At 38.5% G+C, this 72,089-nt stretch overlaps 4 protein-coding genes across 7 annotated transcripts in view; all 4 read right to left on the minus strand.

Moving 5' to 3' along the window:
• Nucleotides 1-3,197: 3,197 nt before the first annotated feature.
• On the minus strand, nucleotides 3,198-21,609 carry LOC128623535 (sialic acid-binding Ig-like lectin 13). Of its 2 annotated transcripts, none has more exons than XM_053650633.1 (8): nucleotides 21,401-21,609; nucleotides 14,949-15,016; nucleotides 14,388-14,753; nucleotides 13,953-14,279; nucleotides 13,407-13,703; nucleotides 5,222-5,312; nucleotides 4,930-4,993; nucleotides 3,198-4,368 (listed from the first exon to the last, which is right to left on the minus strand). In XM_053650633.1, the coding sequence occupies exons 2-8, from the start codon at nucleotides 14,992-14,994 to the stop codon at nucleotides 3,898-3,900; spliced, it is 1,662 nt and encodes a 553-aa protein (XP_053506608.1). In that variant the 5' UTR covers nucleotides 14,995-15,016; nucleotides 21,401-21,609; the 3' UTR covers nucleotides 3,198-3,897. The 2 variants fall into 2 exon arrangements, with proteins under 2 accessions (XP_053506608.1, XP_053506609.1); XM_053650634.1 differs by having other exon boundaries at nucleotides 20,777-21,609.
• A 960-nt stretch (nucleotides 21,610-22,569) lies between these two features.
• Nucleotides 22,570-24,443, minus strand: LOC128623536 (uncharacterized). The gene is made up of 3 exons (XM_053650636.1): nucleotides 24,239-24,443; nucleotides 24,026-24,077; nucleotides 22,570-23,917 (listed from the first exon to the last, which is right to left on the minus strand). The coding sequence occupies exons 1-3, from the start codon at nucleotides 24,382-24,384 to the stop codon at nucleotides 23,525-23,527; spliced, it is 591 nt and encodes a 196-aa protein (XP_053506611.1). The 5' UTR covers nucleotides 24,385-24,443; the 3' UTR covers nucleotides 22,570-23,524.
• Nucleotides 24,444-32,890: 8,447 nt separating this feature from the next.
• LOC128623558 (alpha-N-acetylneuraminide alpha-2,8-sialyltransferase-like) lies at nucleotides 32,891-48,913 on the minus strand. Of its 3 annotated transcripts, XM_053650665.1 has the most exons (7): nucleotides 48,807-48,886; nucleotides 48,297-48,423; nucleotides 47,034-47,251; nucleotides 44,766-44,910; nucleotides 35,575-35,684; nucleotides 34,508-34,600; nucleotides 32,891-33,537 (listed from the first exon to the last, which is right to left on the minus strand). In XM_053650665.1, the coding sequence occupies exons 3-7, from the start codon at nucleotides 47,213-47,215 to the stop codon at nucleotides 33,072-33,074; spliced, it is 996 nt and encodes a 331-aa protein (XP_053506640.1). In that variant the 5' UTR covers nucleotides 47,216-47,251; nucleotides 48,297-48,423; nucleotides 48,807-48,886; the 3' UTR covers nucleotides 32,891-33,071. The 3 variants fall into 3 exon arrangements, with proteins under 3 accessions (XP_053506640.1, XP_053506641.1, XP_053506642.1); XM_053650666.1 differs by lacking the exon at nucleotides 48,297-48,423 and having other exon boundaries at nucleotides 48,807-48,913; XM_053650667.1 differs by lacking the exons at nucleotides 48,297-48,423; nucleotides 48,807-48,886 and adding an exon at nucleotides 48,090-48,225.
• An 18,707-nt stretch (nucleotides 48,914-67,620) lies between these two features.
• Nucleotides 67,621-72,089, minus strand: part of LOC128623485 (sialic acid-binding Ig-like lectin 5) — a 9,476-nt gene continuing 5,007 nt past the window's right edge. Inside the window, exons 6-9 of the mRNA XM_053650568.1 lie at nucleotides 71,439-71,744; nucleotides 69,365-69,455; nucleotides 69,155-69,206; nucleotides 67,621-69,046 (exon numbers count right to left, since the gene is read on the minus strand). Coding sequence (XP_053506543.1) covers nucleotides 68,654-69,046; nucleotides 69,155-69,206; nucleotides 69,365-69,455; nucleotides 71,439-71,744 — 842 coding nt within the window. The 3' untranslated portion in view covers nucleotides 67,621-68,653. The remainder of the gene's footprint in view (nucleotides 69,047-69,154; nucleotides 69,207-69,364; nucleotides 69,456-71,438; nucleotides 71,745-72,089) is intronic.

The following is a 72,089-nucleotide window of genomic DNA, read 5'->3' on the forward strand; positions in this document are numbered from 1 at the left end:
CTTGGGCATGGAGTTCACCAGAGCTTCACAGGTTCCACTGGAGTCCTCTTCCACTCCTCCCCATGACATCATGGAGCTGGTGGATGTTAGAGACCTTGTGCTCCTCCACCTTCCTTTTGAGGATGCCCCACAGATGCTCAATAGGGTTGAGGTCTGGAGACATGCTTGGCCAGTCCATCACCTTCACCCTCAAAACTTAGAATTCATGCTGTGTGTAAAGAAGATGTCTCTTGTGTGGAATGATGACAAAACTGCAGTTTGTAAGCCCTGCACTGCAAAAATTTTACACCGGAAGTAAGCAGCAGCGAAATCGAGTTTACTCCTCCACAACCTGATCACTCTGAATAATCGGTTATCAGTATTGGCTGAGAAATTTAGTATCGATGCACCTCTAATATATATATATATATATATATATATATATATATATATATATATATATATATATATATATATATATATATCAGAGAGATAGAGAGATATGCCATGTATCCTAACAAAATGTCCAGGTCCTCTGGAGGAAAACAGCCTCAAAACATTAAAGATCCACCTCCATATTTAACCATGGGCATGAGGTACTTTTCCATATGGCTACCTCTCTGTGTGCTCCAAAACCACCTCTGGTGTTTATTACCAAAAAGCTCTATTTTGGTTTCATCTGACCATAGAACCCGATCCCATTTGAAGTTCCAGTAGTGTCGGCACACTGAAGACGCTCGAGTTTGTTTTTGGATGAGAGTAGAGGCTTTTTTTCTTGAACCCCTTCCAAACACCTAGTGGTGATGTAGGTGACTTCAGATTGTACTTTTGGAGACTTTCTGACCCCAAGACACAACTAACTTCTGCAGTTCTCCAGCTGTGATCCTTGGAGATGCTTTGCACACTCGAACCGTCCTCTTCACAGTGCGTTGAGACGATATAGACACACGTCCAATTCCAGGTGGATTTATAACATTTCCAGTGGACTGGAACTTCTTAATCATTGCCCTGATGGTGAAATGGGCGTTTTCAATGCTTGTGTTATTTTCTTATAGCCACGCCCCATTGTGTGAAGATCAACAACCTTTTGCCGCACATCACAGCTATATTCCTCACTCTTACCTATTGTTATGAATGACTAAGGGAATTTGGCCTGTGTGTTACCTCATATTTATACCTCTGTGAAACAGGAAGTCATGGTTGAACAATTTCCTGTTCCTAGTCACCCAGCTGTACTAAAAAAATATAAAATATCAATGGGAACATACTTCAAATATATTTTTCTCATATGATTGACAATAATTGTGGCACACATATATTTAACATATTAATATTTTAAGTTATAATATATAAGTTGTTTTTTTTAATAAATCTGTGTTTCATTAGTACTTGATTTACAATTATCATTATATCTATCAAAAAAGAAAGGTCATTGGGAAAAAATATTATAATTAAAAGTTTTTAAAACTTGAAATTTAAATGGTACATTAATGAAATGTTTAACTGTATAAATTAAGAAACATAATTTAAAAACAAACATTTAATAATTTAATACTTAAAGAAATAATAAAATAATGCATAATTCTTATGAAAGACATTTAAAATATAAGTGTCATGTAAGGAGGTTGAGGACAGATGCAAATGCAGATAAGAGCTTTATTGAAGAGAGGAACGCAGACAAATCCAAATTGTGAATCAAAAGCGTGGTCCAAAAACAAGCAAAAGGTCAGGCGATCAGCAAACGGGCATAACCAAGGCAAGGCAATGCAAACCACAAAACAAGAAACTAGACACAAGATCAAAACCCATGGCACGGCACACAATAAACAAAACCGTAGTACTGTGAATACTTTGCAAAGACATTGTTTGAAAACAGTCTCCTTAAACTGTGGAGTGAATGTGAGATTGGATGCATGATTAGAATGAAGGTGTGTGTTTTGGGAACAATGGTGGCCATGTTTGTAGGCCGCAGTGCAGGATGGGAAATGTAGTCACTGGTTTGCTGTGATATAACAATAAGGATACTTTATTAATTTTGACAGGATTTATATCTTATTTAATAAACACATAAATTATTGTGTAAGTAACATGAACATACATGCAATATTGTACTGTTACTCTCTAATGTGAAATATTTACAGAACATAAAACACAAATTTAAAATTAAAAGCAAAAGCACTCAGAATTCATCTTCACATTTATTTTCTTGAGTAAATAACTGAGGTTCGAGCCTGTTCGTTTCAGAAATGTTGTAAATGTTGGTGCTCTGCTCAATGTTGATCGTGTCCGTTCCTGTTTTTCTCTTTTTAAAGCTTTTGCTCTGTGTGGGTCATATTATTTGAGTAAAACAGATATTTTCTACAGTATCTCCAGCTTCACTAAAGCCTAAAGCAACATGTGACAGGAATATTCAGCTCTTTATATTTATATTTAGTCTGAGCCTCTGACTTGTTTTGAAACTGCAAGTGTGTGGTTTTTAATCAGGGGGGGGGGGCTTTAGCTCTATCTGAATTTTTCTTGGTGCGTTTCTAAATATTTTCTAAAGCAATACATTATACATGATGAGGTTTTGTTTGCGGCTTGACCATGTGACCAGCTGCTATACAGCATATATATTATATTTGTGTGTTTTGTGTCTTAGCTACAAAACAATAGCACCAACTACTTTTAGGTTTAAATACTTTGTATTCGAGTTTAAAACTTTAAACTTGTGCACATCGGATCGTATTCAGAGTTGCCGACTTAAGTCCAAAAGTTATCTAGGTATTTATGTGGAAATTTCCTGGTATTCAGAGTCAGGTTATGCAGCTGCGATTTTCTGACCTTTGGAATTTTTTCTGGATTTTTTATTTTTACTGTTAAATGTCATATGATGAAACATAAAAGCAAGAGACAATTAAAAAAGTAAAAAAGACTACTATGATGATATCTGAATGAGAAGATGGGGAGTGTTGAAATAAATCTAATAGGAGTCTCGTATATCACTAATATATTACTGCATGAATAGTGCTAGTTGTAATGATCACATTAATCACTGGTTTAACAAAATGGCTTCCACACTCATAATTCAGCAGCATGGAGAACAGAATAGCACTTGATGCAAATATTTGTGTATTTTATATTTGTGTCTCTTTTAATATCGTGCTCCAACAGTTACTGTAAGTTAATGAAGCTTCAAGATACTAAACTGAGGTCATGACATTGTAATGTGTGTGCAGGATGTAGGTGATTTTATCTCACTTTTAATTTAGGATTTGTTGAAAAATAATAAATAAAGTCACTGTTTGTGTTAATTCGATGCGCTCTGCTGTAAAGAAAACGTGCTCACGGTGTGAAGGATAACTGACCGAGCGCTCATCTGCTACGCTTACAGAGAAACTTTAACTTCATTCATCATTTCATCTATAAACTGTTTACTCCTCGATATAAACCATGTCTCTGATAAAGATATGTCTCCTCTGATGTCCCCCACTGACTTTAAACAAAGTACATAATTAATTAATTAATACTGTCATATTTATACACTTAATATTAGTCTCAAATCACATTCCATAGTGTGGGTGAGTGTATTTACAGCAAATTATAAATTTCAGCGTGAAACATTACGCAACAAACATGCACTTAAGTTCAAGATCAGAATCACATGTAACTGAGACACGCCCCTGTTTTAGATAAACTCCGCCCCTGAATACCGATGTGTGTAATTTCAGTGCACTTAACTCTGAAGACTATATTGAGGGAGTATATATATATATATATATATATGAATCTTAGTCGTGATTATTACGTTAATGTGCCATCTTTACAAAATTGATGCAGGCCGAAATGTAACAGTAATATTTTCACAAGGTGAAACACCTGTACGTAGCTTGAATAACTGAGCAGATTTTTAAACACTGGACGATTTTATAGATTATTTCACACTTTCTGTTCATGTTTATTAGGTTGAATTTGTGCATAAAGACCTTCAGCTTCTTCTGAGTGTTTGTGCTGCTCTTTATCTCTTTCTTTAGCCTCTTTAGTTTCTTTAATATATTTAATTTCATCATCATCATCATCATCATCAGCCAGCTGAGTTTGCTCCATCGTTGGCTGACGTGTGATGTTTCCGTAAGTTACCTCCTCTTCTTGCTTCTTTTCACTGTTTGTTTTTGTCCCGTTTTCTTCCTGGTCTTCCTCGATGGTTGGTTCTGTAACTCCTCCCTCGGTTTGATGTTCGGAGCTGTGATGAATGATGGCGTAATCAGCAGTGAGCTTGGAAAGTCCTCTGATTTCACCTCCATCTCCTCTTGGAAACACGACAGTGGAGTAATGAAGTGACTCTGATAAAACCGTTTTGTTCGCATACACAGACTCTTCATCCTCGACCTCGACCTCGACCTCAGCCTTCTGGAGATCGACAGGAAATAAAATGTATTAATTTGTCAACTTTATTCCACATAAAATCATCACATATTTACCGTACAATGTAATGTTTTGGGACTTTTATCATCTTGTAGTAGTCACAATAACTCATGATTCATGCTCTATTTTTGTACATTAACCAGTTTTGTGTTCACATTCTTTCTCCCGCTGTTATGACCCTGTGTATTGCAGAAAGTTTCTAATAAAAAAGTAGGACACTGATCTGGGAAGAGAGTTGAGAGATTTGGGAGTTGGATTCTTTGACTGCCTTAAATGGTTTTGTTAAAATTGGTTTGTTGCTTTAAAATCAGGTTTTGGTGTCAGTTTGGTATTATTTATTTATTTGTTTGCTTGTTTATTTGTTTATTTATTTATTATGTTTAAGTGTTATATTGCTTTACTTGGCTAAAAATTTGTACCTTTTCCAAATCTAGAGATTTGATTTTATGAAAATTGACCCAATATGAATGAAGGCTGATGAGTGGTCATGGGTACATTAAAAACCATATAAGAATGCACTATTAAAAGAATATTCATTATACTAACCCCATCATTTAACACGTTTTCTGACGCATCTTCTCGTCTAGTAGGTGGTTTGTTTTGTGTTTTCCTAAAAAAAAAAATAATAATAAAAAAACAAAACCAAAAAAAAAAAAAAATTATTAATACTTAAATAAATAATAACAATAACACTTTTTGTCATTTTGTAAAAATGTAAAATCAATAATAACCAATAAACATTACATAAATATATTTAAAAATTCATGTTTCTTTGTTGTGCTCTAATATAGGTAATTGTCTATAATTTTAAAAAAATGGACTAATTAAGTAATTACACCTTGCACACAGGAATACACCACACAGCATCATCATTACTGAAGCTCCAACAGCAGCACCAGTCAGCACAGAGGAAATATCCACACCTGAACCTAAAGTAATAAAAACACAGAGAGTTTGTAGTGTAAATATGGTAATTAATACACTATTAAGTAATAAATATTACTGAATTGTAACAACAGTTTGAATTTGAATCTACTTAAACTACAACAGAATGAATTTAAAGTGTGTATGTTGTAGATATTTGTGGATATAAACAGACATGGCCACCATGAACTACACTTCCCTACACTGCCTCATTCGCAATCACCTTACACACACCTGATCCCAATTACACACACACACACACACACACACACACACACACACACACACACACACACACACACATTTATATAGAGACTTTCTAATGCCAGATCTTTGTGAGGCGTGCAGCAAAGGCAGAAGCTGAAGGGCTTGGGGCGGGTGTGTAGACCTGCGCTGCTGGAAGAGGAAGTGTGTGTTCAGTAAACATTCTGATAGATAATGAATCACTAGCTAGGCAGATTGTTTGAACGTCAGAAGTATTTGGATAAACTAATCATGGAAGAAGAGTCGGATGGGTCAGTAATGAAATATATCAAAAGAAAAACATTCCAAAACGGAAAAATTCAGGATCTACAAAGGACTTGGAAGATAGCGAGGATATGATGCCGGGGAAATCAGAATAGTATAGGAGATGGAAATACATCACCTGAAGAATTGAACAGGCCTTTGTATAAAGTGATGATGACTTTTGAGAAATTATCAGGAAAACACATGAATCCGATAGGACTGACAAAAGCCATAAACAAAACAGTAGGTGCTGTGAGTATGGCTCAGTGTTTGGGACTGTGAAGAGTACTGATAATTGTTAAAGATGTTGCACAAGGAAATAGATTGTTAAGACTTAAAGCGTTAAATGGGGAGAAGATATCAGCTCGAGAGACTGGTGTCTCCAGCGTAGTAAAAGGTGTTATCACTGGAATTCCATCTGATATATCAATGGAAGAAGTTACAGAAAATATAAGAGAAGGAAAAGTAATAAACGCAAGAAGATTATTCAAAAACAAAGAGGGGCAGTGACTTGAAAGCATGTCTATTCCACTGACCTTTGAAGGCAGTCTCCCGGAAAAAGTTCAAATGGTATATACAGTGAGGGAAAAAAGTATTTGATCCCCTGCTGAATTTGTACGTTTGCCCACTGACAAAGAAATGATCAGTCTATAATTTTAATGGTAGATTTATTTGAACAGTGAGAGACAGAATAACAACAAAAAAAATCCAGAAAAACGCATGTCAAAAATGTTATAAATTGATTTGCATTTTAATGAGGGAAATAAGTATTTGACCCCTCTGCAAAACATGACTTAGTACTTGGTGGCAAAACCCTTGTTGGCAATCACAGAGGTCAGACGTTTCTTGTAGTTGGCCACCAGGTTTGCACACATCTCAGGAGGGATTTTCTCCCACTCCTCTTTGCAGATCTTCTCCAAGTCATTAAGGTTTCGAGGCTGACGTTTGGCAACTCGAACCTTCAGCTCCCTCCACAGATTTTCTATGGGATTAAGGTCTGGAGACTGGCTAGGCCACTCCAGGACCTTAATGTGCTTCTTCTTGAGCCACTCCTTTGTTGCCTTGGCCGTGTGTTTTGGGTCATTGTCATGCTGGAATACCCATCCACGACCCATTTTCAATGCCCTGGCTGAGGGAAGGAGGTTCTCACCCAAGATTTGACGGTACATGGCCCCGTCCATCGTCCTTTGATGCGGTGAAGTTGTCCTGTCCCCTTAGCAGAAAAACACCCCCAAAGCATAATGTTTCCACCTCCATGTTTGACAGTGGGGATGGTGTTCTTGGGGTCATAGGCAGCATTCCTCCTCCTCCAAACACGGCGAGTTGAGTTGATGCCAAAGAGCTCCATTTTGGTCTCATCTGACCACAACACTTTCACCCAGTTGTCCTCTGAATCATTCAGATGTTCATTGGCAGACTTCAGACGGGCATGTATATGTGCTTTCTTGAGCAGGGGGACCTTGCGGGCGCTGCAGGATTTCAGTCCTTCACGGCGTAGTGTGTTACCAATTGTTTTCTTGGTGACTATGGTGCCAGCTGCCTTGAGATCATTGACAAGATCCTCCCGTGTAGTTCTGGGCTGATTCCTCACTGTTCTCATGATCATTGCAACTCCACGAGGTGAGATCTTGCATGGAGCCCCAGGCCGAGGGAGATTGACAGTTCTTTTGTGCTTCTTCCATTTGCGAATAATCGCACCAACTGTTGTCACCTTCTCACCAAGCTGCTTGGCAATGGTCTTGTAGCCCATTCAAGACTTGTGTAGGTCTACAGTCTTGTCCCTGACATCCTTGGAGAGCTCTTTGGTCTTGGCCATGGTGGAGAGTTTGGAATCTGATTGATTGATTGCTTCTGTGGACAGGTGTCTTTTATACAGGTAACAAGCTGAGATTAGGAGCACTCCCTTTAAGAGTGTGCTCCTAATCTCAGCTCGTTACCTGTATAAAAGACACCTGGGAGCCAGAAATCTTTCTGATTGAGAGGGGGTCAAATACTTATTTCCCTCATTAAAATGCAAATCAATTTATAACATTTTTGACATGCGTTTTTCTGGATTTTCTTGTTGTTATTCTGTCTCTCACTGTTCAAATAAACCTACCATTAAAATTATAGACTGAACATTTCTTTGTCAGTGGGCAAACGTACAAAATCAGCAGGGGATCAAATACTTCTTTCCCTCACTGTATATCCAATATGAGAATATGTCCCAAAGCCATTAAGATGTTTCAGATGTCAGCATATAGGGCATCTAGCTGCAGTCTGACAGGGGAAATGAGATGTCCAAAGTGTGGAGATGAACATGAATATGATAAATGTCCAGGAAATACTGTGCTTAAATGTTGTAACTGTGGAGGCCTTCATAGTGCAGCATATGGAGGATTTGAAGTGCAGATAAAAGCAAGAGAAGTTCAAAAAGACAAAGTCAAAAATAAAGTAACTCATGCGCAAGCATTAAAGGATTGTGGAAGTAGCGATGACAAGCAGAAAGAGATGATAGTCAAGGACAAACCGGATACTTTGGACAAGAGAGAAGAAAAGACAGAAAGAAACCAATGCAGTCATCAATGCTCTATCAAAGAAAACTCATTAATAATGACAAAGGTTTTCATTATCGAGATTAAAAGTGTTACTTCTATGATGACAAGCAGATCAGCTAAAATAAAAATAATCATGGAAGCAGCATCAGAATTCTTGGGGATTTCTGCAATATCACTTCAAATGATATATGATGTTCTTTATCAAACATCAGCTCATGATGCTTCTCAATTGTCTGATTTGCCTGATGGTATTAAGTGTTCTGCAATGGAATGCAAGAACTTAAGAAATTTACAATAATATTAAAACAAAACCAAGTATAATATGTGTACAAGAATCATGGCTCAAACCAAATCTGCAAATTAAATGATCTGGATATAATTATGTCCGGAAGCGTAAGCATAGAAAGGGAGCACAAGGTGGAGGAGTAGTGACGTTTATTCAAGAGGGAATAGCATATAGAACACTTACAGATGTCAAAGAAATAGTATGTGTTGGTTTAGAGGTGTTCTACCGAGAGGGATCAATTGTGATTTTTAACGTTTACAATCCATGTGATAAAATTTCACAAGGGTTACTTGAAAAGGTTGGAGGAAATACAGGGAAAAGGGTGTGGAGATTTCAATGAACGTAATTGGCTATGGGGTAGTACAAAGATAGCTTGTAATGGGGAAACAGTGGAACAATTTATAGATGATAGATCACTAGTATGTTTAATTACAGGAGAAAGAACTAGATACAATATAACAGCAAATACTACATCAAATATAGATCTAACAATGATTTCAAATGAGATGGCAGAGATGTGCGAATGGTATGTGATCGATGATAATACTATTGGTAGTGATCACTTTCCAATAATTTGCACCATAAGAGTCAACAATTATAAAACAGATTATTATCTGCAAAGAAAATGTTTATATGAAAAAGCAGGCTGGAAATCTTTTTTAAATTATTGTGAGCTTAATATAAATTTTTAAATGAAGAAACAGACAAAACTTTTTGTGGATCTCTTTCTAACATGATATTAGAAGCAGCAATATTATATATCCCTCAAAGGAAAGCAGGTATAGGATATATAGGTATAGGTATAGGCCCTGGTATAGGATGTGCGTTATATGCAGATGATGGCACCACATGGAAGAGGGGTCGAAACATCTCGCAGGTCAGCTCTTGCATGCAGGCAGCCATTAAAAAGGTGGAACAGTGGACTATAGACTGAAGATTTAAAATGCCAACAAGGAAATCATGTTCTATACTCGCAAAAGAGAAATCGCAGAACATGAATTAATATTATATGATAAAGTTTTAGAACGAGTGAAAACATTTAAATAGCTAATGTCTGGTTTGATAGCGAATATACATGGAAAAAAACATATAGATTAAATTGATAATAAATGTAGAAAGTTCTTAAATGTGATGAGGGCAAGAGTGGGGAGCAGAAAGAATAGGATTGTTGATGATCTATCAAGCTATGGTTAGATCTGTGTTGGATTATGGCTGCAAATCAACAGCAAAATCAACACTAATTAATGCTCTACTGGTTGAGGCAAATGAAATGCCACTAAATTTGCATAGATTAAAATTATCATGGATATACTGGACATATATGAAGAGTTATGTTGGAAATCACATTACTACTGGTGTATTAAATAACTGCTGGGAATATGTAAACAAAAAAGAAAGGGGATTTGAATGGAGCATAAGCCCCTTAACAGAAAAATATCAGATTGCAGAGACTGAGCGGGACAGTCATGGACTTTTCCTGAGGTTGAAATTGATCTGGAGATATTAGAAAAGATAAAGGATTGGGAGGAAATGGGCATGTGTTTTAAATATGTTCAGGGAAAATTTTATGAAAGTCTACAAATATATACAGATGGATCAAAAGATCCAAGCACATGAATTACAGGAATAGGAGTGTATATTCAAGTGTTAAGTGTAGAAATTTATGTATTATATTTATGTGTATATTCTGTAGAGAATACTGACATTATAATATGTTTAACATGGGTAGAGGAAATAAGACCTGACAGAGTGGTTATATGTTCTGATTCAGCGTCAGTATTGAATGTACCCGAAGATCATCCAGAGAAGATCTGATAAATGAAATATTCATGCTCATGTATCGTATTCAAAGGAAAGGAGGAACAGTCGGATTCTGTTGGGTACATAAAGGGATTCATGGAAATTAAGCTGCTGATGAGTTAGGTAAGAAGGCTTTAAAAAGAAATGAAAAAAAGAAAAATATTAAGAAAGAGTGGGATAAGGACAAGAAGGGAAGACATTTACATAAAATTAAAAAAAAACAGGTAGAAATTAATAAAAATCTATGTGGCAGAAACAGGAAGGAAGTGGTTATAATAACTAGATTAAGGCTTGGTCATACAGGATTGAACTCTTCATTGGCTTGAATAGGAATCCAAGGAAATGATTTATGCGAATATTGTATGTAGAATACCTTCTACCTTGTAGAAGGTATATACAGGAGAGAAGGGAATTAATACAATATTTAAACAATACTGGACATACAGTAAAGATGGGGAGTTGGAGTATCTATAAGGAATAGAGGTTAATAGAGACAGGTTAGGATATAGGGTTTTAATACAATACATGTATAGTACAGATTTGAGTGATAGAGTTTAAATATATCAAAGAACAGATTTGTGTTGTAATGCATCAGTCTGGATCCAGAGGGGCTCTGAATCTGATGGATCTAGACTTGGGGTGAACACGTAATATTTTTTAAGGGATTAAGAGAAAGACATGGAATATGATGCATTAAACTGAACAGTAGGTGGCGGCATGTGCTCATGACACCAGTCCGCCATTAAAATAAAAGAAGAAGAAGCTCTTCGCAAAGTAACCACAGAATTCCTTTGTGTCATTAACGTTATCAAGCCTTTGTATTTTACCGCCTGATTTATACTGGTCCTGACTTTGACTGTGTTTACTGATTAGGTGTTTTGGCTAACTCTATTCCTGATATCCTGTTTGTTGAGTGCCTGACCTGTGCCCGTTTCATGTTTTTGCCTCTGCCTTACGTTTTTGGATTTGTTGCATGGACTTTTATTAAAAGCTGCCTTACCTGCATTCTGAGTCTCTCTAACAATGTTTTAATTGAACCAAACTGCATATTTAGATTGATATCTTATTGCTGCTCTGGAGGAAGGCATGTTTCAGATGTTGGGAAAACCAAATTTATATTTAATTATAGAATATTAAATAATGTGGGTATTGGTAAATCTGTCATTGGGCTTTGTTCTACTTTATATTTGCAGTATTTAAAAAATAAAACTGATAAAGCTAGATATTTTTCAAAGTTAAACAGAGAACAGTATTTATTATGACCTGCAGCTGACCTTCAGTATTAGCTTTACTTCCTGTTTTTTTGTGAAAAACAGTTTATAGGACACAGCAATTTATTTTCTATTTTGAAAAGAAACATGTTGCTTTCAAGTCATCAGACAGGTATACATGTCACCCTTGTTTGTAGCATTTGTTCTGTACAATTTATTTTGAAACACTGCATGTGGAAATTTGTTTGTTGCAAGATGTATCTTTCAGAGCTTCCTAATTTGCACAATATAACGCTAAAGTAAATCATTAAAGTAAATCATTAAAATTAAATGATCATTAAATGTGTGTCTTTTCTACCACACTGCCAAGTTTAAAACCACAAGCTGCATTTCCTACATTTCATAAGTTCCTGAATTGTGTAATATAAACATTGGGTTTCATTTGAATGGTGACACATCCTTAGTTGTGTAATGAACATTCAGGGGGTTTTAATGCACCAAGTTTATAAAATAGATTCAAATGTGTACTCGCCTAACACACATTTTCATTAATGCTAAACACTTAATAGTGATGCAGTACTAGTTTCAGCAGCTTTGCTGTTTTCAAATTCATAATAATCTTTTAACAAAAACAGATTTCCATTTTGGCACAAAACTGACTAAATGTATCTGTACCAACATGATAGATCAGGGTTCTTCAAATCTGGTCCTCGAGGTCCACTGTCCTGCAGAGTTTAGCTCCAACCCTAATCAAACACACCTGAACAAGCTAAGCAAGGTCTTCAGGAATACTAGAAAATTACAGACAGGTGAGTTTGGAGTTTGGAGCTAAACTCTGCAGATTTGAAGAACACTGTGATAGATCATGCTTCACTGTTGCCAATACAGACCTCACTGAAAGCCTAAACTATTGTATCTGTAAAACACTGTTCATTTTTATTATTTGTTATGTTTATATTACATCTGTTAATTTCTCATAACGCATGAATCAAGTAGGCTTTTCCCCAGATTTCTACTAGACCTAGCTCTGTAACCAGTGGAATCTCAAACTCACAATTTTTACAGCAGAATGCTACTATAGAGGACTTATTTCTGTGAAAATTTCAGTTTGTATCTTGTCCCCCACCAGAGATATTCAGCCCGAAAAGTGAAGGGAATCTAAATAAAAATTTAAATCTAAAATGTTCTGCATACACATGATACTTCCCCAAGTAACTCAGACTGAGACTCGAGCCCTTCCCATTATAAATTAGCACTAAAAGCAGAACTGTGAGCAATCTTGAGCATTACATTTGGACTTACGTTCTAAGTCTAAAGAACAGGAATGTGCAAAAGGTTTATATATATATAAACAGCTGTATAACCAAAATGTGTTGTGTACCATGATATAAAGATGGCTGTTGTAGTTTAACCAACTTTTTTTTTTTTTTTTTTTTTACATAGTGGTTTTACAATGCCAGTACATAGAGATAATCACTAGGAGAAAAAAAAAATTAAATGGTGAAGCAACCAACTTTACAATTATTGGACCAGTTGAAATGGACTGACCTTTTACATTCTGATGTAAATAGCATTCAATTCCCTCAATCTCTAATTGACATTACCACTTGTAAACACAAACCTTCCACTTAGTAAGGAGAGGGCTTTCAAAAGCTCTACCCCCATCGATATTGTTCATATAGACTGCCATAAAAATAATAAATGTGGTCAGTTTTAAAATAAATGTTACAAAAAAATTAACCTTGTGAAGTTTCTAACCTTTAGCAGCAGAGCAGTGATCCACTTTCATACATGAGAAGATCTGAGAGGCGACTCCCAGCTTATTGGAGCCAACACACTGCAGACTGCCATTAAGTGATGTCCGGATGGAGACAAAGCTTCTTAAGGTTGTGTTGCTAGCTGACTCCGAGGTGGATATGAACTCAGAGGGTCGGACAATTTGACCTGAGAGACGCCACTCTAGTTTAGGAGATGGATTTCCATGAACCTCACAGGAACTGTTGAAGAAATCCTGAATGAAGTTACATCTGGAGGAGGGAGAGATCTGAGGAGCATCTGAGAGAGAGACAGAGACAGGAATAATCTGCATTTAGTTTAAGACTCCAAATCGTTTATCTGCAAATAACTTCACTGTTAGTCCTATAATAAAGAGTCCTTAAACACTGTACTGCTTTATATGAATGAGACAAAACACAGTCACTTTTACACATATCTGATGAAGCAAAGACAGGATTCTATTAAACTATTGGTATTTCATGAATTATAATTCAGTAGGATGAATAGTAGTGATTAATCAGCACTTACACAGAACATGTAGTATAAAAGAGCTCTGTGCTGATTTGTTCCTGTTCTGGAGCTGGTAGGTGGCAGTGCAGGTGAAATTGAGTCCATGATGAAGGTGAGTAGCGTTGAAGTTCAGCTGAGAGGAGCTGACGCTGGTGTTGTGGTTCTGCTCCTGTCTTCTCTCCTCAGGCAGGAAGTTCCATGTAAAAGTGGGTGGCTTTAAGAGACATGGAGGAGCTGGAGCAGAGCAAATGAGACTCACTGAAGTTCCCTCCACCACCTCATTTTGGTCCTCCACCTCCCCCTGATCCTCCTTATACAGTGTTATTGAGGGAGTGATTGGAGAAGCTGAGATAAACACACAGTATCACATTAGAGATGAGTTTTAAATGTGTTCCAGTGCATCATTAGTGTAATTACAGTTACACTGTACACACACACTGCTGCAGATCTCACCTCCCACTCTTACAGACACTGATGGAGATTTATAATTCCATTTCAGTTTTCCTGAAGTTTCTAATCTAAAGTAATAATCTCCACTGTAATTCTTTCTGATGTTGTAGAAGACGGTGGTGCAGTTCTTCATGCGGAGGTCTCCTATAATTTCCCCTTCAATCTTGTTCTCTTCAGTTACTTTAGAGTTAAAGACTCTGTTATTGTTAGGATCAGTGCCGTCTTTTAACCAGATTCCTGTAGGATCTGTCTGGAGATCTCCATCATATTGTTCTTCAATCTCAAAACTGCAGGGTATGAGAACACAGAGTCCTCTCACAGCTTCTACACTCTCTGGTAGACTGATGGAGAATTCTCTACACAAAACACCTGCAAACACACACACACACACACACACACACACACACACACACACACACACGCTGCATTTATATAAAGTGTGTAGAAATATTGACTCCAAACTGCAGTTGTGTTACAGAATCACACCAAACTGGTTCAGTTACTGCCTGAGTTTAACACACTTACGTTATCAGGTCACACATTAAATATAAATTCTACACAAACCTTTAAACAGAAAACAAACGATGACGAGTTTCTCTGCTGATTTCATCTCTCTGTTCAGGAAAGATCACCTGGAGAACATGCACAAATGGATTTGATGATGTGGTGGAATAATACACAATAATGCTGCTTCAATCAGAATATTACAAGGTGCATTTTATACCCAAGTGGATGTAAAGAAAAGAAAAACACAAATGCATTGTTGCACAGTGTCACGAAACAGTCTGTGTGGTGTAACGGAATATGTCTTGTGTGCATTACATCAGTACATCTGAGGGGTATTCCACAATACAAGCTACTTTAACAAGCTCAGAAAAATGTCATCAATTTTGGTTCCACAAAGCAAGCTAACTGTAACAAACAGGACTCGGGAGATGTTGAGGGTCCATGTGCAGGAGGGTTTATTAACTGAGCCAAAATACAATCCAAACTCTCAGTCATTATGGTAGTAACGCATGATAATTCCAAAGCAGAGGGCAAACCCAAAGACTAAACAATAAACAAGGTAAGGGTGACACACAGTAAACACATACATGACTCAAAACATGCACAAACACTGGGATTGTCAAGACTATACATCATCAACCCTGTTCTTGAAGATCCACCTTCCTGAAGACTTTAGCTCCAACCATAATCGTGCCCACCTGACCATCTAAGAAGTTCTTGATCAACTAAAACAGGTGCGTTAGAATTTGGCTGGAGATTAAACCTGCAGGAATGTAGATCTCAGGGAAGAGGGTTGGTGACCAGGATTTGTGTGTTTGTATGTTCTTGTCTGGTGTGACAGAACACCCAACTGGAGGTCCCTGAAGCCAAAATACACCTGCACTGAGACCTGCTATTGGGTCTGGGAGCAGGCTGATTCAGATGCTCTTGAAAGTTTTCAACAAGAGACAAATCTAGAATCTCCAAAGCAGCAACCCATACGTGTTCTTGAGGACACTGAAGTAGAAGGATATAATCAATATATACAATAACTGAACGGTTGAGGAACTCACAGAGCACTGTGAGTGCAAAATCTGGGACGAGGGAAGGAGCAATGATGAGACCATAGGACATTACCAAGTATTCATAGTGCCCAGAAGTGCCGGCTGTCTTCCACTCATCTCCTTCTCTGATGCGTATAAGGTTATACATGTTATATAACTCTCCTCTCAGCTGTTCAAGTAATGTCCTATTTGTATCAAAATATGTCTCATTTATATTGCTTCCTTTAAGACTGTGGCATGACCTACTTCCATTTAATTGAGCATCAGATTATTACGCAAAATGGGCTTTTAATAAATTCTGCCTGTCTTTCTGTTTCTCTCTGTCTGATTATCTCTGTCTCTGTCTAATCTCCCTTTCATTAGAACTAAAGTAGCACTAAATAAAGATGATGACAGGAAGAACTTTTTTTTTTTTTTTTTTTTTTTTTTTACAAAAACACAGATGGAGAAATTAGTAGAGAGAGATAAAGAGAAACAAAGTGAGACTGAAAGACAAAGAGACACAAGGAGTGAGACAGAGAGAAGGAGAGAGAGAGAGAGACATACACACAGAGACAGTGACTAAGAGAAAGAGAAATTTTTGATTAAAAAAACACACTTTATTTTATCAACAACAAATTATATAAATCAAATCCACTCATTGGCACAATCAACACCATAGCATATCAAAAATTAATTCTCCCTCAACCACTGTACAAATAATCTTGTTAAAACACCACAGCATTTTAAAAGACTCTATATCATTCATTAGCTTATAATACTTATATTCAACAACAACTCAAAAAAAAAAAAAAAAAAAAAACCTTGAAAAGAAGTGTTACGTCCTGACTGGATCTGTTCTCCATTCTATTTCTCCTTGTACAGTAAACTGAAAGTTTTCTTGCCCAACAATGAAATTAATCGATTGCCATTTTGTTCTCAGTTTTGGACTTTATCTTCACCCTAAAATGAAAGCATCAGAAGTGAACTTTTCCTCAAATTTTGAAAACACCTGATTCATTAAGTCAAGTATTGGTCTGAGTCTAGCACATTCTATAAAGCAGTCTCTCTTAATCCACAAAACAGGTATTTGTAATAATCATTTGGATTTATAGCAGCAACAAAAGCATTAACTGCTATGGCCCCATGTAGTATTCTCCACTGCAAGTCACCGGATTGTTTACTCAATGGTGGTTTGTAAATTACCCTGAAAGATGGTTCACTTCATTCCTTAACCCAAGTTTCTCCCGCCACACTTTATCCCTCTTCCCATTTAGAGCTACTTTACTGAATACTTTGACAAAACATTTATATATCACTTCACCTCCAGCAAAGTCAAAGTCCAACTCTCTGTACCTCTCCAGGTCCAGTAAGCGGCCAGACATACCTTTCAAGTCTGGTGAAATAACAAGTTTTGGAAAGGGGTCTCTCCAATCACGCAACAATGATCCATAGCCATAGTCCTATAGCATTGTTAACTCCTATCCATCAATCTTTTTTTCCACAGTCCTAGCAAAGCCTCCGCTTGGCGTGTTGATCTCTGGCCTAATGCAGCGGCTACTGCATTCACATTGCTCAGGTCAGGCCCTGCCGCTTCAGTAATATGTCTCAGCTTTACCATTCCAGAGTCACACAGCCTTGTTGTGAGGCCTGGTGCACACTCACTCGGTAAATCCAAGCACGCCCCCTTCAACAAAGACTCCTCAATCAGCCAAAACAAAGATTCTGTCCTTAGTTTTCTGTCCTTAATTTTCATGAGGCAATCGTATGCCTTCTATATTAAGGCATAATTTGTTTAGCATTGGTTCAATTGCCAAAGAGTCTAGCATTCCAGAGAGTGCACATCCTTGTCTAATGCCACTCAAACTACCATTGATTTTTAACATACTTTCAATGTCCCGATATAACACTTTAATCATTCCCATAAAGCCAGGACCAAAAAGAAAAGCATTGAGAGTTTTCCAAAGGTACTAGTGTTCCACTCTATCAAATGATTTTTCCTGGTCAATAGAGATGAGACCCAGATTAATACCCAAAGGTCCAGATACCTCTAAAACATCCGAACAAGGAACACATTGTCTGAAATAGACCTACCAGGCACACAGTAAGTCTGGTCAGGGTGAATGACCTGCCCCATCACCTCTCTCAGTCTCTTTGCCAGGGTTTTGGAGAGGATTTTGAGATCAGAGCACAGCAGACTTACAGTTCACCAGTTTTTGATTTCTTGCAGGTCACCCTTTTTTGGCAGTAGGGTGATCACAGCTCTCCTGCAACTCAGTGGCAAAGAGTCTTCCACTTGGCTCTCATTTAGAACAGCCATGAGATTCTCACCCAGCAACTCCCAGAAAGATTCAGCTGGGAGCCCATTAATGCCAGGGGCCTTTCCACCCTCCATGTCCCACAAAGCATTATAAAGCTCTCTTTCACACAGAGACTTCTCCAACTCTGCCACCAACTTCTTCAGAATCCGTGGTAGGCCTACATAAAAGCCAGCAGACATCACTTCATCCTCCCTATATTCACTTCTATACAGCTCATTATAAAACCGTACAGCCCGCTGTCGTATTTCAGATAGCTGTGTCCGTTCTTGCCCATTTTCAGACCGCAGAGAGTGAACATAGCAACTCTGACCGTTTTTCCTTTCCAGACCGAAGAAGAATTTACAACGGGCATCCATTTGTGTAAGGTTTTATAAATGCGACCTGACCAGAGCTCCCTGTGCCTTTATGCCCAGCAAGTCAGTCAGAAGAGTTTAATTGGACTTAAGAGCCTCAATACCGCTCTTCCATCTCATAACCTCTACTGATGTTTGTAGCTCTATAATTTCAGCTTCAAGCTTTTTTTTGGTGATATTTCTAGCGATTAATAATTTAATTTCAGCTTTCCCATAGTCCCACCACTGGTGCAGATCACTTAACAGAGATGTGTTAAAGTGCCAGTAGGCACTCTTAGACCTTACATTCGCTATATATATACATGACCGGTAACAAGGGCATGATCAGAAAAACCAACAGGACTAATTACACACCTTTTCACAATGTTGAAATGATGTTTAAAACAGTGAGGTCAATCCAATCTGGCCAAAGAAACAAAATTCTCTCAGACATGTGCCTGTGTGTATTGTCTAACATTTTCATTCAACAATCTCCAGATATTGCACAGTTTATGAGCCTTAATCAAAGTGCATACAGCGTAACCTGAAGCAACGTGAGGTTCTGCATGATTGCGACATAGTGCATGGTTCTCTGTGCAGTTAAAATCACCCCCTAGAACCAAGTAGTCTTCTGAGTTACACTTCTGTAGAGTTTTATTAAGATTATTAAAAATACAAACTCTCTCAGCGCCATTAGTGGGGGCGTATATATTAATAAACACAATACTGAACTTTTCAAACCATGCCCGAATAACTATTCATCTGCTTAGAGTCTCTTGTTTCACCTCAAAGGAGTCAGGAATAAAGTTCTTAGCAAATAGAACCGCCACCCCTCCTCTAGTGGAACGAACAGAACCTCTCCCTCCCATTCTTTCCTCCAGTCCTTCTCATTGAGACAGTCACTGTGTGTCTCCTGAATGAAGACAACACCAATGTTCTTTTGCTTAATTAATTGAAACATCTGTCCTCTTTTATACATGTCTCGTGCCCCATTTATGTTGAGAATATCCACCCTCACCACGCTCACTGAAAAGTGTGTAAGAAAGAAAGAACACAAAACAGACAGCAACATGGAAGGGCAGTGTGTACCATGTCATTTGGAAACCATCTTCTGCTTGAAGATCTGACCTCAGTTTAGCAATAACTTTCTTTAACTTACAGTATATATTTCCTGTGCTGTGAACTGTTCCTCCCCCTCGCTTCTCGTTAGTGTCCCAACAGTATTAACAAACATTCTGCTGTCGGGAAAAAGTCTGTGACTTGAACATTTTTCATATTTTTCGTCCTTTGTAAAAAGGACCTTACTTTTTCAAATGAATATGTACTGCATCCATTCCGTCTGCTGCTATTGTCAGCTGTATCACTGTCAGAGTCATCAACTGCACTACTTTCAGTGTCATTGTTCTTATCAGCGTGTTTCTATCAGCTGACTGGGTTTTTCTTTTTCTGCATTTCCTTTAGGCCTTTTAATCTTAACAGAGGGCGTTTTTAACAGCACCTTATCACTCACACGCTCCGTATCCATTCCTTCAATCAGCTGCAAGCTGCTTTAAAGTTTAATTCTGTCTTTTCTGATTCCCCCAGCCCTGCGTTGTTAACATCTGTGCTCACACTTTCCATCACCTCCAGCCTCATCTCTCATGCTTTTTGCGCCCGTGTTCCCAGACAGTATCTTCACCTTCTCCACAGCCTGCAGGCTCAGCATTTTTATCCTCAGTCCGCTCAGGACATGAACGTCTAATGTGCCCTTCTTCTCCACATCTAAAACATTTCATAGTCTCTGAACTTGCGAACACATCACAATCAAAGCCGTCAATTCTAAACCTAAATGCAACATTTAAGTCTTCTGTTTCATTCTTTAAAATCATGTACACTTGTCGTGTAAAGCAGACTACATGCTTAAGTAGAGGGGACTTCTACATTTCCGTGATCAGAAGGTCATCTTTATTGAATGGAGGGTGAATGTATCACTAGGGTGAATGTGTCCTGTATGACTACTCCATTTTGCACCACACTGTTTACTTTTCATGACGGACCCTGTAGACGCCATTGCCGACCAGCAAGCGCTGGAGGACAGCGTTCCTCGGTCTTAACCCAAATCTTATTATTCGGCTCAACCTGTGGTATAAGCCTCTCGGAGTGTCTGTACCAAACTCTAATTAACTAACATGATAGAAAAGAGAAGAAAAGGAGAAAAAGGAGGAACTCACTCGCCCTGTAGGGCTCTCACTCACACACCAGCCCCACCCACACACTCCCGCATACGCACAGAGAGACAGACAGACAGAAAGACACAGACACACAGACAGAGAGACAGTGACTAAGAGACAGAGAGAGAGAGGGACAGAAGAGAAAGAGAGAGAGACACACACATACAGAGACAGAGAGAGAGAGAGAGAGAGGTAGAGAGAGAGAGACCGTCAGACAGACAGACACACAGAGAGACATTGATTAAGACAGAGAGAAAGAGAGAGAGAGAAAGTGACAGAGAGAAAGAGAGAGAGAGAGGGAGAGAAAGAGAGAGACAGGATTTAATCACTTCTCAAATACAAGTACATTTTTTTTAATTACACAGAGTGTTCTGATTGGCTGAGAGCAGTGCAGGCAGTGCAGTGGAATCTCATTAACACTGTGTGAGAGGAGCATTAACATGTTTTTTATTTTTACAAAAATGAAATGTGCAAAGTCACAACAGTGTGTATGTTTTCAGTATCAGTATTTTTTCCACAGATAAACACTCAATCATCAGTTTAAATAAATTAAAGAAACAAACAAACAAAGCTAAGTTCACCAGTAAATAAATAAATAAATAAATAAATAAGTGTGATTCTTACCTCTGTGTTTTTAAGTGTCCAGTTCTCCAACTGACGTGTAATCCACTACACCCATGATGAATCACCTTATATTACATACCCCCACACTCACACACACACACACACACACACACACACACACACACACACAACTTCCTCTCACGCTCACCATGCCAAAACCGCAGCACTAACAGGAAGTTCCTTTATTCTACTTTTATTTTTATTTTTTATTTACTACTTTATTAACTATTATGTGATAAAATATTATTAAATTATTAAACGTATTACTGAAGTGAAATGAAATAAACTCAAAATCTTACATTTGTTTTTATTATTGAAAAAATATATGAAAATGTACTGTAATATACAAATTCACAGCATTTGGCAGATGCTTTTATCCAGAGCGGCTTATATTTATCTCATTTATACAGCAGTTGAGGGTTAAGAGCTTTGCTCAAGGACCCAGCAGTGGTAGCTTGGCAGTGCTGGGGCTTGACCTCCTGACCTTCTGATCAGTAACCCAGAGCCTTTAACCCCTGAGTCACCACTGCACACACACACACTTTACTATCTCTAGTGGCAATTCTCCATTTTAGTTTCTGTGTAATTTTAATCATTATTGGAGTTTTAATTTTTAATAATTCATTTTTTAGTTTTTTTAAAATGCTGTTTTATTTTTTGTTGTTTTACTGCTAAGATACTGATAAGGTAATTATTTATTCGAATGAAAACACAGATCGATGCAGTGCCGCCCCCTACAGGACTGTGGTTTGAAATACAACTTTACATGTAAAGCGGGTTTGCATCGACAGTTTGAGAGCTGTTAAATAATATGACAGAATCACATGAATATTTCCTCAAATGTCATCCTCATGAGATAACAGTCTGAACTCATGAGCAAATAATGGAGAATAAAACTGAAAAGTAAAAGGTGAATGATGCACCGAGATTTCAGATACTTTATAAATTTAAAATTACATACACCATCTTTACTGCATTCTGTAATATGTACTGTGTTCTGTGAAAATATCGAGAGGAGGAACTACAGCATCTGAAGTAAAACACAACCTGATAAAACACCTTTACGGTGTTAAAACACTGTGTTTAATAGAGAGCACGCAGCGAGCTTTATGTTAAATGTGACATCGGTAGCATATATTCCTTCTGTTAACTGATAAACTGATACAAGATCCAAAGAAAATGTCACTTTATTTACCATCATTTATAGTTCGATGTCATTTTAAAATACAGGTATTAAGATTTTTTTAATCAAATTCTACATTACAAAGCAGAATTGTACAAAACTAGAACAAAAGCATGACATTTCTTTTCATTACATCTGAAGATAGATATCAATAACCAAAGCAAGTACAAAACACATTATATAGAAATATAAAGATAAAGATAAGAAGATATATTAAAATGTAGCACTCATACTAATGAACATAAAATTATTTATTAAACATAAATTATTATAGAAATTTACGCTGAGCTTACCATTTATTTGTGAATAGACTGGTATACCTAACAAACTGGCAACGTGTATATAAACATATAATAAAAAAATACTTGTAAATCTTTTCAACATTTATTTTCATGAAAATAAAACCAATGTTTTTGTTTGTTTTTGTCAGCAGGACTGAGAGAACTAAACGCTGAAAGCAACAACAACAACTTTTGCTTGTGCAGATGATCAGTTTAAACTTGAAGCTTTTTTCCCAAAAGCAATAAACATATGCAATAAGTGCACTTGTGTGTGAAACTACGATGGTTTTCTCTACTTTTATGTCTTTTTTCCTTCAAACCAAGCTCATCAATTTAAAGGTGTTTATATAAACAGGTATTTATCACACGTGTATACATTTTGCCCTTTGTAGCCTGTACATCTGAGCAGGTTTACCATTCATCCAACCATTCATTCTCTGTACTGTTTATCCTACATGAGATCACAGGGAGCCTGGAGTCTATTCCAGCTGGAGTGCCTGGAGAGAGCCCTGAGGGCCAGGGGAGAACATGCAAGCTCCATGCACGCAGGATGGAGGCGGGAATTGAACCCCCAACCTGGGGGCTGTGAAACAAACATGCTAACGACTAAGCCACGTGCCAGCCCCCGCCCTGAGCAGGCTTTTTAAACAATAAATGATATCAGTCAGCCTTATCTGAGTGAATGAGTTGAGCTGAATCTCTTTCTTGAATCTGTGATGGTTTTATTCCATTATTCCCATCTTCCTCTAAATCCAAATGCGTTTGCTCCATCATCAGGGGACGTGTGATGTTTCCGTAAGTTGCCTCCTCTTGTTCCATATTTGTCCCGTTTTCTTCCTGGACTTCCTCGATGGCTGGTTCTGTAACTCCTCCCTCGGTCAGATGTTCGGAGCTGTGATGGATGATGGCGTAGTCAGCAGTGAGCTTGGAAAGTCCTCTGATTTCACTTCCATCTCCGTTGGGAAACACGACAGTGGAATAATGAAGTGACTCTGATAAAACAGTTTTGTTCGCATACACAGACTCTTCATCCTCGACCTCGACCTCAGCCTTCTGGAGATCGACAGGAAATAAAATTAATTCTTTTTTTAAAATTAATTTGATCTAAAAAGACATCAATATGTCCTCCAATCAGCTCTGTGTGTGGAGTTTCACACCCACCGTGTCGAGTCCTGCTGGGTCTCCTGGTCCAGACCGCGAAGGACTCGCTTTCCTGAATGAATGAATCAATAAAAACATTTCCATTTAAAATATTACATTAAATGTACATAAAAATGTAGACTTACATTTTGTCTTTTTTTTAAATAAATTTTTTTTCTTCTTAATATTCCTACAGTACCTAGCGTAAAAGTACAGTTTTTACAGTGAACACACCTTACACACAGGAATACACCACACAGCATCATCATTACTGAAGCTCCAACAGCAGCACCAATCAGCACGGAGGAAATATCCACATCTGCACCTAAAATAATAAAACACAGAGAGGGTTTGGAATGTAAATATGACAAATAGTACATTTTTAATTAATATATTACTGAATTAAATTGTCAAATAAATTGTTAGCAAATTATATATTAGTAAATGAAGAATTAGTACATCATTAACTTAAAAAGTACTGAATTTGTCAACAACAATTTACAGAATCCACATTAAAGTCAGTATAAATCTATAAATAAATATACTGAAATATATTTGGGGTTAGATTTTTTTTTAACTACAGACACAAGATTGTCAAAATAAATATTTTCTTGCATTGCAAAAACAAATGACCTTCATTATTTAAAAAAAAAAATTAAAGTACAGCAAAAAAAAGAAGATATTTTACGATGCTTGAAAGCCAGCAAATGTAGGATACATTATATAGATAATTTTCATGATGCAAGTACTAGCTTTATTAATAATAAATGATTCACTTCTTAATAATACATTCATCAAATAAAATGTTTTATTCTAACCTTCTGTTCACCACTGAGGTGTTTTTATTAACTTAATAGCAGGTCAAACTTTTAAAATAATGAAGTGCAAAACAAATCGCATCAACTTGTCACGTTACCGAGAAACCGCAAAGAAGCGTAAACTCCTCTGTCCTGTTTACCTCTGACTACGCTGACACTGGAGACTCCTTCCATATGATGCAGTGCCATACTGTGTTTACTGGTATCCTGGCTAAACACTGTCAATTTTCAACCATAAAAAGTTCAATTTTCACATGTGAAACAGCCAATCCTGCAACAACCTTACTTCACCTTTCACACCAGCCACAAGATTTCATTACACAGCTTCAAAACATTTATTTTCAGCTGAATCAGCTGAAATGTTTACAAAATTATATCTTTAGATACTGAAAATAATTTAGCTGTAGGTTTCATTTAACTTCACAACCATGAATCAATTATAGTTTTATACGAATTATTACCAGGCTATTACAAGGTTATTTTGAATCAGAATTCATAACACCAAGAAAATACTGGTGATTTAATATGTTAAATATTTAGGACTACCCTGCATGAAATACCATAGCAACCACTAAGAATAGCAACCACTTAACAACCACCTAGAATACCAACCGCCTGGGATACTATAGAAACCACCTAGGCAACAACCTGGAATGGTAAATGGTCTGCACTTATATAGCACTTTTTTAACCTTAGCGGTTAACCTTCAACCTCAAAGCACTTTACACTGGTTCTCATTCACCCATTCACACACACTGACACACCAATGGAATCAAAGCAGAGAGAGAATTGGTTTGTATATTATGTAACTTTATTTTTGACAGGTCTTAAATAATACCTATTATTACTCTCTATGTACAGGTCAAAGGTCATCATCAAATCTAATTTTGTTGACAGGTCAAATGTCATTAGCAACCGTCATTATCTAATTAGCTGTCATTAATGGTCATCACCAACCATCATTTTAGAATTAGCTGTCATTAATGGTCATCACCAACCATCATTTTAGAATTAGCTGTCATTAATGGTCATCACCAACCATCATTTTAGAATTAGCTGTCATTAATGGTCATCACCAACCATCATTTTAGAATTAGCTGTCATTAATGGTCATCACCAACCATCATTTTAGAATTAGCTGTCATTAATGGTCATCACCAACCATCATTTTAGAATTAGCTGTCATTAATGGTCATCACCAACCATCATTTTAGAATTAGCTGTCATTAATGGTCATCACCAACCATCATTTTAGAATTAGCTGTCATTAATGATCATCACCAACCATCATTTTAGAATTAGCTGTCATTAATGGTCATCACCAACCGTCATTATCTAATTAGCTGTCGTTAATGGCCATCACCAACTGTCATATTCTTAACATCTGTCGGTAACGGTCATCAGTTTCAATCCTAATTATGTTGAGAGTTGTATATCAAAGATAATGTAACATACATTTTGCACTTATGGACTACACTTAGATCAAGTGATTATATTATGTTGAGACATGTACACATATGGACTGCACTTAGATAAAAAATCATATTATGTTGAGATATGTACACCAAAGATAACAGCACTTAGATCAAGTAATCATATTATGTTGAGAGAATCACACCAAAGATAATATTACATACGGACTACACTTATGTCATTAGCAACCATCATTATCTTAACAGATGTAGGTCATCACCAACCTTCATTTTTTTAACAGTCATTGTTAAAAATGGATAATGGTTTATATAATAAAGTTTTGAATGTGAATATGTGAATATGTGAATGTGTGTGTGTGTGTGTGTGTGTGTGTGTGTGTGTATCTGTGTATGTGTGTGTATCTGTGTATGTGATAGTGTGTGTGTATGTGTGTGTGTGTGTGCGTGTGTGTGTGTTAGGACTGAGATTACAATATGTGCAGATGAATTAGTTAAATGAATCCCAATTTTGGGTGAGAAATTACTTAATTATTAATTAAAGCATTGAATAGACGTTACAAAAAGTAGCTTTAGAAAGAAATATATTATTTTATTTGATTCAACATAGAATTTATTACACATAAACTTTTAGGTTGTATCGGAGGACGCAATTCGAAATGCTTCCATCAACCCCCTTCCTCCATATTAACAGTCCTACAGTCCACAGCAATCTACAGAAGCCCTCATTATTATTATTATTATTATTATTATTATTATTATTATTATTGTTATTATTATTACTTTGTTTCTCGTGATCTTGACATAAAAAGTCTGTGTTCTCTCGACGTCATTTTATCAGAGGAAAATCTGTCTCCTTGTGAATGGGACTGGTGCTGCATGCACGTTGGAGTCTTCACCAGCGCCGTCATAAATGTAATAATTACCCGCTGTAGAGATGGACTTTATCTCCGCATTAAGAGAGAGGGGCGTCCCCTGCTCAAGTGTCGGACACTACTGTGGAAGTCGTCAGTCACTGACAGACACAGAGATATTTCAGCTTGAGTGAGTCTCTGGTTAAAGTAAACATTAATCTGTTCATCCATGATGCTGCGGGATTGCGCTAAGCTTTTGCTGCCTCCAGAACAATAAAAACAACATGTTGTTATGTCGAGTACACAGAAAAATGAAGTGGAGATCACGAGAAAATGAGAAAGAAAATAGTAATGCATGGACACTTAGGGCTTCTGTAGCAATCCATTTCTCTCTGGCATTTGTTCGTGTTTCCGATGTAGACTTACTAATGGTGTGCTGCTGCTCTCGGTCAGTGTGGTTTGGCGGAGCGTGATGACTGTAGCAGCCGGGGTTGTGCTAACTGTAGAGCTCGCTAAAACATGCTTTGAGTTCAGGTGGTATTTCAGATAAATTCCTCATTGCAGATCGAGCAAAAGACTTTGTTCTGATCAGTGCTTCCATCTGGATGTGTTTTACATTTAAAATTTCCCTTCAGAGGCCCAAGCAGAGTTTGTTCATCTCCTCGCATCACGCTCGTCACTAAGCAACTGCATGCGGTGTAAGATGACGTACTTAATCACACTAAATTAAGACGTTAAATCCACAGCACTAGTATATATATGTCATTTATGATAAATCAATAAAAATAAACTAAATGTGTGTGAGAGGAAATGTGCAGTTAGAGTACATGTGGTGTAGAGACAGAATCCTGCTGATAAACATCTATTAAAGCTTCTGATTTAGTTCAGGTGTGTGTGTGTGTGTGTGTGTGTGTGCTTTCCTGTACAGGTGCATCCCCCCTCTCTCTCCTGGTGTGTGTATATACAGTACAGAGGGCCACTAAGCGAGGCCTCAAAAAGCTGCTGTATGAGGAGCTTGTGAAACAGAGTCATGCTTGAGCCTACCGAGGCAGGTGTTACATCACCGGTCAGTGGTTCCGAGGATCCGGCTGCAGCGGAGGTTGGGGCCAAGCCCGAGGAACCGACATGCATATATCCCGCGGTAGTAGACTCTCCATTAGAGGAACCCATGCTCGCGCTGCAGCTAAAGAGACTTGACCTTGAGTTAAGTTGTCAGCAGTATCAAGCTCAGCTACTGCAGTCCCAAACAGTGGAGCTGGAAACCAAGAAGGAGACAAAGCTGAAGGAGCTGGAGTTAGAGTTGGCGCTGCGAAACAGGCCAGCTTCCGGTTCACCTGCGTCTCCTGCACCTGCGCTTCCTCTACCTGCTCATCAGTCATCGCCTGTGCTAGAGCTTGCGCATTGTGGCACCTCCTCTGTAAGTCCTGCTGGTTTTGATGTTAGTAAACACATTGCATTAATTCCTGTGTTTAGGGAAAGTGAGGTGGAAAGTGGTGTGTTTGAGCGCATTGCTGCCACTTTGCAGTGGCCGAGAAATATTTGGTCTTTATTGCTACAGTGCAAGTTTGCGGGAAAAGCTCAAGAGGTATGTTCTGCTCTAAAGTTGGAACAAATCTTGGAGTATGAAACAGTTAAATCAGCTGTGTTACTGGCATATGAACTTGTCCCCGAAGTTTATCGGCAGAAGTTTCGAAAGCATGCCTGTTACAGCCCAATCTAGGTTGGGCCGCACAGAGTAACCAGCTCGGGATTCAAGTTGATTGATCTTTATATAAGGGAATAAAAATGCAACCAAGGTTGTGGTATATTATATTAGACAATATATACATATAACTATACAAATGAACCAAAACAGGCATATCTTCAGGGTGGGCCAAGGCCAAAATAATAATAATAAAAAAAAAAGGATTCTATGATTTACCTAAAAGGGAAGAAAAGAAAATACAAATATTCTTCCCTAACTACCTAAGCAAGAAACAGAGACAAAAGGAATCCTCTCCCAAAAGAAATGGCAGCCACACCCCTACTGCCAGTGAATCAAGTGAACATATATATACACAAGTGAAGAGAATACTTAATAACAACATAGGGATAACCAAACTCAAAGTCAAAAACCAGGCAAAAGTCTGAACCAGAACAGGATTAAAATACAGAGTTAAGGGCAAGCAACACAAACCAAGCATTCTCCTAACAACAAATCACACATAAACACCTCCAACATCCCACCACTTCTCACTCCATCTTCGTCTTTAAAAATGGCTGCCAATCAGTGAGGTCATCCTGGGAGGCGGGAGCAAGGCAGGCTGGAAAGTCTGGGAGGGAGTTCGGACCTGCACACAAAATGTCACAGCACAGAAAACTTCCCGTCCCGAGATGGCGGGTTGTAAAAATGCCAAAACCGCCAGCCAAACATATGTTGAGTTCGCGCGTGAAAAGTCTGCGTTATTTGATAAGCGGTGCGCCGCAAGTAAGGTCATTACTTTAGATCAGTTAAAAGGATTGATCCTGCTTGAAGAATTTAAGACCTGTATTTCGGATAAAATTGTTGTTTATTTGAATGAGCAAAAAGTCTCTTCGCTCGCTGATGCTGCCATTTTGGCTGATGAGTTTGTGCTCACGCATAAAACTGTATTTTCCCCTCCACGTCATGATATTTCTAATCGCAGCTACTGCTCGAAAGCTCCCGTGAGCGCACCTAAAAGTGCTAGTGAGTCCCGTGAATGTTTTTACTGTCGCGAATCTGGTCACCTCATTGCTGCTTGTCCTGTTTTAATGCGCAAAAATCGACAGAAAGCACAAAACAGTCCTGATTGTGGGGTTAGTGCATGTACAACAACAACACTGACAGTTTGCACTCACTTTCTTCAGTTGATACTGCATTTGAACCCTTTATTCTGGATGGTGTAGTTTCACTCTCTGATACCGATTCGGACTGTAAACCACAGCGTGTTCTGAGAGACACCGGAGCAGCTCAGTCCTTTATGCTGGAAGGTTCCTTCGTTTGTCTGAACACTCTAGCTGTGGTGCAGATGTTCTAGTTCAGGGTATTGAACTTGGTGTAGTGAAGGCCCCATTGCATATGGTTTATCTTCATTCTGAGGTTGTGTCTGGCTTTGTTAAGGTTGCAGTTCGACCTCAGTTGCCAGTTAAGGGAGTTTTGTTTATTTGCAGTAATGATTTAGCTGGTGGAAAGGTTTTCCATTTGCCTGTTGTAACAGACGCTCCCGTGTTGCCTGAGAGCGATGAGCTTTTACACGAGTTTCCCTCTGTCTTCAGTTCCTGTGTCGTGACACGTGCCCAAGCTCGTAAAATGAAAGACGCTGTCGATATTTCGGACTCGTTTATGTGTAGTGATGATCCCTTGTTTGAAAACCAAGATTTGTGTTCTAGTCCTGGGGTTCTTCCCGAATCTAAAACTCCTTCAGTATTGGAAGAAGAGTGTGGTGAATGGGATGGGCGAGAACAGCTGGTAGCTGCCCAGAAAACAGACGTTTCGCTCTGTCATTGTATGGCTGCTGCTGTAGATAGGGCACAGTTTCCTGTTCTTCAGCATATTTCTTTGATGGGGATGTATTAATGCGTAAGTGGACACCCCCAAACTCTGAGCATGACTGGAGGTCAGTTTTTCAAGTTGTGCTTCCAAAACCATACTGAACCCAGGTGTTGAGTATTGCCCATGACCATGATCTCGCTGGTCATCTTGGTGTGAGGAAGACATATGACCATGTGTTAAAGCATTTTTTTGGCCTGCTATGAGGTCAGAGGTTGCCAGGTATTGCTGCTCATGTCATGTGTGTCAGGTTGCAGGGAAGCCAAATCAGGTCATTCCCCCTGCTCCACTTCAACCTGTACCTGTTATGGGAGAACCTTTTGAAAGAATTTTAATAGATTGTGTGGGTCGCCTTCCTCGAACCAAGGCTGGGTTATTCATACCCACTAACTTTGGGGTGGCTTTGGCTCATTTGGTAGAGCAGGTTGTCTACTAATTGTAGGGTTGGCGGTTCGATTCCAAGTGTCCTTGGGCAAGACACTGAACCCCAAGTTGCTCCCAATGGCAAGTTAGCACCTTGCATGGCAGCTCTGCTACTATTGGTGTGTGTGTGTGTGTGTGTGAATGTGCTATACAAGTGTGCCATTTACCATTTTAACTTTGATGTGTGCTGCTACTAGGTGCCCTGAAGCTAAACCCCTGCGTAGCATAAAGTCCCATGCTGTCATCAGAGATCTTGTCAAGTTTTGTACCACTTTTGGTTTGCCAAAATACAGCCAGTCAAACCAGGGTTCAAAATTTATGTCTGCTCTGTTCAGGAAGATTATGACACAACTGAACGTGCGTCATCAGGTTTCTAATGCTTCCAGAGTCCCAGGGTGCATTAGAACACTTCACCAGACATTGAAGTCTATGCTTAGGACCTACTGTTTAGGTCAGAGAAAAGACTGGGATGAGGGGATTCCCCTGTTATTATTTGCTATCCGTGATGTTGTACAAGAGTCACTTGGTTTCAGTCTGGCCGAGTTAGTCTTTGGGCACTCTGTTCGTGGACCTTTAAAGGTTTTACAGGAAGAGTTCCTGTCTCCAAGCCGGTGAAACCCCTAACTAGGAATGTCCTAGATTATGTTAGTTCCTTTTGTGAGCGCCTACATACTGCTTTTGAGTTCTCTGGCATCCTCTCAGGCCTGTATGTTTTGATAAATAGGCTGTGGTGCGTACGTTCCAAGTGGGTGACAAGGTTTTGGTTTTACTGCCATTACCTGGCTCTGCTCTCCAGGCTAGGTTCTCGGGTCCTTATGTTATTGAGTCTAAGTTGAGAGATACAGACTACGTTGTGAAAACCCCTAACCGGACACGAAAGTCTCGTGTGTGCCATGTGAATATGCTCAAGCCTTATATCTGTCGTGCTACCATAGACGTTGGTTCTTCAGTTCCTGTTGTCACTTCAGTAGCTGCTGCCTCTATGAGCGCGCCACCATCTGAGTATTCTCCTGAGGTGGATGGTCTCAGTTTAGGTAGGGCTTGTTTTCCCTGTGCTCAGTTACCAAACTCTGAATGGCTGGCAAATATCCAGTCTAAACTACACACTTTGTTGTGAACCTGATGTTCACTGGGAGGGGGTGTTACGTTATCCAATGTATTTCTGTTTGCTCTATGTGCCATTTGTGTGTCTATGTCGGTGGTGGGATGGCTTTCTTTTGTCTCCTCCCCTTCTATAGGCCCCGCCTACTGCATGCGTACGTTCTGGCTCGCGAGTGGATGATCGTGTCTTTACCACGCCTGCTCCGGCCTTGTGCGACAGGATTGGTTGACTGCACGTATCCGGAAGTGTACTTAAGCCTCGTCAGTCTCCATCACAGGGCAGATCATTGCCATTGCGTTGTGTGTAGAGAGAAGTGCTTTTCGCCTGTGTATGACCTTATGCCTGTTTTGACTTTGTTTATGCTCTGCCCCGTTACGATTCGTGTGACACACTTGTGTATATATGTATATATTATTTTGTTAATTAAGACACTAAAAGTCACCTCTGTAAATAGTGCACAGTTAAGAGTGGTTTGTAGGAAGTGGGCGCCGTTTGTGTTGATTCTTTTTTTCTCCTGTTTTTGGGTTAGCTAGGGAGTGAGGGAAGACGGTGTATTTTTGTTTTCTTTTCTTGTTGGTTAGTTAGTTTTCTTTGGTAAACTTAGAGGGTATTTTTGTTTATTATTTTGTCCTGGCCGGCTTCTGAAGATTGAAACCACTGTGTGTATAAAAGGTGCTCCGTTTGGAGAATAAAAACAAAGCAAACACAATCTTGGTCTCGCCAACCCTTTTCTTTTTTTTTAATTTTATTGTATGTTGCAGCCCGACCTAGACCAGGTTTGTAACGGGAGGAGATTCAGCCACTCTTTTCACCTCATGCTAATTTGAAGAGTAGGTGAGGGTGGCAGATTTAATTAAAAAAAGAAAATACCTCATCCTATATGTGGTATTTTAGTGAGTGCAGGCGCCCAGGCGCAATCTCAGAGTGCCGCTCTTGTGGAGATGCCAGAGCTGCAGGAACTCCTCTGGCATTGCATGGAACCTAGATGAAGGCAGCACATTATCGTAATAGTGGTGACTGACAGGCTGCTGGTCAAAGCCCAGTGCAAAAGGCCAGAAGCCGAACGCTGTCACTTCATCACACACTCCCAGTGCCAGGCTCACCAGGAGGAGGCCTGTGGAAAGACGTCTGCTGTGTACACCACGGTGCTTCCAGAAGCGTCCCACATTCTTTAAGAAGTCTGGATTGGCGAACAGCACTGTCTGGTTGGACGCTGAATCAGCCAGCGCATGGTAGGCACGCAGGGACAAGTCTGTGCCAGGCTTCATGGAGAAGGCAGGCATGTAGATGTAGCTGGAGACATAAGCTTTCATGCTTTCCACGAAAGCCTTGCGAGACCAGAGCAAGCTGTGAAATCTGGGGGAAAGAGGACGAGTAAGTAAACTGAATTGAATCTAATTGAATAAATCTAATCTGTCTTTGCTTGAAAAAAGACCTCATGGGTGGCATTCCCTGAATGACTTCCTCAGTCAACCACATGAGCAAGCCACATGCTGTGCATTACAACAATTGTGAAGACAGTTCAGAACTTTTAGACAAACAAAATCAGAATTTGTATAGGTAAAAATCTAATTAAACTAACACCAGAGCATGCAGTCTATTAGTTAGTCTTTTGAACACATATGCACATACTGAGCTGAATATATTATGATATACTTTTGGAAAGAGTTTGGTTCATCAAGGGTGCATGGCTAATGGTTCTAACTTTCTAAAGGCTTTCTTCCTGGGAGTTTTTTTTTAAAGAAGAACCTCTTTTGCAGGTCTCTATATCCATCCATCCATTTTCTATACTGCTTATCCTACAGGGTCACGGGGAACCTGGGGCCTTAACCAGGGAGCATGGGGCACAAGCTGGGGTACCCTAGACAGGGTGCCAATCCATCACATTACACACCCATTCATACACTACGGACACTTTGGACATGGCAATCAGCCTACCATGCATGTCTTTGGATTGGGGAGGAAACCGGAGTACCCGGAGGAAACCCCCGCAGCACGGGGAGAACGTGCAAACTCTGCACACACAGGGCCATAGCAGGAATTGAATCCCCAACGCTGGAGGTGTGAGGTGGACGTGCTAACCACTAAGCCACCATGCACCCAGGTCTCTACATAGAAACTTAGAACATTTAATGGTGTCCCCAAAAGAACAAACTGGAGAACCGTAAATGTAACGTTTTTTTCTAAGTGCGGCCTCTGACAACTCTCATCAGGTTAGTCATTGGTTTGTCTTCATATTTTGTCATGTAAGCAGGCCGAGAGTGTCATGTCTGAACAAAGACGGGTCACTGTGATGAACCAGAGCACATAAAACATATAGAATTACCTCTTCTCTATAATACTGGGATTAGCTGTCACCAACTGAGTCTTCCTGCCTACATCATCAGTATATTCTTTGGACAGTGGGGGTAGGTTACATCTAGAGTGGAAACAAAAGAAAACAGAGAGAAAGGAAGAAAGAAATCAATCCTCTAGGCAGTATGAAAAGTTACTCATGAAGACATTAGTTACTTTATAATTTATGGAAAGTTATATTACAAAGAGCAAAATAGAAAAAAATTATGCAAAAAAATTAGAAGCAGAAGAATTTAAATTATTTTTTAAATAAATGATTACTCTATAACTTTTCAATATCCACTTGACCTGCACTACAGAATTAGAACAACTTACAGTTCAAAAGAAAGTGAATACGTATATGCTGTGATATATGCTACACTACACCAAGTTAAAATGAAACCTTAAATATGACTTTAAATAATTTATGCATTTACCAGTGTAGTTTGGATTTCGATAAGCATGGTGAAATCAGAAGTAGAATGAAAATGTCTTCTTTTAGATGAGTTATGCGAGTAAAAATCTCAATAAGCAACAGGGTAAAGTCTAAAACTGGTAGGAAGTTAAATCCTTGTGTGTAATTAACACCCATTTTAAAGTTCACCTGGAGTTAATAAAACACTTGAGCTTTTGCTATGTACAAATATACACTAGTGTAGTATATAAACACTTTGAAAAGTTATACATGTATAGCCGTATTTACAGTAGTAGGTAAAGTAGCAAAGTAATTCATGCATGATTAACACATGATTGAACCTTCCCCTGTCTGCTGTCCCATACTGCACGATAATAATCATTATCTAGGAGTGTGACGGGTGACACAAACACTTTCATCACCTCATCTTTTTGCACAGGGAAAGCTGGAGAGCTTAGGTGAGCATGCTATCCTTCCAATCTGTATATATGGCCTAAGAGATGCATGCTTGCTCCTGGCTATAATCACTGCACTAAATGAGAGACAGTCTAAACCATCTATTTCACATTGAGAGCATGGCCAACTGTCGATTACACCTCATTTAATTTTTTGCAATGCTAAGCAACATGATGAGCTGGTGTTACCTCATTACAAAGTCGGCCTGGTCGATTTCTTTGCCACAGCCGCTGTTCTTCAGAACTCCTCCGTTACCCACCACCACACACTTCTTCAATGGCAGCTGAAAAGGAGTATCCTGGCAACCAAAAATAGGCCCTTGTTACACAAGAGAGACACACAAATTCACACATTCACATAGCTCAGTTGTAACCACCAAAATGAAATACACGTCCACTTGTACACAGGAGGTGAATATGCCATGATCAGCAAAGCATTTTCAAGCATTTCCACACTGCACATATATTGTCACTCACTGGCAAAAAAATATTGCTTGAAACATACTGGGGAACTTGTGATCTGTCATAGTTAAAGAGTGAATTGCATTTTTTGGATTAAATGTAATTGTTGTTTTTTATTTTATTTATTAATTATATACTATTGCCAAAACACCCACAGGCACCTTTACAGGAAACTCCTCAGTTTTAGTTTCCTCTAGTATTTAACACACTCCAAATAAATAGTCAAACCACACACACACACACACACACACACACACACACACACACACACACACAGAGAGAGAGAGAGAGAGAAAGAGAAAGAAATGTATAGTGCTCAAGCTGATCAAGAGGGATTTCAGAGGGAGCACAACCCCCCAACACCCCCCCCCTCTCTCGCTCACACACACACACACACACACACACACACACACACACACACACATCGAGGTGCACATCAATTAGTCACACAATCCTAGTACCTGCTGTGTTTCATATTAATTTTGGAGAATATTAAATAATATTAAAGCTTCACTAGTTGGTAGTCAAACTAGGAATATCAGATTTGCCAGTCTCAATGACCATCTATGTACATATTAAGACTAAGCAATATTATAATGTACCATGTGACTCTTTATTATATTTTTACCAGATCTGCCAAATTACAACACTAATGCTTATTTTAAACACATTTTAGATACCTAGAACCAAATTCTCTAGTGTTTTTGAAATATAAAAATTCGATATTAAGGATACACTTGCAGTAATTGCTATCTACTTGAACTTTATCTATCACCAGTTAATTTAGCTTAGCAATGTGTGTGCATGTGTTTGAAATATTGCAAAATATGTGTCAGAATGTCACTAATACCTATAGTACAACGCATGACGAAGTGGAAAGTGTGAGACGTGGAACAGTGCCAAGTATAAAATAAACAAAACCCATGCAGCATCCTTTTATGGGCCTGTATTTTTTGTTAGTCAGATCTCCTCCGGAGATGCACCAGCTAAAGTGTGGGAGAGGAGAGAAATGAGACATGAACCACTGTCTCCTACACATTGTCTCACACAGCCACCTTCTCCTAAGTAGAATGCTTCCATGAGACTTACTTACAAAGCCAGCAGGTGGAGGTTAGAGACTGTTTGTGTACAAATACAAACTGCTTGTGTAAGTGGTTGTGATTGTGTTAGCTACATTAAACAAAATAATGGAATATACATTTGTATAGTAATATTTTACGAGTTGTAGAGTTATGTTTGGTGCCATGTTATTGGCAACAATGATGGAAATAAACTTACCCTTTTTTGCCCTCATTATCATGCCAAGTTTGGACTATTCTTTAAGGATTTTAGCTGCTTAGCAAGTTCCAATAGTTCCAGTGTAAAGACCAGTCACGAAGGCTGAAAATGCCTGCTTTAACAACATCTCTGCAATAAAACCCCACTGATCATTATGATGGAAAAATAGTAAATGGTCTGCACTTATATAGCACCATTTAACCTTCTAGTAGTTCTGCAAAGTGCTTTACACACTGTTCCTGGTTCACCCATTCACACACCAATGGCAGCAAAGTGCACAGAGTAGAGGTGTAAATGCCAGAGTAATTTTTTTTTTACTCACTACTTTACATTGTAGCAAAGTGTCATTTCTTCAGTGTTGTCACATGAAAAGATATCATCAAATATTTACACAAATGGAAGGGGTGTACTCACTTTTGTGAGATACTGTATATACATGGCTTAGATAATGTCTCTCTGAGGGCCATGTTGGAATGTTTCCAAGTCGAAGTACTATAGAACTCCTAAGCATTAGATCACCATTACTCCTGTATACTCTTTCCATGCCATCGTGATCTTTACCTGACAAAGACTTTCATAAAACATATTTGACAGTTGGGGTCTCATTCTAAAATCTCTCTCTAAAATTCCTCTCTCATTTCAACAGGTCCTCTTGTTGGTGAATACACAGCATTGTTCTAGGGGTATTAGGATTTCTCGGAGCAGACATTGTAACAGATAGTTGCAGAGTTTCTTCTGTGTTTTAACTACAACGTCTGAACCATTATTCAAACACTGACACACACGACTCCCTTTAATTCGTTAACATAATCACATTTGTAAACATTCTAGTCAGCAAAACCCCCAGAAATCACACTTCTCTGTCTCCCACAGACAGACAACTTCCAGGAAAGGTCACACATTCAGATCAAACAGTGTATCAGAGGTCATAAATGCACACGACTTGACTGTCAGCCAGTGGGGACATGTGATGGCAAACCATAGACAAAAACCTATATGAAAAACCTATAAAACCTAAATGTATTTAGTGACAGTTCTGTGTAAGTATCCTCGCTAGGGAACCATTTTCCAAAAAACTTGTTTATAGTTGAAACAAAACGCACAATTCTTTTAAAACACCATCTTTTAAAAAGGTTTTTTTTAACCCTTAAAGTACCTTGTTTGGAAAGTAGGCTATTTTTATCTTTTAATTTATTTATTCATTTTCATGTGATTGATTTTCATGTGATTCATTTTCATGTGATTCATTTTCATGTGATTCATTTACTGATTTGCTTCTCTTTAAATCCAGTTTTAGACTGTGATATTACAAAGGTCTTTCCAGATTATTACTTGCTACACTGTGTGAGATAACCCCAGTAAAACTGCCTGAATTCTAGAACATAATTTGTTCACCATGTTAGGTTTAAATCCTCTAAAAACAGATTCGCAATTAAATAACATTACTCTGTTCCAATTCACATCCTTCAAAGCATTGGCATGTTTTGTTTACTCTCACAATCCCCCAAACACACACACACACCCAAAGTCTCCATAAAATATATGAGACAGCAGTGTTTCCCACAATAACCAAAAGTTGTCCACAATATGAAAACAACTCGGAGAGTAAGCTGAACTAACCAACAAAATTACCAAGGCAAAAAGTTCCAGTAAGAGAAAAAGCCCCTACTGACTTCAAGACTGATAAACAGTCTGCACACAATAACAAATTTAATGTCCTTGACTTTCAAAAACTTGTAACAAATAATGTAACAGTGTAGCACGTAAAGCCGAGGAGATAACACTAATAAAATTAAATAAACAGGAACTCTAACCCGGTCAGAGCCTCAAAACAGAGAATCACATTAATACAGAAGTAGATTTAAGAGGAGTGAGTCCACAAAATCTAGACGAAGTAATGCACCGACAATATCTTCAATAAAAATCCGAATTCTGTAGAGCTGGAAGGCCGAGTGCAAAAAAAGAATAAAAGTGAAAAAAGTTCCACTATATAGGTGATGCAGTTCACCCCGATATCAAGAGTTTAACGTAGTCTCCTGCTTCCTCCGCTGAAATAAAGTCCTTCTGAACACCGTTATATGTAATGCGAAGCCGAGCTGGGTGAAGTATTCCATCGCGAGCGCCCTCAATACCACGAAGTTGACGCCGAACCTCGTTAAACGCCGCCCGGGCCCGGGCGGTCTTGGCTGTGTAGTCAGGGAAAACGGAGGTCAAATCCCTCACTTTAATCCGCTGGAGCTCTCTAGCATGGTGTAAAATATCAACACAGTCACAGTGATAGTGGAATCTGCACACAATAGCTCGTGGTCGTTCACCAGGCTTGGGTTTCGGCTGAAGGGTCCGGTGGGACCGGTCCAGAACCGGCTCCTTCTCCAGACCAAACGCCTCCTTTAACAAGGCCGCTACAGCAGCAGTTGTACAGGTGTCAGCGCCCTCTGGAACTCCCACTATCCTAACGTTATTGCACCGTGACCTCGACTCCAAATCCTCACATTTATTCTCTAATTGAGTCACGGTCGCAGTGAGAGACTCGATAGTAGTCTTCATATGAACTATATCATCGGTGCAACCGGAGAGCGCGTGCCCCATTTCCCCAACAGTGCCTTTCAGTGTTGATATGGTAGCCTCGGTAGCGACTTTATCACCAGCCTGCTGTGTTTTCACGGCCTGCCGGTCAAACTGGATAGGTAGACAGCGCACCCCCGAGAATCTCCTGGAGCTCCTTTTCAAAAATATCGGCTGCTCGGCAACGCGGATTCAGGGGGAGAAGGGGGCTCACTCGCAGCACGCACACTAGGCCTCAGTCGTGTCTGAATGCTACCACGGGTTTTCGTGTTCTTTCCAGACATTTTAATGTACCACAAAGTTAAAAGTGCAAACAAGGAAACGGAGCAGAATAAGTCAAAAGCTATTGTATGACCAAAAAGCGCAAATTAATTACAATTTTAATCGAAATCAGCAGGAGACTCCAACTTCGCATCCTACTCCATCGAACTCTGAATTCGAATCCACGTAATAAATATTTTTAATATTCTTCAGAGATATCGTCACTTCATTCTCCACAACAAATAACACAGATGGTTTTGGTCTTTATTTCAGTAAAAGAGAACAACGTCCTCATACAGCCTTGAAGGACTTCAGAATTGTTTTACACATCACAGTGTTTTTCTCAACAATAATATAACCAATAAATGTCATCTCTTCATTTCTTGACAGAAGGATTACACAAATCAGCTAGACACGTAAAATGTTCACAATTCTAACACATCTACCACATTCAGTCACCAGTTCTAGTATTTTCTGGTAGATTAGTTACACAAACTGATCATTACCACAAAAGTCATTTCAGAGCAAAGATTCACTTAAACCCCAAATGTACACATCGGTAGGGTCATAAAACACTGAAACACACGACTCGTCCCTTAATTCATTATCATAAACACATTGTAAGCATTCTGGTCAGCAAACCCCAGAAAACACATGACTCTCTCACTCTCACACACACACACACACACACACACACACTACAGACACGGTCACCAGAGCTCATAAATTAGGTGTACCTACAAACTGTCAGTCAGGAAAACACAGAGTCATAAATTAGATGCACATAGCCTATAGAACAGGCTGTAGAGTCATACATTTACGCGAACTACAGAAACTGTCTGCCGGTGAAACACGTGTGTGTGTATGGGTGGAGTGTATAGAGAGAGAGAGAGAGCGAGAGAGAGAGAGAAAGAGAGAGAGAGAGAGAGAGAGAGCGAGAGAGAGAGAGGTGAATCGGTTTTTAACATCATTACTGCTTTACACAGCGATTGGAAGACATCTCACGAAAACTTATCTTCTACTTTAAACAATACGGCGATTCTTTTAGACAACACTGTAACATTTTATCTCATAAGGATCATGTTTAGAAGTCATGTAATACGCATGATTCTCTTAAACAGCACTTTTAAACATTTAACTCCTAAGGGTTATGTTTTTGGAAGACATGTAATACGGATTCTTTTTAAACAGGTCTTTTAATCATTTTTACCTCATAAAGGGTTATGTTTGAAAGACACGTAATACGCGCGGTTCTTTTGAATAGATTCTTTTTTTTTTAAAAAAAAAAAAAAAGGTTTTACCTCCTAAACTTTTTATTCAAAGGCAAACCAGGCTCCCAAAAAACATAATCAACATTTGTTTTCATTTAGTTCACAAATAAATATTCTACTCATATATGTACACATTCAAACATCATGCTTTTCTAACATTGTGTTTACACAGATGAAATCCCCCACATAGTAACACAAACGCATGCCATATATTAACCATTGATACGCTTTTCAGACCTATTTCGCCCAAACCCAGTCTCATTAACATTAACACCTTTGTTTGGGGCTACTCACCCACACACACCCCCACCACAGCCCAGACACAAAGATGCCAAAATGACCCACTGATACAGTCGATTACTATAATATTAATTACTATAGATTAATATAGTCGATTAGGGTTACCCCCACCCCCATCATAAATTAGGTTACCTACAGAACTGTCGGCCAGGGAAGCACAAAGGGTCATAAATCAGCACACACTACTCTGATTGACAGTTTGACAGAAAGTGTATGACATAACTACTAGCAGTATATTTCATACCCAGTTAATGTTAATATGTAAAAAGTTGATATTGTATATGACCAGTGTGATGTCAGTGATGAAGTAGAAATGCTTGTGTGTGTGGAGAGTAAATGTGAGACTAACAGGAGGATTTTTACAATTCAGTCGATGTTAATATGAATTAATAACATTATGAATTAATAACATTATGAATTAATAACATTCAATAAGTTAATAATCTTACTTTAATCTTCAGAATCGAGTTCATGTGTTAATGTTAATGTGAGTAATGTGTTTTCTGTTTATAAGACCAGTTACTGTCAAACAACTTGTTGAAATGGGAGAGAATAAAGTTTTTACTTGCATTTCCTTCAGAAATGTGGAATTAATTATTATTAATTTAAAAGAAGGCATAAAAGGCAGAACTCTGAATAATCGGTTATTAGAGATGCACTGATAGTAAATTTCTCAGCCAGTACCTCAGCGAGTCCATGCATGCGCATCAGTCAAACAGGAAGTGCAATAGAAAGGAAGTGCAATAACTCTAAACTAAACTAACTAAAATAACTAAAATATTCATTTTTATCAAATATATTGTTTGATGCTATATTTAGAAACAAAAGTAATTGTGGTATTTATGGGAGCAGTAACTGTAATGGCGTTACAACAATTGTATATAAATGTAAGAAACGTCATACATTTACAAAATAAAGTAACGTTACTGTGTTGAGATGAGTGAATGTGTGTGTTTCTGCAGAACATTCAACCTCATACCAGTTAACAATTAGTTTGTACTTTTGTTTTCCTTTTTAAAAGCATTTTTAATATAGTGGTTTAACTTCTGCTTTAACGCTTGTGGACAATCAGTTGTTTTTTGTTTTCAAAATATAATGTTAATACTTTTTAAAAATCCTTTGCACAATGTATAGCATGGCTCACATAGATACATTTAATACCTTTTTCATAGCTTTCAATTTGCACAATGTTTGAAAGGCAACATTATGCAGAATGTGAAATAACATGTTTTTTTCAAAAAATTACAGAAAATAAAAATGGGCCTTTTAATCCAACTAATACATTAATCAAAGAAATAATCGACAGTATAATCGATTATCAAAATAATAATTAGTTGCAGCCTTAGGTAACAAAAAACAAAGTAATCGATACATTTTGTAAAAAATGGGAATACTATCATGATTACAATTTTTTTCATTGTAAACCAAAGAAATGAATTTTTACATAACACAATATAGACAGCTGATTTATTATAGTTCTGGTTCTCTCTTGCCAGTCGTGGCTCACATGAGCAGTCTCCTGGTGCACGAACAAATAAAGTTTGCGCAAAGTTAATTTGGTAGAAATTAACACAAATTGTTCTCTGTAATAATTTTGTGAGGGTGACCATATGTCCTTTTTTTCCTGGACATGTGCTCTTTTTCATACATTAAAAAAGCGTCCGGCCAGGATTTCTAAATTTGAGAAAATTTCCGGGATGTCCGGGAATGTTTTCACATTGCTTCATATTACATGGCCATTCAGATGTGTAAATGATGGCACAAAGTTCACTTGTGGCATCTGATATTTTATTTTATTCCATGGACATTCAAAAGAATTTAGGAAAAAGTGTCAAATGTGGTGTAGAGTGAAACCAATTCTATTTCTATATATGTATGCGATACTAATAGTGTGTCTTTTTCAGTGTATTAAAGTTTGCATTCATAGTAACACACAAAAAAAAAAAAAGTAAAGGTGTCCTTCTTTTTCTCCAGAATATGGTCACCCTAGCTTTTGTGTGCAGTGTTACCTGCATCAGGGACAGTGATTGTTTACTTACTTATTTAAAATATTTTAAGCATTAAAAAAAGTATTTTAGATCATATTGCTTTTTCTCTTGACTTTATTTACATTAAAGACCTTGAAGTAATCCAAAAATAATCAGATTATATTACTTTTATATTGTGATACTTGTATTACGCTACTTGTAATAGTCGCTTATGAGGATTACGTTACTTATGGGGGAGATATACAAGTGTGTGTGTACGAGCGTGGGAGAGAGCGCCTTGGGGGAGAGAACACAGAGTGTGAGGAGATAGCTACTCTCCACTTGTGTTCCTTTTTTTGTTTTTCCTTTTGTTTTGTGCAGCTGGGTTGGTCGCTGTGCGCTTCTCCACTCGTCCTCGTGTGTGCAGAGGAGGTGGCACTCTTTTTTTGAGTGGAAAAAATAGCTCACTGGGAAAAATAGCAAACCTGCAGCATCAGGTTAAAGTAAATGAGAATGTACCTATCAATCTTAATTAACTTTCTATATTTTTATTTTCAAAATCTAGACTATTCCCCTCATTTTAAATTGGGGTAATATTCCCTAATTTTGAATTTTGGTTACATCTGTCCCCAACTGGTCTTTAGTGTATTATAAATCACCTAGCAATAAACTTGTTATCCATATAACAGGATTGTTTGTTGCCAGTTGCCTGCATGTAGCAGAAACTACATTACTTATTTTGTTTGTGACTGCTGTCTAGTCTTCCTTAGGAAACCTAATACAATTCTAATCACTTTTACCAGTACTGAGCCAATGCATGACCTCTGAGAAGAAATTAATATTATTAGCCTCATGAATGTTAATAGTTAATAGTTATTATGGTCATTTGTTTAGTACAAACATACACCATCACTGCTATCACAAGCAATCAAAATTCAGCCAAAGAATCGGGAGAAAAAGAACTATCACTGCATAACTTCTTTTACATGCGATACACTTGTTTTTAAGTGCAAAAACATGAATAGTGCATTGGTTACTAGAGGATCCCAAAGGGGATCTACAATTCAAGGTTCATTACAAATAACTGTTAACTATGTTAAATGCCTGCTGAAATCTGATTGCCAGATAGTGGCCATGTTTTTTAATCAGGCCAAAAATCCAATTAAGGTGGATCCATTTTTCCTCACACCAAAACATCAATCATATAGCAGTGTGCATAATAACCCTGTGTGTTTACTGTTTTGATTGTCTATGATTCTTATTTGCTCAACTGTACCTGTATAAATAATGGGTAGGTGTCATTGTTGACTGTATGGTAGTGGTAGAGCTCGCCATCATACCACAGGACTTTGCCAATCTGTGAATTCTCCATGGTCAATGCAAACATCCTCTTTGGGTCACAGCATTCAGCTAACAGCTTCCTAGAAGATATATGGATAAGTAAATGAAGATTTATTTCATATTAATAAAATAAAATAGAAAGTGGGTGAATTCACCACAGATGGTACCCCAGTACATCACTGGGCACCATTCACATACACATTCACACCTAGGAACAATTAAGCGGAGCCAAGCTTCCAACCTACGTTTCTGGACAGTTGGATGAAACCAGAGGAAATTCATGCGAACATGGAGAGAACATGCAAAACTCCACACAGACCCACAGTAATAGTAGTATTTCAGCTGGTTCCTTGCCTTACATTGCCTTGGAGAACTGCTTTTTCTTAGCATGTTCAATACTTTTTTCCTCGTGTCATTCCACTTTATCACACATACAACCCTATATATATATATATATATATATATATATATATATATATATATATATATATATATATATATATATATATATATATATATGTATGTATGTATGTATGTATGTAGGGTTGTACATATATATACACATGTATACAGTATCTCACAAAAGTGAGTACACCCCTCACATTTGTGTAAATATTTGATGATATCTTTTCATGTGACAACACTGAAGAAATGACACTTTGCTACAATGTAAAGTAGTGAGTGTACAGCTTGTGTAACAGTGTAAATTTGCTGTCCCCTCAAAATAACTCAACACACAGACATTAATGTCTAAACCGCTGGCAACAAAAGTGAGTACACCCCTAATGAAAATGTCCAAATTGGGCCCAAAGTGTCAATATTTTGTTTGGACACCATTATTTTCCAGCACTGCCTTAACCCTCTTGGGCATGGAGTTCACCAGAGCTTGGGCATGGAGTTCACCAGATAATAATATAATAATAATTATTATTATACTGCATTTGCTATTCCCTTGTTTACAGAGTTGGCGTGCAGCAGGTAAACCCAGTGATGCTCCTGGTTCCTCGTCGACTCACTCCTCATTTACACTTGTAATACAAACACTTGAGCAAGCATTATGCTGCTAAGTTTATTTGTTGTTTGTTGATTTTCAAATATAAAACCTGTTTTAATGATTTCAGTGTGTGTATCAGTACTTTCTGTACATTTTCAGCACATTTAAACAATACTCTGATAATACTGATAACCAAATTTTGGTCACGATAATCGTGATATGAAGTTTTCATAGCATTACATCTCTAGTTACTATATGGCAACAACTCATTTATTCACAGTTTTTAAATAGACAATAATACAAAACTATTCCTTTCCTATTTAACTGTTAAAAAAGGGCTTTACCTTTGATATAACAAAAAAAAGTTACCATCCATCCACATGCTTTTTACAACTGTAATTCCTTTTTAAAAGATATAATTTTTGGCATGCTTACTAGGCGGCAAACAACTGCAACTTAAAGGCTGGAAAATGCAATCATTGAAATATTAATCTCATACATTTAGTGTTATTTTTGACTAACTGATACTTTCCACCATTGCACATTGTTGCCATACGGCACCAATTTACCAATCACCCCCATAAAAAAGAGACTTTATATATATTTTTATTACTTGAGCTAATTCAAGTTTTAAAAAAATCCATAACTTTTTATGTTTTATGTAAATATAATCATTCATGCAGTAGAGAGTTAAGGGCTAATCTTGTGTCTTGTCCCTCTGTGAAGTCATATGCTACATCACAGCACATTTCACCTATATGCTCACTTTCATAAAAAGTAGTAATACGTGATATTAGTAATAAGTGAAATTGAGAGACACTAGCTATAGGCCAAAGACCAGGGGTATCGCTAGGGCTAGCTTGATAAACTTGGGTCTATCTATCTATCTATCTATCTATCTACCTATATCAAACATAATGCATCTGTCTATCTATCTATAACATAATGTATAAGTGTTTATATGAACATATGAAGTTATATAGAATTACTTTGTGATTATTAATAAGTTAGATATATTGCAGAAAAATACGCAATATATGCATGCAACAAAATTAAGCTCGAGATGTTTTAGCTCACTGCCAGATGTTTTCAAATCCTGAAAGCTGTCTTGGAGCTGGCTAATAAATAAATAATGCGCTGTTCAGGAGAGGGGAATCATGGCCTTATATAACAGCAATCAAAAACTAATATCATGCATATAGGCGATACCTGTATAGGTCAATACCAGTCTGGTTCTTGGTCCACGCCTGGCCCTGGCGCAGCACTTCCTCCACCATGTCTTTATCGCTTGGCATCCTGTACACAGGAAAGATGTAGAGCCAGCAGAGCACGAACACACACAGGGCGGCCAACATCGACTTAGTCTTGTGGAATCGCAAACACACCATCATGTCGCCTGCTATGAATTACAGAGATTGACTGCACTCCTATAGAAAATATACAGAAAATAAAGTGTAATCAATATGTATAACTAACTTTTGGATATGTTGAAGTGTACTCAATATGTAACCTACATTTAGAATTATTACTTAAGCATAATCGAATAATCAGTATTGGTCAAAAAGCATAATCTATATGAATAATCAACATTTAGAAGCATAATCTAAATTCATAGAACAATGTTTGATCAAGTTATATTCTGAGTGTATAGAGTTGAATGAACTCTGTGTTTTAGTGTACAATAATTGTTCTTCTGTATCAGCTGGCACTTTTCTGCACAGCAATAGATTGGCATTAGACACTCGCTTTTGTGGGAGAATAACTTTGAAGCCAGGTGCCGGTTAAGGAGTTACGACAAGGCCTTAGGAAGGAAGGTTTCAGCAGATAGAAGCGGACAGAAGTTCAGTGAGACATAAGAAGGGAGTGTTGATCAGAAAGAAACAAAAAACAAAGACTCTGTCTGAGTGCAAACTTTTTGTAAAAAAGAAAAATTGTCCTCATAAAGCCTTTTCAAGAAAAACAACTAACTGCGCATGCTCCACAAATTTAAGATAACACGTAGACATGAATAATTAAGGCAATAGGGATTGGATTGTTTCTAGAAACTAAAGGTGAATGCCCCACCTAGGCATAATTTTACTGTTTCCAAAAAGTATATAAAGACATGTTTGTGTATGTATAATTCAGACCCTGTGCAGACGGTCACACTCTGATGGTTTTCAATAAAGTTTATTTACTTTTTGACATCTGTTAAACTCTCTGCTCTGAAGTTTTTTTACTTAGGCTAAAAAGGTTGTTTTATCCACAACACTCCTTTTCACTCACGTCCCCTTGCCATAAATGGGTCTGGTTACAAAAAAGTGTTGCATCGTGCTCCTCGGGCTACAGTCCTCTCACGCGCAGCCTGCATCTAACCCCCGGCGTTTCATTGTCCAGGGCTTTGCGTCTTCCCCCGCCATCTCTTCCTCCCTCCATCCCTCCATCACCCGCTTTTGGCCCCGCTGTCTCCTTCCAGCAAACAAAATAATTCACCTGCCCCCCATGTCGCATGTAGTCCCTCTTCACCGGCGCATCACGAGGTGTTTCAGCGTCGAGTACTAAATCTTCCCTCCGTGGCTCCATCGCAGTGGCCGTGAATAAGGGATGATAAAATCACTCTCTGCAGGTGAGACACAAGACAGCTCGGTCAGCCCGGATGCCTCAACACGGTTCAGTGCGCGCAACCGTAATGGCTCACTGCTGCCACCTGGTGGTGGACTCCATCCCCATCACTTCAACCGCATTGCCCTGCTAATGGAGATTTGCTGTTGCGGAAAAGATGCGGTCACACCCTTTTATCTTGAGGATAGATTCCTAACACTGGTCCTGGATTACCCCCTGTGACAGGCTCCCTGTCCTACACATTTTAGTGTTTTCCCTGCTCCCTATCTAATCAGCTCCGTCAAACAGGACATCGCACTTTTATACAACCAAAGCAAGGAAACTGAGATCTAGGAGATACAGTGCATGTGGATTAATCTCTTGTGGCATTAAGTTACTTACCTCATTTATTTTGCACAGTTGCTGTTGTACTTTGTTTTAGACACCTTCATACACTTCCGTATGGATCTGATAAAGATTTCTGTACTGGAATAAAGTTGGTGTGACGTTTGGACGTTCGAAATTCGCGGATATGCGGAAATTAAGGGACCGTCTCTAAAGTTACATACGACGTTGTTAAACACGTTTCTAACTTCAATAGCATTTGAAGGGAATGACTTACAGACATATAACCAACTGTAAAGTGTTCATCCAGGTGTCAGCTATAATGCACACCTCTTAGATTTTTGATATTTAACAAAATAAACTATTAAATCATATATAAAAATCGCCATGTATATTTCAAGGTTGACAAGGATCAGCACAGATATTCTACATGACATAGTATAGCCCTCATGCCATTTGATTCTGTTATAGTTCAATGAGAAACAATGATTCAACAACAAACTATATAATCTGTGATTTACTTTTGGTTTGAAATGAAATTCTTCAGTGATGAGTGAACTGTAGACATTCGATGTAGACTCTAGCCTTATGCACCCTCTTGTGGCATCTTACTGTAACAAAGCAGGGTCCTCTTCCCAATTCAGTAATTTCCACTCAAGTTATCAGCTGTTTATGTGTCAGGTTTAAATTCTACCTTGGTGCACAGTGATGGTTAGACATATGTGTCCATTCAGATAGAACAGAATATAACAGATCAGAATGTTCAGTTCTATGGAAACTGTAGCTACAGGTTTGTTAGAAATAAATGGCAGCATATGGGATAATAGCACCTAATAGAACCTAAATACACAATAATACAATAATAATTACAGGATATAAATCATATTAAACTCAGATAAATATAAAGCATATACTTTTATGCAACATTGATCACTATGAAATAACAAATGAGGAGTAAATATGTACAGATAGTACAGAAACATTAAAAAAATAAAAAATAAAAAAGCATAAACAAATGTGATCAGAACCCTTTAAACCAGAATGCTTTAAATGGGAACATTATGTAGCTAACCCATGGTCCCTTGCTATGTCACCCTGAGCTTGTTCCTGATGGCTTAATCTTGCTGCTGACTGTGGAAGGGAATTAACAATCTGGGCCCAATTATGTTCTCACTTTTAGGAATACATAAAAAAATTTTGGTTGATGCATTTTTTCAAAAGAGCCATTGCAAAAAATATTTTACTATTATAAAAAATAGTAAAAACCACGTTTCTCAATAACAATTCAATAACTAACTTTATTTAGGTCCATAGACAACTCAAAACAAACACATGCAACAAACAATAGGTAACGTTGTAATATGGAATTAATTGTGCAGGACTTTCACATTGAGGTTGAGTTTCCACCTGAGCAGCACAAAAACTTATGATATTAGAAATAACTAAATACTGTTTAATGTGCCCTTCTATAGATGCAAAACTGCTTCTTTATTTGTAACTTTAAACTGTCTTTTCATTTCACAATCAAGAGGAGAGTGAGTTACATGAAACTGAGCTGCTTCTCATTGGCCACTCAAGTGCAAATCCCAGTTATAAACAGTCTGATGTGGCTGAAGAGCATTAAAAGTGTTAGCTTATATTATTGACAACAAGAAATTGATATCGATTTGAATTGATTTCATCTATTGGTTGTATTATATTGAATGCATTGTGGGGTTACATTAAACTGGTTTATTCTGAGAGATTTCATAGGGAGTAGAACAAGAAAACAGGCGGAAACATCAGTTCAGTCAGTCCATGTTACTGTTTTACAAGGAGAATTACTTTATTCTAGCCTCTACTCTTTGTTGGTGATGGTGAGACATTGCCTTGTGCTCTGCTATAGCTACAAAGTGCTCAGAAAATTAAAGTATACAAAAATTAGTAGGTCATCTAACAGATTGTACACTGTAAAACCGGATAGTTCATTTAACTCAAAACATTTGAGGAAACTAATTACCTCAAAATTTTTAAGTTGATAAATCAATTTCTTTACACCAAATACACCAAATGCGCAGTTCACTGGGTCTAGCTGACGTTCCTCACACCACATGACAAAAAGCCACCACTGGAGTGCATACAATTTCCTTGTGGATGGTGCTCTAGTGTTTAACATGGTTTCTACAACCTCAGTTGTGAGACCAGAATCTATGAGCTGGTGCCCCTCAGGGGCTAGACGCACAGTTTCCATAGTTCTGGCCGAGGGTGAGAAATCAGCCCTCTGGCTTGAGACAGTAGATCCACTCTAAGGGCTCAAATGGGGCACCTGACAGACCTTCCAGGACCACAGAAAGGTCCCAGGAAAGTATGAACCTGCAGATGGGCCTCAGCCACCTGACACCACACACAAACCTCGAAGTTAGAGGATGTTGCCCCAAAGAGGCTCCATCAACAGGGGCATGGCTGGCCAAAATGGCGGCCACGTACTGTAAACCCTAATTGTAGAAGGAGCCCACCCCACTGAGAAACGTTCTTGTAAGAACTCCAGGACTGTAGCTACTGCGCAGTTCACTGGGTCTACAGTGGATCCCTGCAGATGGGAATCTCCCAAGGAGTGCCATCTAGCAGGGATATTATCTCTGAGAACCATATTCAAGCTGGCCAATAAGGTGCTACTAGCAGCAGACATAGACTGTCTTGGTGAACTCTCGCTGGAACTTGTGGGAGCAGAGCGATCGGGGGAAAAGCGTACAGCCACATATGCACCATGGCACCTCGGCCACATATGCACCATGGCGTCCAGCCCTAATTGGAGTGAGGGCGAACCCCAACGGGCCGTGTGTTGTCTCCTCGGAGGCGAACACATGCAGTCCCGCCTGGCCAAACCTCGCCATGTGCACTCCACCACTTGTGGATGGAGCCACCAATTCCTGGGCCTCAGCCCCTTTCTCAGCAGGATGTCTGACCCCATATTCCCAGAATGTACATGGCACTCACTGACAAACTTTCCTTCTGCCCTGGTGGTCAATATATGAGACCACCGGTGTGTTGTCTGTAAACACATGGTGACCTCTGAATTGAGGAAGGAGGAATTTCAGTGCTAGACATATGGCCCACATTTCTAGGCAATTTATATGCCGCTACAGATGAGGGCCGCACCAGAGACCGTGAGCTGGACAGCTGTCTAAGACCGCGCTCCAGCCCATGAGGGAGGTGTCTGTCATTACCGTCGTGCGCTAAGGAGACACCCCTAGAGTGTGACTCAATGGCAGAAATCGGGGACACTAAAATTATCAGAGCACGTAGGCATCGCCATGTGACACTGATTATTCTCAGAGGTTTCGTCCTTGGACAAAACCCCAAAATTCTCAGCCACCACTGAACGGTCTCCTGTGCAATAGGCCCATAAGCTCCAATAGTCTCCCAAGATCCATCTTTATCTTGCTCAGTGTTGATAGGATTGACCCTACGCATGTTGGGTATAGAAACGCCGTCATCGTAGTAGAATCCTTATAACCCCTAGAAAAGTTGTCCACTGCACTGGGGAAAGCATACTTTTCTGAGGTTCAACCTGAGCCTCAAGCTCTTCATGTGGGTGGGAACAACATCTCGATGTTGAATCGCCAGTTCCCTGGATCGTGTTAGAATTAACCAGTCATCCAGGTAGTTTAGTACACGGATACCCTGGAGTCACAATGGAGCCAGAGTGACATCCATGCACTTTGTGAAGGTGTGAGGGGATAAAGCTAGCGATATTTCTATGTGGAAATATGTACCTTTTAGATCTATCATCACAAACCAGTCCACAAACTGAATCTGTGGAACGATAAGTTTGGGCGTCAGCATCTTGAACCTGCATGTCCGAAGAGTACAGTTCTGATGACGCAGATCTAAAATTGGCCCCATACTCCTATTTTTTGCGGACCAGGTAACCCTTTTCTACAGTGGACAGAACCCATGGAGACCCATTTGACCTGGTAACCCTTTTCTACAGTAGACAGAACCCATGGAGACCCATTTGACAGTAGTTTCCATGCTGCCAGACAGTCTTTTAGTGACGTTAACTATTACACATTCTATTGGAGTGAAAGCATCAGATTTTCCTTGCCCTGTGACAGCTTGCTGACCAGAGAACACTGAAAACTTGGGACAGCCTTGGCTAGGGGAGGCCCTGCAGTAGCACTGGGGGCTAACTGCACTAACAACCTCATGTCCCCTGATACGTCCCTCCACGGCCCCTCAGGACCGTTCTTCTTTGCCTGCTTGGCCTTTATGACCGTTCTCAAATTAGGCCTGAGAGCCTTTTCTCATTTGTAAGTCACTTTGGATAAAAGCGTCTGCTAAGTGAATAAATGTAATGCAAATGTAAATGTAGGCCTAGGAGCAGACCGCGATTGTGGCCGCCCAGTTCCCCTGGCTGCCTGCGGGGGTTGGCGGGCTGCCATACTCACCTTCTGTGTCTCCCTCGCACTAGTGCTTGCCCGGGCTCCACTCATGGATGCCCAGGTGAACTCAACACAACAGGGAAGGCAGAATGCCGCCATATGTCGAGCTCACTCAACAGGTCTGCTTGGTAAGCCTACAACACTGTCATTGTCTGCAGTGACCCACTAGCAAGACTATTACTACATAGGCCTTGCCCACCAATGCAACGGTGGCCTTACATGGTTACAAGGCCCTTAATTATCTGCCGTCGATGGAGAGAGGTAGCTCGCAAGCACCTCCTCCACCTTCAGCACAGATAAATAGCCATGCTGTTCATTCCCACAATGGCCGAATAATCCAACATCGTCGGGGTATAAATACGTCTTATGAATGGTTTTCCCCCAGAAGCCTGATATTTTGTCATGCACTTCTGGAAGACAGGGGAGTTTCTGCAGTGTGAGGGATGGATCTACTTTCAGTGGGGAGAAAAAGGCTCATTCAGCCTTAGTAATCACTTCAAACAGCTCTTTATATGCTGCTCTCAGTTTTTAGTACACCCTTCTGGCTCCTCGGAGTCAGAGAGGAATTATTACTATTATTTGTGTGTGTGTGTGTGTGTGTGTGTGTGTGTGTGTGTGTGTGTGTGTTTTCCCCTTTTGACTTTCCATAGCGGAAGGAGTCGCCGCGACGCGAGCTCCAAAATCCAGTAGAGAGCTGAACCCGAAAGAAAGAGCAAGAGATAGAGCAGCGCTCGTCTCCGGTTCCTCTTCAAGATCCATAAGAGATCCCCCGAACCTGAGATGGCTAGCTGCCTCGGCAGCGGCCGGCCCAAATCCGCTAGGCTCCGAAACCCAACTCGCTTCGGCTTCCGAGGAGAGCGCGAGCCGAGCTGCTTAATGTAGGCATTACCATGCGCAGCCTCTAGAGGCCGCCATCACATGCTAGACCTTTAAACACTTCACCCAGACAGTGTGCACTATTCCCTGTGATGAAACGGGAGCAAGCCGTAACACGGCTTTTTTTTTAAGGGATAGAAACGTTCTGAGATTTTGAGAAAAAATAGCGAAGAAATGAAGCATCTTTTTGTTTCTTTACACAAACAACTAACATGCAGTCTTTCGCTGAAGATATTAAGGCTGATGGTGCGGTTCACAGGTGCCATATATATATCATGCGACGCGCTTAATTGCCACGTCACCTGATCATGGCAGGCCTATAAATAGGCATGATTTTACGCACGCTTCAGACGCCGGTCACACGAAAGGGCGCTTCAGTAGCGTTATGCTAAACGCAACGTTGAAGTTCCCTTTGAAAGGGCACGTATCTTTTTTTACAGTGTAGTTGCAATGTGAATTTACAAAAACTGACTACTACTGGAGCAGTTTGTTAGTTTCTTAACAACTTATATGGTAAAATATGTAATCAAGCTTATAAGGGTAAATAAACATTAAGAAAAAAAGAGACTGTTTACTAGCTCCATGCTCTTCTCTTCCACTAGTTTATGTTGCTGCCACGCTCTCTCATCTCTGTGCTTTCTTCATCTCAGTCTCTGATCATTACACCCCAGTCTATGGCTGGTACTGTAATAGAAAAGACAATATGTTTGTAAAATATGCTTTTTGGGTGTACAAAAACACTTTCTCACAGTAGATTTATTATCGGAACAATATTTCTACGCTGAGGTTGTTTTAAAATAACCAATATTTGTAAAATTACAAAAAGAAAACCACAAAAACCAGGATAATTTAACAACAAAGAAAAACAAACAAAACCAGACAATCTTCTTTCCTAACTCGGAGGCCAAGCCCTACACCCAGTGACTTGCACTGTGCAGCACAAATGTCAAAGCATTTATAGAAACTAAACAATATCTATCAATAAGTTTCAAGGTCAATAAAAAATTTGGTGTCACGCTTCAAGAAGTCAAGCAAAATTAACAGAAAACATAGCAGAAACAAATATGCATCAAGCTGCTGTATCCACTCCGTGTCAGGTAAATTCCAAATCAAAGATTGCGCAACTGCAGACCTGCAGATGATGAAGCAGGAACCCAGAAGTAAGAGACATTGGACTCTGATACTGGACATAGGACACATGGAGAAAAAGCACACAGAAGAAAGAACACAGCACAACCGGATCATCTATAGTGAAGGGAAATAAGCACAACCACCGGGAAAATATACAGTGATGGGAAATGAGTATTTAGACACTTTTTTGTTATTTATCCATTTCCAGAACAGGCCGTGCCTGCTGTAGTGTGTCCAGGTCATGAATGACAAATGGCTGGTGAAAGCATTTCAGGGGTGAAAAAAACATGAAAGGATAATTACTACTAGCAATAATATAAAAGATGGAGTAGTTAGCAGCAACTGTACAAGCTCAGGATGCACATAGCATTCTTACTCTCTGATGTAACGACATGTTTACTTAGTATTACTTTAGCCATTAAATAATTCATAATAGATACAAAATAATATGTTTTAAGAATAAATGAATAATAAGCTTGGAATTTATAGAATTTAAGGCACATAGTTACAGAAAGTCTACCATCATAAATCAAAACAGAAATATTTGAATACAAATTTAGGTTATTTTATTTTATTTTTTTTTCTGGCAGAATTGCTGCCTCACAACTCCAGGCTCCCTGGTTCAAACCTGAGCTCAAATGAATGAATGAATTCGTTTCATGAATACATACAATCAAGTGAAAAAACAAGTACATCCATTTGAAATTTTTTACAAAAAAAAGAAAAACATATTTGGACAAGAAAACATTTGATCCTCTTTGAAACAGAGCCTACTAAATTTTGTAGTAATTTTCACAATTGAGATGAACAAAAAAAATCCAGTCTAGTCACATAGTCAAATTAAATTATTACACCTTCAAATCCATAAAATTAGAATCAGGTGTTCATGACTGTGTGCCAGTGACTAAAACCTGCAGGTGGAACCTGTCTTATTTTTACCCCCTCATATCTAGTGTCTGGGGTTCCCTTTGTTAATGAGGTGTGTGGTGACATCATGCCAAGATCTAAAGAGTTCTGTAAGACCTTCAGAAAAAAAGGTTGTGGATGTGTATGAGCCTGGCAAGGGATTTAAAAAGATCTCTAGATTATTTGAAATACCTCATTCCACTGTAAGGAAAATCATCTACAAGTGGTGCAGATTTCAAATGACTGCCAATTTGTCCAGGACTGGCCATCCCAGCAAATTCAGCACAAGAGCAGACTGTCTGATGCTAAAAGAAGTCTCCAAGAACCCCAAAATTTCATCACAGGATCTGCTAGTAAGTCAAAGTACATGCTTCTTCAATCAGAAAGAGATTGCACAAATTTGATCTGCACGGGAGGCGTGCCAGGAAAAAGCCTTTGCTGTCTAAAAAGAACATAAGAGCAAGACTACAGTTTTCCAATGAGTATATAGGCAAAGACTAAGGTCTGTTTGTCCAAAAGTTGAAATTGAACTGAAAGTGGACCTTTCAACAGGATAATTATCCTCAGCACACTATCAAATCCACCAAGGAATAGCTCAAAAAGAAGAAATGGAGGGTTATGGAATGGCCTAGTCAAAGCCTGGATTTGAATCCCATTGAAATGTTGTGGGATGATTTGAAACGGGCTGAACATGCAAGAAAACCCTCAAACAACTGAAAAAAATATTGCATGGAAGAGTGGTCAAAAATTCCAGCAAACCGATGTCAGAGACTGGTGGACAATTATGCAAAACACCTACATAAAGTTATTTCTGCTAAAGGGTGCAAGACTAGCTTCTGAGGCCAAGGGTGCACTTACTTTTTCCACAGAAGAATATCACATCTATTGATATTTCTGTTGAATAAAATGGTTGAAAAAGCTAATGTTCCTTGTGCCTCTGTTTGAAGTATATCAACTTCATTAAAAGGCGCTGTTTCAAAGATGATCAAATGTTTGTTTTACAAATATGTCAAAAAAGTCAACAATTTCCATGGGGTGTAGTTATTTTTTCAGATGGCTGTACCTGTTTCATATTGTGCATATAGTGGTTTGATGTATCTCTATCTTAAAAGCTGAACCAAGGACAAAGGCTGCAAACTTTGGCTTAAGGTGATAATATACATTAAATATGTGACATTTTATGTAATACATTATTACTATTACTCATCCACTGGCAAGTAATACAGAAGTAACACACTACATTTTCCACTTATTATTCAGCTCTTGAACTTAAAGCATATTGTTTAGCAACTACTATAACTACTATTCAGTAAATACAATGAAACTGATATAAACAGAAATGGAAATATATGTAGTTAAGCAAGTGAGGAATGTAAGTCTAGATGCAGTTAGGGAAAAAAAGACACTAGCTTGGGCCGACTGTCTGCTGTATTGCTGTTCAGTTTGAAGACAACAAAAGGCTGATATAACCAGTAATGGAATGGAAGAACATGTATTGATTAATATATATTAATATGTTCTATTAATATGTAGTGTTAACTCTATGAAATGGTGTAAATGTGTTAAGAAAAATAACAGTAATGTGCAAATTAATGAACTTTTATTGCTCACTGGCATGTTGGGCTTGCCAGTGAGAAAGCCTTGTGCTTGCATGTACACTGACTAACACACATTTAGACAGGCTTTGTAGTGAAATATTTTCCCACACAACCAGAATGCTTTGTCTTTGATGAGTTGATGAGATTAAAGTCCTGTGGCAAACATGGCCAGTGTACCTCCACATCATCCAGGGCACAGGTTTCAAAAAAAATAAAATAAAATAAAAACTGCTGACCCAAATTTGAGAGCCACAGCATCAGACCACATATTCAGTATACAACATCCAACTCAAAAAATGGCAATGTCATGCTTATTTTTAGGGCTGCAACTAACGATTATTTTCATAATCGATTAGTTGGCCGATTATTATTATTATATTAGTCGATTAATCAGATGGGGCGGGGAAACATTCAGTACCTTTTTTGTTTTGTTTATTTTACATAAAATAGGAGGAATTCGTTAAAGTATGAGGCCTGGAAATGGCAAAATCTGAGCAAATATTTTAGATAAAAGTCAAAGTGGTTGACTTCCTGTTGACTTTAGTGCATGAGTTGAAGAGACGTTTTTGTATGTATTGGCAAACTTAAAGAAAAACGCTTCCTGCCTACAGACAATGTAGAGAAAATCTGGAGAGGGATTTTGGACAGAGTTCAGACTTCAAATGAGCCACTCCCCACTTTTCTAGCTCACCTAGTAACTGAGTTCAAGCGACTAAAGCAACCGCCCTCTGAGCGAGAACAGATTGAAGTAATTTGCCGGCATGTCTCTGATCAGTATAGACTAGCCCTTCATGCTGCTGCACCTACAACTTTAACGGAGCTACTTCTGACCGCCCATGAGCTACATGCTGCATTAGGGCCTGTTTCTTCTAGTAGAGCCCCCAGTGCCCTGACACCTCCTCGCCAGGACCTGTACTGCTACAAACGTTTGACTCCGGGGGTCACCACATGCAATTGTGGGAACTGTAAGAAAAATAGACAGAGTAGTAGTGCTGAACCTACTGGAGGGGTAGCTGTAGTTTCTATAGGCAAGGAGACCCCAGGTACTTCTGAGGTCACTAGAGGTGGGACTGGTGCTTGGCCTCGTAGGTTTTAAAGGGCTCATGAGGGTAAGCAGAGAACGGAGTCCGGGACCAGTGCCCAGGTGACCCAATGAACCAATGTTTAATAGATCATTTGAACTGTTCTCCGGTCAGTTTTATTATGTAGGTTCTGGCAAACATTCTGTCAAAATGTTATATTTTGCTTTTTATATTTTGTTTTATTTTATATTATAATCATAGAAACTGATTCTTGTACATTTTTATGAGAACTTGATGAGCTGCAAGTACATGCAGTGTGAGAGGGCTTTCCTTCTTTCATCTCGAGTACTGAGTGGGCATTTGAATAAGGTTACGCAATAATAACCAGGCTCAGAGTGTCTTTTTCTGATTTTTTTGCTCTCCTTCAGCAAATATATCCACAGCTTCCAATAGTGTTTACTCCAAGTGCAGCCCACAGGGTTCTGTATGACCGGACACTTTAACTACAGCCTGCTGCATGCTCACTCTTTCTTTCACATGATCCCTGTTTAACATGCCATGCAATGAACTCTATATGTGGTCATTAATTTCTGTAGAAATAATGTTCAGCATTTCTCTTACTCTATTTCTATATTTCTCTCTGTCTTTGGTTATGCCTCCACAACCCCCACCCCCACTGCCAACTCCCAACTCTTGCAGACTGACCAGGACTAGAAAACGTGTCACATGTCGAATGCATTCAAGAAAGTATCATTCATGCTCTGAGGCATCACCTGCAGACCAACCGCCCTGACGACACCTTGCTCTTCCCCAAACTCCTGCAGAAACTTGCTGACCTTTGGCAGCTCATAACGGAGCATGCACAGTTAGTCCAGGACATTAAGGAAACACAGGATGCTTCTCTCCATCCACTACTGCAGGAAATTTATAAGGATATGTACTGAACATTGAACTACAGGGTGAAGTTGTTGGTGTAGCGGGATGTGAGGTAGCCTATGCCCAAGTAATATCCTCCATCTTCAGGACTGCAACAAGAGGATTAACAGATTAACCTGCTAGCAGATTAATTGATTAAACTGTATGGTTGTACATTAAAATGCAGCCCCAGTGGATAAACGAGCAAAACTGTAGTTGTATGCAGTGCCTTTTACTCCACATGTTGTGGATTCACTACAGGGAATGATAAAGCTGAGTGCAAAATTTTGCATACCCTTAGAAATTTTACTAGTAGCCAGACATTTCATTTCTTGTGTTTCACACGTTTGTCCGTTAACTACAATGTCAAAATTATGTATGTTACTATAAAAACATACATATTTTGTACTATAAAAATACAAAAGTAAATGAAAAATTGTATCTCGTTTCATTAATTGGTAGGCCCACCTTTTGTCTTTATAATTGCCACTGAACATTTGGATCCTGTCAGTTTTAATATTGGCTCCACCTAGTCCAATCTTTGCCCATTATTCTTGACAAGTCTGTTGTGACTTTTTTTTAGATGATTTCTTTCTTCAGACACAACAATCAGCCTACATGCACGTCTTTGGACTGGGGGAGGAAACCGGAGTACCCGGAGGAAACCCCCACAGCACGGGGAGAACATGCAAACTCCGCACACACAGAGCCACAGGAATCGAACCCCGACCCTGGCAGTGTGAGGCGAACCACTAAGCCACCGTGTGCCCTGTTTGGAGATGTTTCTGATTCTTTGGATACACCGCATTTAATGTTTACTTTTTTCTATTTTCTTGTAGATAAATTGTAGAATAGATACATTACATTTCTTCCATTAAAATGGATCATAGGCGATGCAAACATTTGCACTAAACTGTATGTATATGTTAGGACTGTTAGGACTTATTTGCGTATTTAATGCCTTCTGAGAGCAGCGTGTGACACAAGGAAAATGTATTCATTATCTGTTCTGAATATGAAGTGTGATTTTCATGCCATGCTAGAATGCAGCCTACCCACACAGCCCTCATGTAGGACCAATACGTCGTTTTAAATGGCATAAAAGAACATGTATAGTAGTTTTGTACTAATATGTACAGAGTGTATAGCACTCCAGCTGTTATCAAAGGGTGTTATTTATTTATGAAAATAAGAAACCTGTGTAGTTAAATAAAATATTTTTTTTAAATTACTTTACGATTGTCTCAGAGGTAAAAATTTAAACTGCCAGTCTTTTGTGTGGTAATAGCACAATATGGTGAAAGCTATATCGTTTACAATTCTGCTCAGTAATTACACAGGAGTAAAGTATGTGAATGTTTGTTTATTATTATGTGTATCAGGAAATATATTGTATATATACTCAGGGAGAGTCAGAGTCTTATTACTCTGACGTATTACTTATTACTCATCTCACTATAACAGCAGGTACACTACTATAAGCACATATGTTAAGGAAATTGGTTATAATACTTTTAAATAAAAGATTTTTATTGGTTTTAATGTTGTTCTTTATGGAAAAAAAGAAAAAATGTTTGTGTTTGTATGTGAAGGAACCGTGGTTAAACTGATTAATGTGTAGTTCTATATAAAACCTACTCGAATTTAACAGCCTAGAATCTGCAAACCAAAAATAAATATGTATATACATACCATTATGAATAAAGTATTACTATGATAAATAAATAAATAGGTTGTGTATGGAGTGAATATGTGCTCAAGCGTGTCTGTGCGCTAAATTTTACTGCGCTTGTTTTGGAATCAGTCCCAAACCTCAAAGCCTTCACGCCATTTTCCAGTGATCTGCACAACATGTAAACCAAGTACTTCCGGGTAGCGATGCTGTAAAGATCAGCGTAAGGACTGGTTGTCCGTCTGAATATTGTGTTACTCTAACTAACTAACTAACGTATAGACGTACATAATACAGACTGAATAGATTAATTAATGGAATATAATCGTTGTACTGTAGTGTTTGTAGAGCTGTTTCTACAAATGTTTATTTCTGATCAGGCGTAATATCTGCCCCTTTCTAAATGAGGTATTTGTAGGGGTCCTTGCGTTTTTAACGGTTTTCGTGCCACCTCTGAACAGAACACAGCAGGACAGGACAGAGTAGCGTCTTCTAGCTATATTGCTTCGTATTTTAAAACTTTCAAGCAATTATTTTAGGGAATATGCACACTAGGATATTCTTGTTGTCATTCTGTTCACCATAAGTTGAAGAAAGATTCTGATATAATCGGTTTTTGCTATTTTTTTTTTTATTTTATTTTGTATTGTACAGTTACCCTGTTTACTTTGTTTATTGTGAGCTAACCCTTCGCTAAGAGACTATGGGTGGGTTGCACCAATAAGTATTCAACTTAAATCTAGATTAAATGAAGGTTTATCTAGTCATTCTGTTGCACCAAACTTTAAACCTTGTTTAAAAATAAGAAGGCTTACATTTAAACCATCACTTTAATCCTGGATTTAATTTCACAATAAACCTGGATTAACTATAATCTTGTTGCTCCATTAAATTTAAACTTGCTATTGAGGAGGTTTAAATTGTCAAAATGGCAGCACTTATTTGCTGGATTGGAGAAAATTCCTCGCAGAAAAATAAGTGAAAAATAACTGTCTCAACCCTGTTCAGTTTTAAGATGTTGCTGATCAGGTACCGGTTCAGCAAGGAAATTGTGATTAGATTAAATAAAAAAATTTAACCTGTAATTAGACATGGCAGTGACCAAAATGCAGCCATACCACCCATGCTCCAGCTTTTAATAGCCTTGCACTTTTACGCTACTGGTTGTTTCCAAATGGTGGATGGGGACCTCTTTTGAATACATAAATCAACTGTGAGCACAATTGTTGGAAGCATATCAGGGGCAATTGCAGCCTTGAAAAATCAGTTTATAAGATTTGCCCCAACAGGAGAAACATCTGCTGGATTTTATAGAAGAGCTGTTTTATCCTGGAGTTATATGCACAATTGACTGTTCTCACGTTCCCATTCAAAACTCAGGTGGAGAAAATGGAGAGCTGGATAAGAACACGCAGGCTCATGGATAATTATGAGACACCGACACGTCATCGAAGTACCATAGTACAATGCCACGTCACCGCCTGTGACCGAGATTTTAAACCAGGAAGATGAAAATAGCAGAAAAAAGCTAAAAATTAACCAGCTTTCTCCTACAATTAAACTTAACAGATGCTAAGATTGTCTTATATGATGTGCGATACAAACCTCTGTTAAAATCTCAGAAAATGTAGTTTAGTGCTCATGATGCTTTAAAACTTCTCATCTGTGATCTGACTGTAATTTAACTTCTTATATCTTATATATACTACTAACTTATACATACTACTGCTGTGTCCACTATCATTTCTATTTCTTACTATTTCCCCCTTCTGCTGTTACTGTTTACAGTTGTCTCCATGTTGTATAGGACAAATCCAACTCCTGAATTCCTGTTTTCTTTAATACATAGCTGCTATAACATGCAACATGCATGAAAGAGCTTTGTGATTTGTGATCCCAACCAGCTGAGGATGAAAACCTGGACATGCTGCCCTCCTTATTTGAGAAGAAAGAGGGTCCGGATCCAGAGAACTCCTCAGAAGAAAGTGAGCACAATCATACCAAAGAGGACCAGAAAGGTGAGATTAGTTTAATTCCTGGATGTGGGACATTCTTCGCTACAGATTTGCGTTGCACTTGATACTGAATATTGAGATAAATCACTTACAGATAAAAAGGAGTTGGTAAAGAGACATCCATCCATCCATCCATCTTCTACTGCTTTATTTCTTTTCACGGTCACGGGGAAACCTGGAGCCTATCCCAGGGAACATCGGGCACAAGGCGGGGTACACCCTGGACAGGGTGCCAATCCACTGCAGGGCACAATCACACACATACTCACACACCCATTCATACACTACGGACACTTTAGACACGCCAATCAGCCTACATGGAGGAAACCCCTGCAACACAGGGAGAACACACAAACTCCGCACACACGGCCCCGGCGGGTCTCGATATCATCAACGATTCTGCTCATCCGCACAGTGGCACATTTTCCAGGAGCACCTTTAGCTCTCAGCTCATTCCACCATGGTGTTGTAGGAAACACTATTGGGGGGTAATTTCTACCAGCTGCCATCAGGCACCACAACATAATTATTATTCAGAATGAATAACTGTGGACAGAATTTATTAATATAAACACATACGCATGTACAAAAGCAGTCAAAACGTTCCATAAGTAGGTATGCTCAACCCTGTCGAAAGCTTTTTCCTGGTCAATTAAAACCAAACCACATTCCAAATTAAAAATCCATCTGACCTCTACAACATCCCTAATGAACGAAATGTTATCATGAATAAATCTACCCGGCACACAGTAGGTCTGGTCACCATGGATCACCTCTTCCATGACTATACTAAGTCGGTTTGCCAATACCTTAGAGAGCAGTCGGTATTCCACACAGAGAACTGAAACAGGTCTCCATGATCTTATGTCGTGTAGATCTCCTTTCTTGGGCAACAGAGTCAAGACTGCTCTGCGACAACTGAGTGGCAGCCGCCCCGTGACTAAACTGTCACCAGTACCTCCAGTAGGTCTGCACCCATTTCAGGCCAAAAAGACTTATAAAAGTCAGCCGGTAGACAATCGATCCCTGGTGCCTTGCCACTCTCCATACCCTGGAGGGCTCGTAGCAGTTCCTCTAGGGTCAACGCCCCTCCGAGGTCTGCATGTGCTTCCTTTGACACCTGAGGGAGATCCTTCAAGAAGACGTTATCATGGGCCTGTTCATCTGAGATTTCACACCTGTACAGTTCCTTGTAGAAACCGACTGCTCTCTTTCGAATTTCTCTATGGTCCACTAAAAGTGTCCCTTCATCAGAAAACAGGCCATGTATCATCTTATTCTGACCATTCTTTTTTTCCAAATTAAAAAAGAATTTTGATGGTGCATCCATACACTCTACAGTCTGAAATCGTGACCTGACCAGAGCTCCTTGTGCGGTAACGTCTAGCAATTTGGTCAATAAACTCTTTTTTGTTCTTAAATTTTCTATGCATACCTGCCGTCCTGTGTTTTTCATTTTTAACTCGAAGCGCCATTATTTCATCCTCCAAGGAGTTCATGCGTAGAGTTGTGTCTCTCGTGACACTGGAGGTATACTGTTGACACAGCTGTTTAATTTGTGTTTTGGCAAAATCCCACCACTGCTGCACCGATTTAAAAGAAACCTTTGTGGTTCTAAAATCACTCCAAAAATATTTAAACACATCCCTAAAATGACCGTCTTGCAATAGACCGGTGTTAAAAATGCCAATACGCACTCTTATGCTTGAGTTTACTTAAATACACAGTGGAGAGAACCATACAATGGTCCGTAAATCCTACTGGTATAATTACACAACTTCTAAAAGCACTTAACTGGTGTTTAAAACCATAAAATTTATCCAATCTGGCCATAGAGATCATATTATTATAGGACTGCACCCAGGTGTATTGTTTCTGCATGTGGTGAAAATTTCTCCAAATGTCCACAAGGTCACAGGAATTCATTAACTCGACTAACCTTCTACGTGATGGCATATGGGGCTCTACATGATTCCTGTCTATACCCAGCTCTGTACAATTAAAATCCCCCCCTAGAATCAAAAAATCATCAGAGTCACAATTCTTCAGGACATTGTCTAAGGTTCGTAAAAATAACATTCTTTCAATGGCCGTGGTCGGGGCATAAACACACACAAAAACAACCCACCTATTCTCATATTGAGCTCTAACCTTTAACAGTCGACCCTTTATGATTTCATCAACTTGATAAGAACAGGGAATAAAATTATAGGAAAATAAAATAGCTACTCCCCCACTGGTAGATGTCTTATGACTTAAAAAGATAACCCTTTAAACTCCCTGGACCAGTCCGCAGCATTACTGGCGTCTGTGTGGGTTTCCTGAGCAAAGATTACATCAATTTTCTTTTGCTTCACCGTTTCAAATAACAAAAATCTTTTATTTCTTCCCCTTGCTCCATTTAAATTCAACGAAGCGATTCGAAACTCACTCATAAATAAGAGGAAAAATAATAGATTTACGTACATGATGTCTAGGATTGACTATCACTACCGTTATAGTCTAACATTACATTGACTTTTGTAAGGATTTTCTTTAGACGGTATCCCTCCTGATCAGTGAAACCCCCTTGTTTTTTTAATGAACTGTTCCACATCCGGAAAAACTCGTCTATCCTCACATTCCTAGCATGTTTAGTCTTTCTCAGAAAAACCTTGATGTCGTCCACGTTATATTCATGGCTCGAAAAGCCACTTAGATTTACACTACATGTTATACTACAGTCAGATGCTTCGCTCTCACTCTCTACCTCCACAGAATTCAACTCCACTGCAACATCTTTCCTCTTAGCCTGTGCTTGAGGACGGTTTCTCCGTCTTTTTCTCTGGGGCACCCTGAACACATTCTCTTCTGTATCCATATGAGAGCTTTCATCCCCAACTTCATCAGCAAGGGACGGAGCAACACTATCTAGTGACACCGTACTGTCTTGTGTATCCTTATCACATAAATCAGGCTCACTCTCAGCCTTCTCTTCTTCACCTGGTGTAGCAGGTTTCTGATTGGCTGAGAGCCGTGCAGTGGAATCTCATTAACATGTTAATGTTTTTTATTTTTACAAAAATGAAATGTGCAAAGTCACAACAGTGTGTATGTTTTCAGTATCAGTATTTTTTCCACAGATAAACACTCAATCATCAGTTTAAATAAAATAAACAAACAAACAAACAAAGCTAAGTTCACCAGTAAATAAATAAATAAATAAATAAGTGTGATTCTTACCTCTGTGTTTTTAAGTGTCCAGTTCTCCAACTGACGTGTAATCCACTACACCCATGATGAATCACCTTATATTACATACCCCCACACTCACACACACACACACACACACACACACACAACTTCCTCTCACGCTCACCATGCCAAAACCGCAGCACTAACAGGAAGTTCCTTTATTCTACTTTTATTTTTATTTTTTATTTACTACTTTATTAACTATTATGTGATAAAATATTATTAAATTATTAAACGTATTACTGAAGTGAAATGAAATAAACTCAAAATCTTACATTTGTTTTTATTATTGAAAAAATATATGAAAATGTACTGTAATATACAAATTCACAGCATTTGGCAGATGCTTTTATCCAGAGCGGCTTATATTTATCTCATTTATACAGCAGTTGAGGGTTAAGAGCTTTGCTCAAGGACCCAGCAGTGGTAGCTTGGCAGTGCTGGGGCTTGACCTCCTGACCTTCTGATCAGTAACCCAGAGCCTTTAACCCCTGAGTCACCACTGCACATACACACACTTTACTATCTCTAGTGGCAATTCTCCATTTTAGTTTCTGTGTAATTTTAATCATTATTGGAGTTTTAATTTTTAATAATTCATTTTTTAGTTTTTTTAAAATGCTGTTTTATTTTTTGTTGTTTTACTGCTAAGATACTGATAAGGTAATTATTTATTCGAATGAAAACACAGATCGATGCAGTGCCGCCCCCTACAGGACTGTGGTTTGAAATACAACTTTACATGTAAAGCGGGTTTGCATCGACAGTTTGAGAGCTGTTAAATAATATGACAGAATCACATGAATATTTCCTCAAATGTCATCCTCATGAGATAACAGTCTGAACTCATGAGCAAATAATGGAGAATAAAACTGAAAAGTAAAAGGTGAATGATGCACCGAGATTTCAGATACTTTATAAATTTAAAATTACATACACCATCTTTACTGCATTCTGTAATATGTACTGTGTTCTGTGAAAATATCGAGAGGAGGAACTACAGCATCTGAAGTAAAACACAACCTGATAAAACACCTTTACGGTGTTAAACCACTGTGTTTAATAGAGAGCACGCAGCGAGCTTTATGTTAAATGTGACATCGGTAGCATATATTCCTTCTGTTAACTGATAAACTGATACAAGATCCAAAGAAAATGTCACTTTATTTACCATCATTTATAGTTCGATGTCATTTTAAAATACAGGTATTAAGATTTTTTTAATCAAATTCTACATTACAAAGCAGAATTGTACAAAACTAGAACAAAAGCATGACATTTCTTTTCATTACATCTGAAGATAGATATCAATAACCAAAGCAAGTACAAAACACATTATATAGAAATATAAAGATAAAGATAAGAAGATATATTAAAATGTAGCACCCATACTAATGAACATAAAATTATTTATTAAACATAAATTATTATAGAAATTTACGCTGAGCTTACCATTTATTTGTGAATAGACTGGTATACCTAACAAACTGGCAACGTGTATATAAACATATAATAAAAAATACTTGTAAATCTTTTCAACATTTATTTTCATGAAAATAAAACCAATGTTTTTGTTTGTTTTTGTCAGCAGGACTGAGAGAACTAAACGCTGAAAGCAACAACAACAACTTTTGCTTGTGCAGATGATCAGTTTAAACTTGAAGCTTTTTTCCCAAAAGCAATAAACATATGCAATAAGTGCACTTGTGTGTGAAACTACGATGGTTTTCTCTACTTTTATGTCTTTTTTCCTTCAAACCAAGCTCATCAATTTAAAGGTGTTTATATAAACAGGTATTTATCACACGTGTATACATTTTGCCCTTTGTAGCCTGTACATCTGAGCAGGTTTACCATTCATCCAACCATTCATTCTCTGTACTGTTTATCCTACATGAGATCACAGGGAGCCTGGAGTCTATTCCAGCTGGAGTGCCTGGAGAGAGCCCTGAGGGCCAGGGGAGAACATGCAAGCTCCATGCACGCAGGATGGAGGCGGGAATTGAACCCCCAACCTGGGGGCTGTGAAACAAACATGCTAACCACTAAGCCACGTGCCAGCCCCCGCCCTGAGCAGGCTTTTTAGACAATAAATGATATTAGTTAGGCTATTAGTCAGCCTTATCTGAGTGAATGAGTTGAGCTAAATCTCTTTCTTGAATCTGTGATGGTTTTATTCCATTATTCCCATCTTCCTCTAAATCCAAATGCGTTTGCTCCATCATCAGGGGACGTGTGATGTTTCCGTAAGTTGCCTCCTCTTGTTCCATATTTGTCCCGTTTTCTTCCTGGACTTCCTCGATGGCTGGTTCTGTAACTCCTCCCTCGGTCAGATGTTCGGAGCTGTGATGGATGATGGCGTAGTCAGCAGTGAGCTTGGAAAGTCCTCTGATTTCACTTCCATCTCCGTTGGGAAACACGACAGTGGAATAATGAAGTGACTCTGATAAAACAGTTTTGTTCGCATACACAGACTCTTCATCCTCGACCTCGACCTCAGCCTTCTGGAGATCGACAGGAAATAAAATTAATTCTTTTTTTAAAATTAATTTGATCTAAAAAGACATCAATATGTCCTCCAATCAGCTCTGTGTGTGGAGTTTCACACCCACCGTGTCGAGTCCTGCTGGGTCTCCTGGTCCAGACCGCGAAGGACTCGCTTTCCTGAATGAATGAATCAATAAAAACATTTCCATTTAAAATATTACATTAAATGTACATAAAAATGTAGACTTACATTTTGTCTTTTTTTTAAATAAATTTTTTTTCTTAATATTCCTACAGTACCTAGCGTAAAAGTACAGTTTTTACAGTGAACACACCTTACACACAGGAATACACCACACAGCATCATCATTACTGAAGCTCCAACAGCAGCACCAATCAGCACGGAGGAAATATCCACATCTGCACCTAAAATAATAAAACACAGAGAGGGTTTGGAATGTAAATATGACAAATAGTACATTTTTAATTAATATATTACTGAATTAAATTATGTCAAATAAATTGTTAGCAAATTATATATTAGTAAATGAAGAATTAGTACATCATTAACTTAAAAAGTACTGAATTTGTCAACAACAATTTACAGAATCCACATTAAAGTCAGTATAAATCTATAAATAAATATACTGAAATATATTTGGAGTTAGATTTTTTTTTAACTACAGACACAAGATTGTCAAAATAAATATTTTCTTGCATTGCAAAAACAAATGACCTTCATTATTTAAAAAAAAAAATTAAAGTACAGCAAAAAAAGAAGATATTTTACGATGCTTGAAAGCCAGCAAATGTAGGATACATTATATAGATAATTTTCCTGATGCAAGTACTAGCTTTATTAATAATAAATGATTCACTTCTTAATAATACATTCATCAAATAAAATGTTTTATTCTAACCTTCTGTTCACCACTGAGGTGTTTTTATTAACTTAATAGCAGGTCAAACTTTTAAAATAATGAAGTGCAAAACAAATCGCATCAACTTGTCACGTTACCGAGAAACCGCAAAGAAGCGTAAACTCCTCTGTCCTGTTTACCTCTGACTACGCTGACACTGGAGACTCCTTCCATACATGTTAAATAAACATCTCCTCACAGAAAACTCCACCAGATCAACGATTACACACGCTTTTTAAAATCAGTTTATGTGGAGCGTGCGCTGTACACGTCCCATGTGAATGAGCTGTTACTATAGAAACAATAACATGTTAGAGTGAGAGCATTAATATAAACCTGCGCTACAGTCAGAGTTGTTGTTATAGAGAATTAATCAACAGCTTCTGACCAGTCACAATCCAGAACTTCGCAGTATTGTGATGTATTTTATTTCATAAGTTAACTCAACTGAGCATTACTGGAGAAAGTGTTTACTGAAGTGTTTATGGGAAAAAGCAGTTTGTGGTTAACACATCAGTTATTTGTGCAACTTGAGAAATGGTTTTGAGAAGTTAAATTTTCCGTAGGCGTAAGCAGAAACCTCAGGGCTACATGATTTCCCCTTTCCCTCGCATGACTGAACCTCACTAACAGAAATATCTATATAGACTATATATAGTTATATAGAAAAGCTTGTTGTATTGTAGATGTTTTCAAAATCTTTATAATGCATAATATAAACCGTCACTGTTGCATTACATAGCTCTCCGAATGATGTAATAAAAACTCATGATTTAACACAATGAAACATTAAACATCATTTACATCATGACCCATGTACATTCCGGTGTTGTGTAATGAAAACACACACACACACACACACACACACACACACACACACACACACACAAACGTCAAACTTTTTAAAACTTTTTTGAATAACAGTTTCCATAATGGGTGGTGCAGAGGGTAGCACTGCTGTCTCCCAGCTCCTGGGTTCCAAATTCAATCCTGATCTCAGGCTCTTGTTCTTGCCATGTCTGTGAGGACTTCCTCTGGGTTCTCTGCTTCTGTTTCCCCTAAACCCATGTCAGTAGGTGAACTGGCTTCACTAAACTGTCCCTAAGTGCAAATGTGTGTCTGTGAATGCATCACACCCAGGATGTATTCCTGTCTCGCATCCTAATATAAACTCTGGATCCACCGCCACCTTGACCAGGTGCTTACAACGCATTCTACTCAAGATTGTAGACTATAACTTGTTTCAAAACAATCTACCATTCACTTCGCAAAGAATAACAGCACTGAGAAGGTAGTCTTCCTGTAAGGTAGTCAGGTCAAAGATCAATCTACAGCTAAGCTCAACCTCCTGGCAGAGGCAACCATTTTCACCAGAGGAAAGTTAATGAAAAGTCTTTCCCAATAATCCAATACTAACATAATTATGACGCTGTAGTGGAGTAGGACACAATGAAGTAATGAACAAAACATAATTTGCAAAGTTTCTAACCTTCATCAGAGCACTGAGCCTTGTTCAAAATGGAGAAGAAGACTTGTGAGGTGACGCCTAGCTTATTGGTGCCGACACATTGTGGAGTGAGCGTGTCGTTCACTGGTGGACTGATGGACATAAAGCTTCTCAAGGTGCTGTTACTCGCTGACTCAACCCAGATGGATATGCTGTCAAAGGGAGAGACAGTTTGACCAGAGACACGCCACTCCAGTTTAGGAGACGGATTTCCATGAACCTCACAGAAACACCTGATCAAATCCTGAGTGGTGTTACAGCTGGAGAAGGGAGAGAGCTGAGGAGCATCTGAGAGAGAGAAAATAAGAGGGAGAGAGAGAGAGAGTAATAGTGCGAGAGAGAAAGACAAAAAGAGACAGAGAGAGAGAAGATAATATTTGAACAAATAAGAAACAGTATGACAATATCCACAATGCTGCCATAATGTGAGCATTACTCTTCACATTGTGCTGTCCTCCATCTCTTCACAAATCATCTAATCAGTTCTGCTTTACCAGGGAACTTCTAAAATTAGGACACAATAATAATAATAATAATAATAATAATAATAATAATTAATAATTACTATATTGAACAGTATGAACAAAGCAACCAATGCAAATTTTAATATAATCTTAATTTGCCGTTGCATTT

The sequence above is a fragment of the Ictalurus furcatus genome, chromosome 19, assembly GCF_023375685.1.
Source record: "Ictalurus furcatus strain D&B chromosome 19, Billie_1.0, whole genome shotgun sequence".
Lineage (NCBI taxonomy): Eukaryota > Metazoa > Chordata > Actinopteri > Siluriformes > Ictaluridae > Ictalurus > Ictalurus furcatus.

Bases quoted from the DNA above. Each gene is read 5' to 3' on its own strand.
- LOC128623535 (XM_053650633.1), bottom strand. From the start codon at position 14,994: ATGAAATCAGCAGAGAAACTCGTCATCGTTTGTTTTCTGTTTAAAG. The intron at 14,754-14,948 runs GTTTGTGTAGAA...GTGTGTTTGCAG, and splicing joins CGTTTGTTTTCTGTTTAAAG to GTGTTTTGTGTAGAGAATTC. The intron at 5,313-13,406 runs GTTAGAAACTTC...TTATTACTTTAG, and splicing joins TCACTGCTCTGCTGCTAAAG to GTTCAGGTGTGGATATTTCC.
- LOC128623536 (XM_053650636.1), bottom strand. From the start codon at position 24,384: ATGTACTATTTGTCATATTTACATTCCAAACCCTCTCTGTGTTTTATT. The intron at 24,078-24,238 runs GTGTGTTCACTG...TCATTCATTCAG, and splicing joins GGTGTATTCCTGTGTGTAAG to GAAAGCGAGTCCTTCGCGGT. The intron at 23,918-24,025 runs GTGGGTGTGAAA...GTCGATCTCCAG, and splicing joins ACCCAGCAGGACTCGACACG to AAGGCTGAGGTCGAGGTCGA.
- LOC128623558 (XM_053650666.1), bottom strand. From the start codon at position 47,215: ATGATGGTGTGTTTGCGATTCCACAAGACTAAGTCGATGTTGGCCGCC. The intron at 35,685-44,765 runs GTACAGTTGAGC...TTTGGTTGCCAG, and splicing joins CCTACCCATTATTTATACAG to GATACTCCTTTTCAGCTGCC. The intron at 33,538-34,507 runs GTAATTCTATAT...TCTTTCCCCCAG, and splicing joins CCCAGTATTATAGAGAAGAG to ATTTCACAGCTTGCTCTGGT.